This window comes from Bos grunniens, chromosome 15 (genome assembly GCF_055505025.1).
Source record: "Bos grunniens cultivar Pamir isolate PY7600 chromosome 15, Bosgru_T2T1.0, whole genome shotgun sequence".
NCBI classification, from domain to species: domain Eukaryota; kingdom Metazoa; phylum Chordata; class Mammalia; order Artiodactyla; family Bovidae; genus Bos; species Bos grunniens.
The window spans coordinates 76,425,640-76,486,883 of NC_141179.1; the positions used below are offsets into that span (position 1 = coordinate 76,425,640).

The following is a 61,244-nucleotide window of genomic DNA, read 5'->3' on the forward strand; positions in this document are numbered from 1 at the left end:
CTCATTGAGCCACTGTGGACCTAGGCCTGCCCAGTCTCAGTTCAAGGTGAGAGAGAGAGAATGGCAGAGGTTGGAGTGATGGCAGCTGCCAAGACCCCTGGCAGATCCATCTCAGCAGCTCCCATTTCCTCCCCCAGGGAGTTGGTATGGACTCCCAGGCCTTACTTAGACAAATGCCCCAGGGATCTCCACTTCAGCCCGCTGAATTTATGGAGTGGGGGGTGTGGGGGGAGAGGGAGGGACTTCCTGATTGGCTAATTTACATGCAGGCCCGTGAAGTCTGTAGGGAAACTAGGCCCAAGTCTGAAAAGTAATCAGAGTAGTGGATGGTGAGACAGCTTCTGGGAAAGGACATTCACTGGTTGGCTGCTGGGACAGGCGCCCAGGAGGTAGTGCTGTCTGCTGGCCCAGCGCCTGGGCCTCCTCTCCGCAGTGTTGCCCTACCCCCACCCCCTCCACCCCACCCCACCCCCGTTCCTCCTTGTGGGGGAACGTGGGTCTCAGGTGACTCTCCAGGCCCCCTCCTCCTCCCGTCCTGGTCCCCTCCTCCTCCCTTCCTTGGACAGTATCATTCAGTGCTCCTTCTTGGCTGAGATTCCCTCTGGGGTCTGGAATTTTAAAAGGGGCAGTCCCTCTTCTGGACTCAAAAGGTAACCGGCAGGAGGGCTGGGGGCCCTCTGGCTGTGCCCCCAGAACCAGGCTGGGGGTACCTCTTTGCAAAGGTGCTGACGAGAAAGAGAACACTTCCAGCAAGTGCTTACGGCCCAGTCTTGTCTCCTCTGATCCTCACGACCACCTCCAAAACAACCTACATGCATTCACTCAGCAGATATTACTCACTGGCCAAGCATGTGCCAAGAGCTCTGGGGATGCAGATTCTGAAAAGGTAGATGCAGCTCCCACGCTCCTGGAGGGCATGGGGTTGATGCCTGGCAGTCAAGAAGTTATGCCATGACTCAGATATAAAAGGTGCTGAGGAAACCCTGGCGGGGTGGAGACGGGAGAGAGAAAAGCAGGGAGGGAGGGTTCTAAGCTGGCATTCCAAAGGAAGTACTAGATGGATGTAAGGAAGAAGTGAGGAGAGAACGTTCTAGGCAGAAGAAAAAACACGCATTTCTGCGTGGCTGGGCCAGAGCAGGCTGTGCCCGTGAGGCTGCCCAAGTTAAGTGAGCCTGGACTGTTTCCTGAGGGCTGTGGAGATGCCCAGAGAGGCTTTAAGCCAGGACAGGACCTGAGCAGATCTGTCCTGTAGGAAGATCACGCTGGCTGCAAGGTAGAGAGTAGATTGATTGGAGTGAAGGTCAAGAACATGAACCCAGATGTCTACAGCGGAAGGACATGGGAGCTCAGAGAATTTAAGTAGACTTTCCATGGGCCACCCAGCCTTTAAATGACAGAGCCCGATCGGAGTCCAGGTCTCTCTGACACCAAAATCATGTGGTGGGAGACACAACGTGTATAAGATTTCGGCCCCTGCCTTCTGGGAAAGTGGGGTCTAAGCTAGAGAGGCTGTACTGTCCCCGTGGGCAGGTGCCTACCAGCCCAGGGCAGGCAAGGGTCTTGAAGGAAAGCACAGGCAGGAGGAAGCCAGGAAGAGGTCTGGGTGCTGGGGGTACCAGGAGAGACTTCAGCCCTGGAGAGGCTGGCTTTGACCTAAAGAATGAGTGCAATGTCCCAAGAAGGAGGAGAGCGTTTCTGGTTCAGAAAATGATCAAGGGTGCTGAACCCTGGTGTGAGAAGCAGGGAGATGAGAGTGGCGACTCGGGGTGATGGGAGATGGGGTTCGAGGGCCTGGGGAGCCCAGCATGCCAAGCTGAGGGTGGGCAGTGGGGCGCCGAGGAGGCTCCATGGGTAGGAGGTGTCACAAAATGATAGTCTCAGAGTAAGCAGCCCCAAAGGCCTCGGGCCATAAGTGCTTCTCACCAGGGTAGACTCCCATCTCACAGACCGGGAGGCTGAGTGAGGCTCTGAGACCTCAAGTCACTCGCCCAGGGTCACCCCCACCACTAAGTGCTGTAGCCACGCTCAACCCTCAGAACCCATTTCACACGTTGCTTTTGAGGGGGCCCCAGGCCAGCCCAGTCGTCCAGTTACAGGGTTCTCACAGCACCCTGTCCTGTTTTATGGACCTCATTACAATTGCAATTAAACAAGTAATTGGGAAAGGAATCATTTTAATGGCTCTCTCCTCTGCTGGAATGCAAAGCCCCATGAGGAAGGGTTCCTACCCTGGCCTAACTCCCCCAGCCCTTGTGTGGTGCTTTGCACGTAGTGGAGACTTTGCACACCTTTCCTGCAGGAAGGGCCAGGGGGACGGAATGATGAGATCAGCGTGACACAGTCTGTAAACTTGGGCGGCAAAATTCTCTGTCCTTCCTCCTCCTCATGCTCGTTCCCCTCTCCCCACTGCAGGTGGCTTCTGGCTTGGAGTGGACCAGGAAGGAGCAGAGGGCACCCTGTCTTGGACGGGGACCCTCTTCGGCGTGCTCGCCAGCCTCTGCGTCTCGCTCAACGCCATCTATACCAAGAAGGTGCTCCCGGCGGTGGACGGCAGCATCTGGCGTCTGACCTTCTACAACAACGCCAACGCTTGCGTCCTCTTCCTGCCCCTGCTCCTGGCGCTGGGGGAGCTCCGGGCCCTCCTCGCCTTCCCCCAGCTGGGCAGCGCCCACTTCTGGGCTATGATGACGCTGGGCGGCCTGTTCGGCTTCGCCATCGGCTATGTGACGGGACTGCAGATCAAGTTCACCAGTCCCCTGACCCACAACGTGTCTGGCACAGCCAAAGCCTGTGCCCAGACGGTGCTGGCCGTCCTCTACTATGAGGAGGCCAAGAGCTTTCTCTGGTGGACGAGCAACATGATGGTGCTGGGGGGCTCCTCTGCTTATACCTGGGTCAGGGGCCGGGAGATGAAGAAGACGCAGGAGGAGCCCCACCCCAGGGAGAACGAGAAGAGCAACATGGAGGTGTGAGCTTCTCCAGAGACCCAGGCACAGCCCAGCCCCTGGGAGCACACCCCTGAATGCAATGAAGGTGTCTCTCTGGACCCGGAGACTATGGCCTTACAGACGTGACGGGAACCTGGTGGTTGAAATGGAGCCAGTGTTTCCCAGTGTCGTCAGAAAGTTGCCAGACCCGTCTCAACCCCTTTCCTAGTTGCAGGGTTTTGTCCTCCAATAGGGAGGAGGGACACCTCCGTGAGAAGAGCCAGTTAGGTTCTCTGGAGGAGCAGCAGCTTGCAGGGACTAGGACAGGGGCACGTGCCAGAGACTGTGCCCCCTTCCAGGGCCTTCTACCTCCACACGACCTTTGAGGTTGGGAACAGGCCACACCTTGAAGGGACAGCATTGGCAAAGCCAGCGAGTCTTCACTTACACTCAGGGGAGATGGGGCTGGGACCCCCGCCAGAGGCTTAGGGTTTGAGAAACCTCACCTCTCTGTGTCCCAGGCAGGTAGCATAGCTTTGACCCACCCCCCACACCCCCCCCCACCCCAAACCAGCCTTCTTTTGGAGGAGAGCGTGGGCTGGGCTGAGGGAGGAAATGGGCAAACGTTCCCTCTTCTCTGCAATGAGATGAGCAGGTCCCATGAAAGGGGGTGAGAGGTCTGCGGTACCCAAGCTTGGTCCTGGCACCCACAAGGGCTGCTGGGAAGTGGCCTGGCAATGGGCTGCATCATGGGAGAGCTCCCTGTCCCTGCCGTCTGCCCCCCATGTTTCCCCTGTTTGAACGTGGTACGTCCTTCACAGGTTCAGCAGGCTCAGTGACACTCTCCCGCAGTCCCCAACACCAGTTTTCCCCGCCTCACTCCCCTGCCCCTAAGGGGCAGCTGCCACCTGGCACAGCTACCTGGCTCAGGGAACAGCCTCCCAGAAGTGGAGCCAGGGAGCCACTTTGGCTTCTGCGAACTCTGCCTCCCCAGGAGGTGGTGCGGGAGCAAGGGTCAGCTCAGAGCTTTCTACCTCAGCTGTGCCGACCCCCTCAAGATACAGTTCCTGTAGGGCTGGGCTGGTAACCTGATCTAGGTGAAAGCATTCAGCTAACAGTTGCGAACATCCCTGAGTTTAAGGCTGAAAGAATCTTCGCTTCCGCTCATCCCCACCTTCCGGGCCTCAGGGTGGCTTTCCTGGCTCCTGTCCCTTCTGTTGGTGTTTCGTCCCACCCAGCTTTGGGGGTAACTCTGATGTTTTCAGTCCCTGTAGCAGAAGGCTGGGGAGAGGGGGTCTTCTCACCACCCCTCTCTTCCAGTCCCTCCACCCTCCCAGGTGGTTTCTAATGAAGTTGGTGGGACTTGATGCCCTGAATTGTGTGCGGTTTAATTAAAAATTGGACTAAAACATCTTGTGTGTGTGGAGTGAGAAGGGATAGGCGGGGTCTGGATGGGCCCTGTGAACAAAGACCCAGCCCTGGCATCAGCAAGCCTGGGTTCTAGCACAACAGTCCTTCTCAGAACCTCTTCTCCCTCCAGGCCAGGGGTTGATCCCAGACCTCAAGTTTCCTGTTGGTAATTGTCGCCACTTTCTGGGTTCTTGCCGGAGGCAAGACGCTGCTGAGTGCTCTGCTCCATTGTTCATTTCCACAACCCTCCCCAACACGCCTTGAGGTGGGCGCCATCACCCATTCCCCCATTTTACAGATGGGCACACGGAGGCTCAGGAAGGAGCATAGGAATAAAGAGGCAGCAGTGGGAGTCAGACAGAAGTCTCTGCCTTCAGAGCACCGCTGCTTCACCACAGGGCCCTTAAGTATACCCAGCATTTTTTGAGTACCTACTGCATGCCAGGCACTGGTGCTGGGACATACTGGCATGAGAATCCAAATCTGCTTCCAGGGACAAGAATATAAACACACATCAAGGCTCCCGTAACAGATGCAGTATTGCCCTGAGATCTCAGAAGATGGAGAGACCACGTCTTCACAAGGGCCAGGGTGTTTGAATATTACTAGGGAAGCAGGGGCTCCAGGAGCAGGGGTGGACTGACCAGGAAACAAGATTAACCTGAGGAAAGAGTACACAAGGAGTGGTGAGAGGTTTTGTTTGGCGAGGGGCTGTATAGAAAAGGAGAGTGGGTCACGGTGTGATCAGCCTTCAATGCAGTGGTCCATCTGGTCTTGATTCTAATCAGTTTTAAAGCCATCACCAGGTCCCTTAAACAGAGAAGGGATATAATCATTTCTGCACCCTCTGTATAGTCAGAAGATTGAGACAACATTCTTCATGTTATTAGCCCTTTCTTAAATAAGATTCTAGAAAAATCTAAATAGTTTGAAAAAAATTCAGGCAGCCTCAATTCACAGGACACAACTGAACAGCCTGCTGTCCAAGACCTCCACACAAAAAAGCACAAAGATGGACGGTGTCTGAGGATGGATTTGCATCCACATGCAGCAGAACACCCCAGTTCTGATGCACATGAAGCCCAGAGAAAACCAGAGCCAGCCTTCCAGCATCCCAGATTCCCACAGTCAGCACCACCACCCCCAGCTCATCTCTATGGTATTTAAAGGAGCCAGGGCCGTCCCCAGGAATGTTTCGCCTACAAGAAGCAAAGGAAGTGTGTCTTCACTGGCAAGTCCACAGTTCCCCTTCTCTTTGGTTCCCCTCCACACTTTTCTTTTTTTTTTAACAAAGTATCTTGTTTGTAACATAAAAATAAGATCACTTTTCCCCTTTGATTCCAGTGGTTACGGGTTGCTAAGGGGATAATGTACATATCAAGAAGGAGTTTATCTCCAAAATTTCCTCTAAGAAAAGGCCAGGAAGGCTTAAAGAGAACCATATACATGTCATATATACACATCTGACATCAACAAAGATACCCTGAAATAGTGGGAATACAACTTGGAAAAAAAAAAAAAAACCTCAAAAAATATTTTAATATGCCCCCCAAAAACAAGCATAAAATAGTTTGGTGCAAAAAGGCACAGATGTGGAAGTCAAGCTGCCCAGAGGAAAAAAAAAAGAAAAATGGTGGATGAAATGGAAAATTTAGGAACAGGAAGCTGATTCAACACTGACACACACATTTCCAGAATGTATCACTCTTTACTTCTGTTTTTGCAGAGCACTTGATCAGAAGTCTGGAGACCTGGGTTCCACTTCTTAGAAGCTAGGGGGCCTCGGACAAGTCTCCTAACATTTTCCAGGCCTCACTTTTCTTGAGATATGGGGATAATCCTTGTCCATCCTGCCACGAAAAATGGTTGTGAATTGATGCTCAGCATCGTTCTGAAAATACAGTGAGTTATTGTTCTTATCCGGAGAAGGCAATTGCAACCCACTCCAGTACTCATGCCTGGAAAATCCCATGGGCGGAGGAGCCTGGTGGGCTGCAGTCCATGGGGTCGATAGGAGTCAGACACGACTGAGCGACTTCACTTTCACTTTTCACTTTCATGCATTGGAGAAGGGAATGGCAACCCACTCCAGTGTTCTTGCCCAGAGAATCCCAGGGGTTGGGGAGCCTGATGGGCTGTCGCCTATGGGGTCGCACAGAGTCGGACACCACTGAAGCGACTTAGCAGCAGCAACAGCAGTGAGAGGAATGAATTAGATAAATCACTTACCCTCTCAAATCCTTTTGCCATATGAAAGAAAGAAAGTTGTTCTAATGAAGAGATTGGAAAAGACCCTGATGCTGGGAAAGACTGAAGGCGGGAGGAGAAGGGGACGACAGAGGATGAGATGGTCGGATGGCACCGCCAACGTGATGAACATGAGTTTGAGCAAGCTCCAGGAGTTGGTGATGGACAGGGAAACCTGGCATGCTGCAGTCCATGGGGTCGCAAAGAGTCGGACACGACTGAGTGACTGAAAGAAGAGAGAACATGATGATTTAAGGAGTTGACGTACGTGAACTTTGGTTACTAGATAAGAAAACTGAGGCCCTCGTTAGGGTCACATGATAAGCCTGAGCCATCAAGGATAAACTAGAGTGTGGTATTCAGTCCTCCTGGGCCCTCATCTGATGATCACATAGCTGCCTCACTGGACACGGGCCCTGCCCCCACTGAAAACCTCGGCTCCTGTGAGAGGGCTAAATTTAGGACCTGGAACTGGCTAAAACGGGGACACCGGAGCCAGCTGCACAGAAGCAGCTGGCCCAGGTGTGCTGGGAGCTTAGATGAAGGAAGGCTGGGGGAGGGGGGAGGGAGGGAGGGGGTGGTGACTAGTGTGAGGGTGACTGCAGGGGATCGCTGAGCCCTGGTGGGGAATGTACGGCCGTAGAGCTGGGAGCAAGTTTGAATCAGCCCCAGATCTTACAGACAAGCCTGAGGCTTAGAATGTGTGATTGACTTGCCCAAAGCTGCAGTGCGATGGGGCAGGACCCAGACCCCTTCTCTCAGGCCCTTTCTGCTAAGCATCATCGATCACCATTTTTTAAAAATAATGACAGTCACCGTGACTATTATTATTGCTAGTATTTGTTAGATGCTCACCACATGCCGGGTGCTCCTCTAAGCATATTACCCGTTAACATCTGACACCCATTGACCCAGATTAACATCTGCAATAGGTACTGTTTTGTTTTTCTTTTTTTAAGATGTGGAACTTTCTTTTTTTGATGTGGACAATTTTTAAAATCTTTATTGAATTTGCTACAGTATTGCTTCTTTGTATGTTTTGTTTTTTGGTCAGGAGGCATACAGGATCTTAGCTCCCCAACCAGGGATCAGACCCACACCTTCTGTGTTGAAAGGCGAAGTCTTAACCAGGACACCAGGGAAGCCCCTGTAGCAGGTACTATTAACAGCCCCCTTTCACAGATGAGGGAACCAAGGCCCAGAGAAGTTAGTATCCTGCCCCAAATCACAGAGCTGGGTGACCTTTCTGTACAATGAGACTGAAAACACAGAGGGACATGGGCCAGACCATATATGACAATAGAACTCTGACCCACAACTTTGGCAGCAGTCAGACCTGGAAGCTAAACCGGTACCTCCAGTGACACGAGCCCAGAAGAGTCAAGATTTGGGCAATGACAGCCTATTTCCCTATTTTTGATACCCACTCCCTACTTCCAACTAAGGACCAAGCAATCACACAGGATCCCCTCCCACTTCTAATGAGCGCACCTCCACCTTTCCGATCAGTTTAAAGCCTCCTGAAGCATTCCCTTTTCTCTAGAAAGCCTTCCCATTCCTCTGCCTGCCTTTGAATCTTTGCCACACTGCAAGTGATGGTGGCTGACTCCCCTGCTACAGCAAGTTCAGAATAGATAGCCTGCTTGTTCTCATGTGGGTGGTCTTTGCCTACTTTTGTAACTCCCATTCACCATCAGCTTTCTGTCCAGGTACAGACTGGCTTGGGAAGGAGGAAATAGTCTCAGAGGAGCCCCAGGCAAGTGGAAGGATTTGGAAGGAGCCTGTGGGGTGAGGAGGGGGGCTGGGTAGGGGCAGCTGCATTTCTACTAGGTCTGCAGTCTGACTCCCAGGCTGCTCTGTAGCCCCAGAAGGGTTACATGATTTTCCATCCATCTAGCGAGCCTCTCTCTGCTTCCTCCCCAGGTCACCATCCACAGGATCCCTGCCTTACCTCACTTTTCATTCCCCTAAGCCTTATTGAGCGCACTATATGCACAGCCTGAACTAGTCTCTTTACATCTTCATTCCAGGTACCCCGTGAGGCAAGATCATCTTTCCACTGCTTTTGAGATACACTGGTCTTTAGTTCTGTGTCCACAGTCATCTAATCCCCGACCCTCCATAACTTAGTTTCCTTGTCTATAAAACAGGGGGAAGGAGGCTAGATTAGATCCGTTCCTCTAGGAAATTTGGGGAGCCCCTTAAAGCAGAAGGGAGAACCAAGTGGACCCCCAGCCTCCACTCCAGGGCAGCCTCAGTTTCACCCATTTACATACTGAGGATGCAATTTAGATTTAGTTATGCTCAAACAGTAAAGAATCTGCCCGCAGTGTGGGAGACCTGGGTTCCATCCCTGGGTCGGGAAGTTCCCCTGGAGCAGGGCATGGCAACCCACTCAAGCATTTTTGCCTGGAGAATTCCATGGACAGAGGAGCCCGGCAGGCTACAGTCCACGGAGTCACAGAGTCAGACATGACTGAGCAACGAACACTATGGTCCACTGTGCTAACAAGGGGGTGGGGGCCTTCTGCGTATTACCCTACTAATGGGGCCCTGAGACTTCGGCAGAGAACGCGAGAACACTTTGTGGCACATACAGTATTTTTTGGACCCAGTACCAATCCCTGCTTCTTTGTCTGTGCTGCCATTGCCATAATTTTGATCCTTTTTCTTCTGAGACTTGCAGAGGGTAAAGAAGGCACTAAATCTTGATGAGTGAAAATGAATCATGGTAATCCCAGTCTCCTTGTCTGTTATTAGTTAAAATGGAATTGACTGAGAAGACATGAAAAGTCTACTAGTGGCTAGTCCACTACTGGGAAACTTTCCTAACTCTTCAAAAGAGACACAAAACAGGAATGTTCCTGCTCTGGCCTCTTGAGGGATCCTCAGCAAGATGGCTGGAGCTCTGGCAGCCGTTTGGAATCGTGAGAAGAGTCATTTTTAGGAAGTCTAGCCTACACACCATCAGAGTGGAGAGATGGAGAGAACCTGGGTCCTTGGTGACATCACTGAGTGCTGGAATTAAGAAACTCAGGCACAATTTAAGCCTCTTTCAGTAGGCTTTCCCTTTGTAGCCAGAAGCATTTTAGCTGGTTTAGATCTCCTTTTCTGTTTTGCGGTTAACGTGGTCCTGTCCTAAGCCTTAAGCACCCATGACTAGAACAATGGGATGATGTAGCCCATCTGGGGCTTGAACTGAATTTCTCATCCAACAGCACCTGTCAGAGCATGCTCCTGGGCACCTGTCTGGTTCCAAACCTCCAAGCAACCCTCCTCTCTTCTTCCCACTCTGCACTGTGATCCCTGGCCTGCTCCTAGCCTTTCCATGGCTTTCTTCCTTCCCCTGTACCAAATTGGACTCTGCTCTTGAACTTCCACCCTCCCTTGTCTCCTGGACTTTCTGGTTGCTCTGTGTAACCACCAGCCCCATCCAGCCTGATCCCAAACTCTTGCCCTGATACTTGCTCATGTAGACCCAGGTTGTCCTGCCCCCTCCCCCAGAAAGGAAAATGAGACCCTGAGGACCCACACCTGACATACCCTTTAACAAACCCTGCTTTAAAGCAGGGCCACTTTACATGGAATCTCAAATAGAAAGAAATGACTCAGAACAGTAGAGTCAACTCAACCACCCCCCCATGAGCCAGTGGATCCTGGAGCCAGCCCAATCTATCCAACAAAGCTTGAGCTTTGGAATAGCATTGTGGTCATGGAGCTGAATCTGAACCCAAACCATACATCCTTGATCTCAGCTCTCAGCTCCCATGAAACTTGGTGGGATGGGGTCAACAGAGACAATCACAGACTTCCAGCTCTGTCCTAGAACCAAGAGCTCATATTCACCTGAGTTGGACTCTGCGAGAAGGTGAGGGAGCATAAAAAGAACATGAAGGTTGTCACCTTCTCCAGAGGCCAGGCAAGCAACAGGCAACCAGGAGAAGCCAGGATGTGAGTCAACAGGGATTAGTGGGGCCTACAGCAGACTGGGGGCCAGTGAACCCAGCAAAGGGCCCAAATTCCTAATTTCCAAAACTAGTTTGCCCCTCTGACCATTAGTTTTCAACTTCTAGGCCATTGGACCTAAGTTGAAATCCCAGCTCTGCTATCTGTGGGCTGGGCATCTTTACGTGGGCAAGATAACATCTCTGCAGACTCAGTTTCCCGTCCACTTCCCAGCTGTGTGGCCATAGGCAATATGACATGATGTCCCTGAGCTTCTAATATACAGAGTAAGGATGACAAAAATTCCTACTCCAGAGGGCAACGCGGTGACTGGATGGGATAATGCAGGTTGCGTACTTAGCATGTTGTCTGCTACGTGAACAGCAGCTGTGATTATTAGGTGGGAGCTCTCAGCAGAGAGAATTACAGGACTTTGTCACTTCTGCCACACAGGCCTGTGGATTCAGCTCTGAGACCTGCCCAGAGCCACCTGCTGGGTGGGAAAGAGCTGCCCTGGCTGGAGCTGGAGCTGCCAGGACTCTCCGTCCCTACCACCTTCATCAGCTAAATGGGTCTCTGATCCTCCCCTCCCACTGCAATCACAGGAGAGGTGACCCCTTATTTATCACAGGAGTGAACTCCCGATAAAAACAGCAATGAGGCCCACCAGTCACACAAGGGAGGGAGGCGAGCTGGATGGGAATCGTGGTGGAATGGAGGGCTTCCCAGGTGGTGTGAGTGATAAAGAACCCACCTGTCAATGCAGGAGACCCAGGGAAGATCCCCTGGAGGAGGGCACAGCAACCCACTCCAGTATTCTTGCCTGGGGAACCCCATGGACAGAGGAGCCTGGTGGGCTACAGTCCACGGGGTTGCAAAGGGTTGGACAGGGCTGAGTGACTTAGCATGCACGCACAGTTTCACACAGGGGAGCCATGGCAGAGTTCTTTTCCAGGACTCTGGGTCTATATGTTTGCTGTTTGGGAATGTGGGTCTATACTGCTAGAACTCCTTTGGCAAGAGGAGCTGGAAATCTGAATCTCTACACGCCATCTCCTGATTTGTTTAAACAGTGACTCAGGTCTATAAAATACTGTGTAGGCTGTGTGGCATGTACACCGACCAGATTCAGCCTCGGGCCACCATTTCATGCCCTCTTTCGTGGAATATAACTTCTTCTTCTTCCTTTTTAAAAAATATTCACTTATTTATTTGGCTTCGCTGGCTCCCAGTCCCGGCATGCAAGATCTTTAGTTGTGACATGGGAACTCTTAGTTTCGGCCCATGAGACCTTAGTTTCCCGACCAGGGATGGAACCCAGGCCCCCTGCATTGAGAGCATGAAGTCTTACCACTGGCCCACCAGGGAAGACTCAGAATCTAACTTCTTTGGTGGCCTTGTCATACCTGTGGAAACTTAAGTAGGACACAGAAGTGAAAGGAAATTTGCTCAGTCGTGTCTGACTCTTTGCAACCCCAATAGTCCATGGAATTCTCCAGGCCGGAGTGGGTAGCCTTTCCCTTCTCCAGGGGATCTTCCCAACCCAGGGATTGAACCCAGGTCTCCCGCTTTGCAGGTAGATTCTTTATCAGCTGAGCCACAAGGGGAGCTGTAGGACACAGAACCAGGGGGCAAAGGTGGCAGGAGCTCTGAACCAGAGCTGATGGGCACTGCCACTCTGGAAGGTACCAGCTAAAAGTGGCCTTCTTTTGCTACCTCCCCAGAAGAGGAACTTCCTGCAGGGAGTCAGTCTAGCTGTTTACAGCATTTTCCAGCAGCCATAAGGAGAAACAACACTTACAGTCTTTTGAACATCTTATTGCCTCTCTTCACTCTGTCCTTGAAATGCGCAGAAATGCAGGAGCAGGCCTGTGGGGCTTGTGTGATCGCTGTTGCCACTGCAGATACTAAGAATAGTTCACGGAACAGTCATCATCACAAAGCCTTCTACTCCTGCAAGGAATGTTTGTATATGGTTGCAGTTTATTTTGAGAGAGTGAATTCTATCCCATCAACCTCCTCCAGAAATTCCTCGAGGCTTATGATCATGTTAATAGAAGGTGCAAATGGCAGCCACTGCTGGGTGTTCGCCATAACCCTCACTTCTAGACCAAAGAGCCCCCATTTTGTTCAAGTGTCGGGTGGCCCGTTGCTTTCCCGAGGCCAGCCTCTTCCAGAGTTCCACAATTCCAGGGTGAATTGTGATTGATCTAAATTATATCAGATTGGCCAGGGCAAAGCCATGCGTACAATCCTGGCCAATAAGACCCGAGGGAGGTCGTCTGGGGGTGCTTCCCTGAACACTCTCTTCCTTCTTACAAAGGAGAGGGAGGGCGAGTGGAGCCGCTGCAGCTATTTTGCTGCCTTGAGGGAATCAACTGACACCTGAGGACAGGTGAGCAGAAAGATAGAGGGAACCTGGGTCCTTGACCTGGGGCTTATTTATTTAGCATCTAATCTTTAATTCTTCAAGTGGTCAATGCTCCCACCCTCCTCAGGACCTCTGTATATGCTGTTTCCTCTACCCACAACACTGTTTTTCCCTCCTCCACACATCTCAGATCTCAGCGCAAACATTGTCCAATAAAAACAAATTAGGATGTAGCTAGGGAGAGAAAAGCAAGAGAGTTCCAGAAAAACATCTACTTCTGCTTTATTGACTATGCCAAAGCCTTTGACTGTGTGGATCACAATAAACTGTGGAAAATTCTGAAAGAGATGGGAATACCAGACCACCTGACCTGTCTCTTGAGAAATTTGTATGCAGATCAGGAAGCAACAGTTAGAACTGGACATGGAACAACAGACTGGTTCCAAATAGGAAAAGGAGTACATCAAGGCTGTATATTGTCACCCTGCTTATTTAACTTCTATGCAGAGTACATCATGAGAAACGCTGGGCTGGAAGAAGCACAAGCTGGAATCAAGATTGCCGGGAAAAATATCAATAACCTCAGATATGCAGATGACACCACCCTTATAGCAGAAAGTGAAGAGGAACTAAAAAGCCTCTTGATGAAAGTGAAAGAGGAGAGTGAAAAAGTTGGCTTAAAACTCAACATTCAGAAAACGAAGATCATGGTATCCGGTCCCATCACTTCATGGCAAATAGATGGGGAAACAGTGGAAACAGTGTCAGACTTTATTTTTAGGGGCTCCAAAATCACTGCAGATGGTGACTGCAACCATGAAATTAAAAGACGCTTACTCCTTGGAAGAAAAGTTATGACCAACCTAGATAGCATATTGAAAAACAGAGACATTACTTTGCCAACAAAAGTCCGTCTAGTCAAGGCTATGGTTTTTCCAGGGGTCATGTATGGATGTGAGAGTTGGACTGTGAAGAAGGCTGAGCGCCGAAGAATTGATGCTTTTGAACTGTGGTGTTGGAGAAGACTCTTGAGAGTCCCTTGGACTGCAAGGAGATCCAACCAGTCCATTCTGAAGGAGATCAGCCCTGGGATTTCTTTGGAAGGAATGATGCTAAAGCTGAAACTCCAGTACTTTGGCCACCTCATGCGAAGAGTTGACTCATTGGAAAAGACTCTGATGCTGGGAGGGATTGGGGGCAGGAGGAAAAGGGGACGACAGAGGATGAGATGGCTGGATGGCATCACTGACTCGATGGAGGTGAGTCTGAGTGAACTCCGGGAGTTGATGATGGACAGGGAGGCCTGGTGTGCTGCGATTCATGGGGTCGCAAAGAGTCGAACACAACTGAGCGACTGAACTGAACTGATCCTCTTTATTAATTTTTATGGAGGTAAAATTGACATAATATAAATCCTTGGCATTTTCTAAAAACTTTGTTGATGCAGTGAAAAACTCTTAGGCTTTGAATTCAGATAGACTTGTGTTTAAACCTCTGCTTCACCGTTCCTACTCAGGTCACCTAATAAGGCACTGAGGTTCTCCAAGCGTACCCCTAATGGCTCAGGAGGTAAAGAATCCACCTTCAATGCAGGAGACACAGGAGATGAGGGTTTGATCCCTGGGCCAGGATGATCCCCTGGAGTAGGAAATGGCAACCCACTCCAGCATTCTTGCCTGAAGAAACCCATGGACAGAGGAGCCTGGCGGGCTATAGTCCATGGGGTCACAAAGAGTTGGACATGACTGAGCACACACACAACCCCCCAGTCCACTATTGACTGGACCAATGTCCTAAGCCAAACACCATTCCTAAGCCAGGATTCAAGAGACACTGGTCAGTCCTCTCTTAGACATAGCCAGAAGTTAGAGCAGGCAGAGAAAACTGGTCTGGAGAGAAAGAAAATGCAGAAAAATCCAAAGAGAGGCAAACAGGAGATCACAAGATCTTAGAGTGAGAGGGAAGCGGGGAGAGGATGTCTGCCTTTATATCCAGTGGCTTTTTTTAAAAAAATAATTTTATTTATTTTTTGCCGTCTGGGTCTTTGCTGCAGTGGGGGCCACTCTCTAGTTGAGGTGTGCAGGCTTCTCATTGCAGTGGCTTCTCTTGTTGCAGTGCACAGGCTTTAGGACAAGTGGGCTTTAGTCGTCATAGCTCCCTGGCTCTAGAGCACAGGCTCAATAGCTGTGGCTCACGGGTTCAGATGCTCCTCAGCACGTGGGGTCTTCCCAGATCAGGGACTGAACCCGTGTCTCCTGCATTGGCAGGTGAGTTATTTACCACTGAGCCACCAGGGAAGCCCCTCAGAGGCTTTCTGATGCTTGATTTCATTTCTGGTGAAGCAGGATCTGGGTTATGCCCATGGGTCCCACAATAGCAGCCAAAAGCCTACTCTTTGTGTGGAGAGCGGTGGTGGGGACGCCACTCCTCCAGCAGAGGCTTGTAATTGAGGGCAGCCCAAGGCAAGTGGCCTCAGTAATCCATCTCCTCGAAGTCATCCTCCCTTCCAGGGCCCTGGAGCAGGATTAGCAGACACAGGCTCATTAATGAGGTCCTTTTTCTGGCGGCCTAAAGGCGTGTGTTTTGTGGCTGCTCTTGCTAGCTGGGTTCCTGCCATGCACAGACCTACAAACACACACCACGCTTCCCTCCTTTGAGCTTAAAGAGCAGTTGCTGTTTTCTTGAGCAAGAACCTATGAAATTTCAGTTTTCATGGAACTAATTTCATAGAACTAAATTTCAAGAACCTATGAAATTACACAAGGTTATACCCCTTACTCCCAGTTACAGTCCTTCCCCCTGGTTTTGCTTTATGTTTTCTCCTTTTGCTGCCTGGAGGCTCAGATGGGAAAGAATCTGCCTGCAATGCAGGAGACCTGGGTTCAATCCCGGGTCAGGAATGTCCCCTGAAGAAGGGACGGGCAATCTGCTCCAGTATTCTTGCCTGGAGAATCCCATGGACGGAGGAGCCTGTCAGGCTATAGTCCAGGGGGTCATAGAGTTGGACACGACTGAGCGACTAATCCTAGGCTGAGGCCTCACCTCTGAGGGCAGCTTTCCTTTGATGAAAGTGACAGAGGTCTAAGTCCCAGGGGATCTGAGCACAGCCGTCAGCCCATCCCCCACCAGGCACTGGGCCCAGAGTCTGATGGCCACACCTCATCTGATCACAGCTCAAACATCCTGTCAGTTCCTGGTCATCTACGGCAAAGATTAGAAAAGCGCTCACTCATTTCTTTGGCCCTTTGCTCAATGTTATCAAAGTCTCAAGTAGTGAGTCAGCAGGAGGTGAGGCCCAACACACCCAATGTTGTCTCCTCTTTGGGTTTGAAAATTGGTTCAAGCCCCCATGCGTGCGTGCTGCATGCTAAGTCGCTTCAGTGTCCAACTCTCTGCAACCCCATGGACTGTAGCCTGCCAGGCTCCTCTGTCCATGGGATTCTCCAGCCAAGAATACTGGAGTAGGTTGCCATTTTCCTCCTCCAGGGGATCTTTCCGACCCAGGGATTGAACCCTTGTCTCCTGAGGCTCCTGCATTGCAGGCGAATTTTTACCACTGAGTCATCAGGGAAGTCCTCAAGCCCCCGTAGGATTTAACAACAAGGTGATACTGGTTACTTCCTGCCTCAGGTGATACCTCCTGTGTGTCTGTAGGACAGTCTTTCTCAAGATGATCTTCTTCAACTTCTTTGACCAGCAGAACAGTCTAGGAAGGCTCCTAGGGAAATCTTCAGAGAGCCACCGTTTTTTGTTTGTTTGTTTGTTTTTAATAAGTAAAGAATTTTTTAAAGCCAGTTCTCTGTGTATTTTTTGGTGGCACCACCTAGCAGGCAGGGGCTTCCCTGGTGGCTTAGAAGGTAAAGAATCCACCTGCCAACGCAGGAGACCCAGGTTCGATCCCTGCATTGGGAAGATCCCCTAGAAGAGGAAATGGCAACCCACTCCAGGTATCTTGCCTGGAAAATCCCATGGACAGAGGAGCCTGGCAGGCTCTGGTCCACAGAGTTGCAAAGAGTCAAGCACGATTAAGCATGTAACATAGATAGCAGGCAGGACCTTAGTTCCCTGACCAGGGATGGAACCTGCACTCCCTACAGTGGAAGCAAGTCTTAACCCCTGGACCGCCAGGGAAGTCCCAGAACCACCATTCTTTATAGGATCTGGGGGGCCATCGGCTGTTTCAACTCCTCCAAACCCTGGCCATTGTTGGGGACATCCTCAGGAGCAAACACTCTGGGACAAACATAGCCAGAGAGGACAGGGACAAATGCGTGGAATTCTGGACTCACCTCACCAGACCCAATCGGAGCCAGCATCCTATCTTCCTAAACTTCTAAGGGCATTTGGTTTTTCAAATTTGGTGTATAACACAGCTTTCTAAAGGAGTTGTATCAATTTACACTTCCAACAACAGAGTATGCGTGTTTTGATGGCTCACATTTTCCCCAACACACAGTTTTGTCCTCTTGTAACTTTACCTGTTCTAGCGGGTCTACAGCGGCATCTCACTGTGTTTGTATTTCTCCACTGAACTTAGAAAGGTGAACACCTTTTCCTGTGTTCACTGGTCACCAGTATATCCTGTGTCGGGGAGAAGGTGGAACGTGCCTGTTCCAACAGCTGGCCGACTTTCACCTTGGGTTGCCTATCTTTTTTCTCTTTTTTATTTGTAAGAATTTGTTAAATATTATGGATCTGAGCTCTCTAAGAATAAGTATTACAACTATCTTCTCTCATTCTGTAATTTGCCTTTTCACTCTCTAAATAATGCTTTTTTGATATACAAAACCTAATTTTAATATAGTTCAATTTATCAATCTTTCCTTTATGATTAGCACTTTCCATGTTGTATTAAAGAATTATTTGTCTTCCCCCAAGGACATAAGGATATTCTCCTATGTAATCTTCTCAAAGCTTTACTGTTTTACCTTTCATATTAAGCATGTAATCTACTTGCAATTGATTTGTGTGTAGGCCCTGACACAGAGGTCAATTTTCTTTTCTTTTCTTTTTAACACTAGGATACCCAGTTGACCTGGTGCTTCTCTGGTGGCTCAGACAGTAAAGAATCTGCCTGCAATGCAAGAGACAGGAATTCAGTCCCTGGGTCTGAAAGATCCCCTGAAGGAGGAAATGGCAACTGACTCCAGTATTCTTGCGTGCATGCTAAATCACTTCAGTCATGTCCAACTCTTTGCAACCCCATGGATTGTAGCCTGCCCGGGGTCACAAAGAGTTGGACACAACTGAGCGACTAAAAATGTCGTTTTTCCTGTAATGGAAATTGGCCAACCAGCTGAAAGTCGTTCGGTTGGCCCATTTTACTGTGGGAAAAACCATTTTTACTCCACTTTTTTACACAGACATCTTTGTCATAAATAAATACCCACATATGTGAGGGTCTGTTTCTGGATTCTCAACTCTGAGATGTTTATCTTTTTTGTCTTGTTCCAGTTCCACGCTGCATCTGTTTTATTATTATTATTTAATTATTATTTATCATCATCATCATTGTTATCATTATCCCCATTTTACAAATGAGGAAACTGAGGCCCAGGGAGATTAAGTAACTTGCCCAAGTAGTTTATTAATACTAGTTAACCACAGAGTTGGACATGGAACAAGTTGTCTGGCTTTTCAGTCCATCCTCTCAATACATTTTACAGCTTCTTAAGCCAAATAGCTCAAATATCATACATCAAAGTATGCTTTGAGTGAAGTGTTGGAGCTAAAAATACTGCAATTGCACACTGCGTTTAACTTAAAAGAAGAGGGTAGGCCCCTAGGGCTCCCAGCTCAGCCTGAAACTGAGCCGCGCTTCTTTCTCAGTTTAACCACTAGAGGGCGAGGGTCACTTAAACTCACTCCCTCCCTCTCTCCTGCTCCTGGTTACCTTTCAGTTCAGTTCAGTTCTGTTGCTCAGTCGTGTCTGACTCTTTGCGACTCCATGAATCACAGCACGCCAGGCCTCCCTGTCCATCACCATCTCCCAGAGTTCACTCAGACTCATGTCCAGCGAGTCGGTGATGCCATCCAGCCATCTCATCCTCTGTCGTCCCCTTCTCTTCCTGCCCCCAATCCCTCCCAGCATCAGTCTTTTCCAGTGAGTCAACTCTTCCCATGAGGTGGCCAAAGTAGTGTTTCAGCTTTAGCATCATTCCTTCCAAAGAACACCCAGGACTGATCTCCTTCAGAATGGACCGGTTGGATCTCCTTGCAGTCCAAGGGACTCTCAAGAGTCTTCTCCAACACCACAGTTCAAAAGCATCAATTCTTTGGCGCTCAGCTTTCTTCACAGTCCAACTCTCACATCCATACATGACCACTGGAAAAACCATAGCCTTGACTAGACAGACCTTTGTTGGCAAAGTAATGTCTCTGCTTTTCAATATGCTATCTAGGTTGATCATAACTTCTTCCAAAGAGTAAGGGTCTTTTAATTTCATGGTTGCAGTCACCATCTGCAGTGATTTTGGTTACCTTTCAACCGACTGTCAAATATTTATACAAAGCATAGTTCTTAGGGAATGTAAAAAACTGCCTAAGCCAGTCTCCATGCAGGATTACTACAAAAAGAGAAAACAGGACTCTGACCTCTGTTTTCTTATATATTTTTAGCAAAGAAACTTCCCAGTACTTGGCTAATTTGTCTCATTCCTAAACCACTTAGTATAAAAAGTGAAAGTCGCTCAGTTGTGTCTGACTGTTTGAGACCCCCATGGACTGTAGCCTGCCAGGCTCCTCTGTCCATGGAGTTCTCCAGACCAGAATACTGGAGTGGGTTGCCATTCCCTTCTCCAGGGGATCTTCCCAACCCAGGGATCGAACCCAGGTCTCCCACATTGCAGGTGAATTCTTTACTGACTGAGCCACCAGGGAAGCCCACTTAGTATAAAGTCCCTCCTTAACTCTCTTATTCTTTCTAACCTAAACTAGATTCTTGCGTTCTGCCCTTAGTGGAAACATGGGCTTCCCTGGTGGCTCAGACAATAAAGAATCCACCTGCAATGCGGGACACCTGGTTCAATCCCTGGGTTGGGAAGATCCCCTGGAGAAGGGAATGGCTACCCACTCCAGTATTCCGGCCTGGAGAATTCCATGGACAGAGGAGCCTGGCAGGCTACAGTCCACAAGGTTGCAAAGAATCGGACACAACTGAATGACTTTCACTTTCTTTAGTGGAAACAAGGAGTAACCGTTTGGCATCCACATGGCAACTACTCTTCAGAGACGCTTATAAATAGCAAGGTGTTAATAAATAAACAACAGATGTGTAACTCAGTTCTCTTTTATCTCAAAGATGTAATAACTCATAAGTATATTTCACCTACTTAGCAATTTACAGATTTCTTTGGTCTCTCTCCAATTTCTCTATGTCCCTTTTGAACTGCAAAATCCAAAAGTGGACTTTGCACTCCCGTATTCCATCCAGTGCCAGATTTACATCCTGATTCTTGGATATTATCCTGTCATTATACGCAAACAATATGCAATCATTCAATAAGATAATTCGTCCTTATCAACTTGAAAATAAAAATAACAAACACAAAGACAATGACATAGCAATATGTTGTTGTTTAGTCACTAAGTCATGTCTGACTCTTTGCGACCCCATGGACTGCAGCATGCCAGGCTTCTCTGTCCTTCACCATCTCCCAGAGTCTGCTCAAACTCATGTTCATTGAGTCAGCGATGCCATCCAGTCATTTCATCCTCTGCCTCCTCCTTCTCCTTCTGCCCTCAATCTTTCCCAGCATCAGGATCTTTTCCAATGAGTCGTCTCTTCGCATCAGGTGGCCAAAGTATTGGAGCTTCAACTTCAGCCTCAGTCCTGCCAATGAATATTCAGGGTTGATTTACTTTTTTCCAAGGGACTCTCAAGAATCTTCTCCAGCACCACAGTTTGAAAACATCAGCTCTTTGGTGCTCAACCTTATGAAACATGTTTAATATTTTGTTCAAAGATGCATGCAACATTGCACCTCTGCTTTGATTAAAGTTGCAGAACTTAGAAGTTTATGGACAAAGTCTGGAAGGCTACATGAAGATAAAAACTAATTGATTTGTTTGGGGATTGATGGTGATGACTTCCCTTTTCATTACTGGTATAATTTTGAGGATTTTAAAAAACTGACTAAAATCTTTTATTCACTCAGCAATTTATGGACACTCATTATGTGTAAAGACCCAGGGCATTGGGTGTTGCAAGGAAAATAAAAGCAGACAGAGATCCTGCTGGTTAGAATAATAGTAGCTAGCTATTATTAAATGCTTACTATATCCTAATTATTGTATAGGTTAAGAAAGTGGGAAACAGAGAGGTCAACTAGTTTACTTAAGATCACACAGAGCAAAAGCAGAATCAGAATTTGAACACAGTCATTCCAAATGTGTAAGACCTTGGGCTTAACCACACTGCCTTTCATAATAACCTATAGGATAGAAAGAGCCATGGCATTGGAAAACAGTGCTCAATCTTAAAATCACAAAATGAGGAACAAGTTGATATCTTGTGCCTGCTTCCCAGGGAAAGTTCATTTATAAGCTATCCTTGTCTGAAAAAAAAAAAAAATCCTGAATTCCAAGTGACAGGAAGTACAGGATTAGAGACTGGTATGAGAAATATCAATAACCTCAGATATGCAGATGACACCACCCTTATGGCAGAAAGTGAAGAGGAACTAAAAAGCCTCTTGATGAAAGTGAAAGTGGAGAGTGAAAAAGTTGGCTTAAAGCTCAACATTCAGAAAACAAAGATCATGGCATCTGGTCCCATCACTTCATGGCAAATAGATGGGGAAACAGTGGAAACAGTGTCAGACTTTATTTTGGGGGGCTCCAAAATCACTGCAGATGGTGACTGCAGCCATGAAATTAGAAGACACTTACTCCTTGGAAGGAAAGTTATGACCAACCTAGGTAGCATATTCAAAAGCAGAGACATTACTTTGCCAACAAAGGTCCGTCTAGTCAAGGCTATGGTTTTTCCTGTGGTCATGTATGGATGTGAGAGTTGGACTGTGAAGAAAGGTGAGCACCAAAGAATTGATGCTTTTGAACTGTGGAGTTGGAGAAGACTCTTGAGAGTCCGTTGGACTGCAAGGAGATCCAACCAGTCCATTCTGAAGGAGATCAGTCCTGGGATTTCTTTGGAAGGAATGATGCTAAAGCTGAAACTCCAGTACTTTGGCCACCTCATAGGAAGAGTTGACTCAATGGAAAAGAGTCTGATGCTGGGAGGGATTGGGGGCAGGAAGAGAAGGGGACAACAGAGGATGAGATGGCTGGATGGCATCACTGACTCGCTGGACGTGAGTCTGAGTGAACTCCAGGAGATGGTGATAGACAGGGAGGCCTGGTGTGCTGCGATTCATGGGGTCACAAAGAGTCGGCGACTGAACTGAACTGAACTGATGTTAAATGATTCTCAGAGATGCAGCCAATGAGAACAACCCAGAATGTGGGCTCTCTGCAGGGAAAATGACCCTATTTCCTCAACAAATAAACTGCCAAAAGGAAAGAGAGAACACAAAGAGGAACCTATAGATTAAAATAAACTTGCAAGATATGTCAACCAAAAAAGAAAGAAAGAGACAGATAAATGACGATCACCCAGGCACTCAGCAAACATTTATGACCACCCACTGCATGTCAGGTACCAAACTAAGTGCTGGGAATACACTGGTGAGCAAGATAAATGCAGTCCCTGCCCTCATAGAGCTCATGCTCTATAGAGAAAGCATCATGGGAGTTCAGAGAAGAAGCAAATATCCATCTTTGAGGCTATAGGAAAGAACAATTTCCTTCCACTCTCTGTTCCACTCCTAGTAGGACACTCTCTGTTCCACTGCTTGTGGAGGCAAAAGGAGCTAGAAGACGGGACACAAAGTCTCAAAAGAAAAGTAATGCTCAACTATGTCTCAATTTAAATATTATATAAATAAATATTTTTTTAAAGTAACGAGAGGTGGCATCTCATCATTCAGCAAGACTTTGGAGAAAGGATTAAAAAATAACAACAGGGTCAGGACTGGGATAGACCACTAATGTTTCTGGCAACCTAAGATTCTAGTCCCTGTCCAACTTTTACTCAAATCATCCTTGAGCATTAAGTACCAAGCACTGAGCTAGATCCTGGAAATGATGTAAATGAGCCACAGTCCTTGCCCTCCAGGAGATTATAATCTAATGAGGCAGACAGATAAGAAATTCCAATATCATGTATAAGGCCAGTGATAAAAAGCACAGAGATGTGCTGTCTACACTGACAGCAAACGACCTCTACACTGAACAGTGTTGTTTTGTTGTTGTTCAGTCGCTAAGGTGTGTCTGACTCTGCAACCTCATGACTGTAGCCTACCAGGCTCTTCTGTCCAGGGATTTCCCCAGCAAGAATACTGGAATGGGTTGCCATTTCCTTCTCCAGGGCATCTTCCCAGACTAGATACTGAACCCATGTCTTCTGCATTGCCAAGTGGATTCTTTATTACTAAGTCACCTGGGAAGCCCTGGTGAAGTCACACTGAGCAGAGACACAGGACAAACTGAAGTTAGAAAAGGGGTGGGGTGTGGTATGTGATCCAGGTTTGAGGGAACAGTTTCTACAAAGCCCTGACAATGAGAGAGCCTAGGATTGCAATAACACTGTGGTTTACAGAGTTGTTCCAAGTAATGCTGCTAAATTGCTGGCTACATTGCTAAACTCCTTCATTTCTCATTCCCAAGTTCAGGAAGTGTTCTGAGCACAGGCACACTTCGGGCCAAATTGAGACAGATTCTTCATTTGATAACCCCCAGAAGAAGAGGGCTCCACTTGGCTCCCCTGGGGAGGATTGGGGAGTGTCAATCTCACACAGACTTCAGTTAAGTGCTTTGCATACAGAGGTACCACTGAGTCTACTAAACACAGAAAAGAAAAATTTCATCTGATGGCATAATTACTATCTCAAATCACATCCTCCACATTTCCAGTCCCTACTCCCAACCCACCTACTGCTGCACAGCAAGGCACCTCTCCACGCGTCAATGTAAGGGTATTATCATGCTGCTTGGCTTAAAAGATGCACTCAATAAATAGTGGCTGTAGTAAAATGTAACGATGTATAGAGTGAGGTAGGTGACGACGCTATCGATGACGATGATGACGTAAGGCAGCCATTTGTTCGTCCTGTTGGTCACTTTTTGGAGTCACAGCAGCCCCGCCAGCGCGCACAGCTTCAAGCAAGACGTCTGGGATCCACTGTCCCTCCACCGTCCACGCCCAGACCTCCTTGGGAAGAGCCACTGTGCATCACCCCATTCCGCCCTCCGGCTCCCCTCCAGAGAGCCCACACCTGGCGGGAACGTGATGGGGCGGGGACAGGCCGGGGCGCCTCAGAGCCAATCGCCCGGCGAGAGGCGCTCAGCCAATAGCAGAGGCGCTCCAGGGTCGTGGGGCGGAGCCCCAGGGAGAAGCCGTGGCGTCATAGGTCACTGGGCGGGCCGGGGGCCAGGCCCGCGGCGCCTACGGGGGCGGGGCGGTGGCAGCCCCGGCAGTCAGGGCGGTGATGGCGGCGGCGGCGGCGACTACCTCAGCGGCGGCGGCGGCGGCGGCGGCGGCGACCCAGGCGCCCGCGGCTCGTGGGGACGGCGCCTCCTCGGTGCACTGGTTCCGCAAGGGGCTGCGGCTCCATGACAACCCGGCTCTGCTGGCGGCCGTGCGCGGGGCGCACTGCGTGCGTTGCGTTTACATCCTCGACCCGTGGTTCGCGGCCTCCTCCTCAGTCGGGATCAACCGATGGAGGTGAGGGGGGCCCCCGGGGCGGGGGCGCGGTTCGTGGGCCCGGGGCACGCAGCCTGGCCTCTGGCACCGACCCTCGGAAGCGGAGGCTCTGGCCCCATTCGCCTCTGCCAAAAGACCCCGACCTTAAGGAGGGGCAGCAGGGCGACGGAGCCGAGTCCCCGGAGGGGTGAAGCCGGGACCGGGGAAGCAGTGAGTCCCGGTAGTAACGGCCTGGGGTGGGGGGGTTAGCCTCAGAAGGGCTAGCCTCTGACACCGGGTCCTCACTGTGTGCTGCCCTCTTTGGTTGGTCCTCACGACGTTCCTGTGGGACAGATCATGATCCCCGTTGTACAGGTGAGACTCTTGAGTCCTAGAGACACAAGCTGACCTTGTGACACAAGCCCGAGGACTTGCAGCCACTGAGTGGCAGAACAGGGACTCCTGTCTAGGCGTGGGCTGGGGCGGGGTTGGGAGTGGGGTGAGGACTGGAGCTATTGTGGTGTGAGGGCAGGGACGGGTTCCTGAATTGACAGCACAGCAGATGCCTGCGTTCTTCAAGTAAAGAGCGCATTGCCCAGCTCCTGAAGGTCATCTTTAAGCCTCTGGGTTTTTTTTATCCATTTTTTTTAATCCATCCTGCCTTCCCTCCACCAAGATCATCCTGTCTCTGGAAGATGTCTACAGACTCTGGCTTACCATCAGATAAGGCAAAGTGCCAGGCTCAAGGGCATGTTCAGTTAGAGACACTTTGTCCTGAGCTAGAGAGCAGAGAACAATGCTTAACCCACTTTGGAGAATTCCCTCAGCATCTATGGACTTGCCAGGGGAAAAAAAAAGGAACCAAAAATGTCCCTTCCTTCCTCTTCTCCCGAGATTGATTTTAAAGCGCAGTTGAGCGATTGTGGGTTAGACTTTTATCAACTGATGTGCTGAGATTAGGAAGCAGGAAAGCTGTGGTATCAAGGGCCCCTCTTTGATGACTCCCAGGAGATGGAGTGGACAGGATCATGGGAAAAGATGAACAGATAGGCAGTGGATGTGTTTTCTCCTTAAGCAGTGTTTGAAACCAGGGGTTCTGAGACACTGTGTTTCCATCTCTGTGCAACACGCCCTGCAGTAGTCCTCTGGTTTGTTTGCATTGTTCTGGAGGATATTTGCTCGTGGCCTTGTTGCACAAGGGACAGAGTTATTCCCAGGATACGCCAGCTCTCCACCATTCTTTCCTTTCCAACGTGTGTGCCCTGCTAGGAGAGTGAGTGCCCCCAGCAGTGGGTCTATTCAATGCCCCTCCTGCCCCACTTAATATAATATTGAGAGAACCACTAAAAGCAGTCCTGTGGAGAGCCTGCCCACACAGTTTTCAGCTCCTGTATTGCTCTGCCTCTGCTCCAGTTTCTATAGATAGGAGGTTGGTGTTGACAAACACCCTCAAATGACCTGCCATCCCTAGCATGGACTGAGTTTCAGACTCTGCCCCTCTCCCAGTGGCAGCGTGCCAGGGAGAGTAAATAGAATCCAGACTGCTTGCTGGTTGTATTGTCACGAAGGAGTTTCTTCTTTTATTAGGTTTTGGAGGACATTGCATAGGACTGTCTGTTCTTTTGTGGTTGTGGAGGTCACAGATCAATGACAAAAACTCTGTTGCTGATTAAACTCAGGTGCTCGGGTCAAATCCTGAAGTCAGAGGCCATGCAAGAATGCAGATGTTAATTGAGCAATTATTTAATGAATGCCTAATATCTGCCAGGCACTGCTGCTAGGGACACAGCAGTGAACATGCAGATGTGGTATCCAGAGCGCCCGGAGCCTACGTTTTTGTGGCACAAGACAAGTAACCAGCCTTCGTTTAGTAGAATTGATGCCATGAAATAAATAAAACTGGGGGACATACTAGAGCAGTGGTTCTTAACCTTGCGGCACACAGGAGTCATTTAAGGACCTTTGAAAGATGCCTGGGTCCCCTTCTCTCCCAATTCTATTTCATTGTTCTGGGTTATGGCCTGGGCACTAGGGTCTTTAAAGCTGACATGTGCAGCAAAGCCAGAGAAGCACTGGACTAGAGAACCCCAGCCTGACAACTTAGGATACGTGTTGCAGCTCATTGGCAAGAAGTGCGATTTGTTTTGGCATCAGACGAGAGGTGAAGTCACCCAAAATAGATGGAATATGATCATTGCTCTTGGGTTTGGACACAGATGCATTCATCCCACCCCCACCATACTCCTTGCTCCCAGGTTCAGAGTGAAGGCAGAACTGCAGGCGGTTTTGTGCATTTTGTTGGGGGTTGGGGGAGTGATAGAGCCGGATGCACCTCTGCATAACTACAATATGTGTAGTCTTCCGGTGGTTGTTTCTGGATCTGGAAGTGACCTGGGAGAACTGTGCCACAGCAGAACATTCTAGCTCTGCAAATACTTCAGTTGCTGCTTCTGAGAAGCCTCCCTCAGAAGAGTGTGCTCCAGGCCTTCTGCCAGAGGCCAGGAGGCCACAATCTGTGTCTCTGTTATCCTCCTGTACTTCCTACACTGACTCCCACACTGCGTTCTTCAGCAGATAAATCAGATTAAAATAACCATGAAGGACACTTTCTAAGAGTCAAAATGGACAGAGAAAGACAGCCGAGAATATGTAGATTTATTAGTGTAGGAGAAGGGCTAGTGCACTCCTTGCCTTGGTGGCGGTGGGAAGTTTATGGCTCATGGTAGCATTTGAACCTCAGGACTATTTCTTGTCAAGGACTAGTTAGCAAAGCCCTGTTCCACTTTGCCCAGCCCTACGTGCCCCAGATTTACTGCATCTGGAAGGACGTACTGCAGTGAGAATCAAAAGAAAAAAAAGGGGGGTGTGTGAACTGCTTCTGGATTTTAAAATGGGTACTCCAAATAGGCCCCTGCGTTTTTGTTTTTTTTTTTATTACCTCTCTGTCCCTACTGCAGCTGAGATAGGTTTTGGGCAACAGTTCATTCACCTCACCCTTTATTTCTGTCATTTTCTCCTTGGCTCTGTGCTGCACCTATTGTCAGGAACTTTGGGGACAGAAGGAGTTGGTAGAAATAAAATATCAGCTGAAATTGCTCAATTAATAAAAGAGATGACCCGGGATGCCTGGTAAGAACAAATGTGTCTCTCTTCCCACTGCTGGGAGCTAAACACGCATGCGCTGTCCATGTTGGGTGATTCTTCCCTGGAGCCTGGTCAGCAAGAAGGAGATTGAGAACTGTGGTCTGCTGGCAGGGAAATTTGAGTTTCTCTGTACCCAGCAGAGTCATTTTTATTGTTCTACTGCTGAGAAAATGTTTCCATCTGCCCCAAAGGCATGAAAACTTTGATCTTCATCTTTCTCTTTGAAGTTAGGAAAGAATAAATATATGTTTATCAAGTGATACATAGAGATCCATCCCTGCTATGGACTGTGGGTTTGGCTTATCCTTTTCCATTTGGCCTAAGCACTCTTAATTATTTTTTTTTTAAATTGGAGTATAATGGCTTTACAATGTTGTGTTAGCTTCTGCTGTACAACAGCGTGAGTCATCTATCTGTATATATATATCCCTTCCCTCTTGAGCCTCTCTTGGACCCCACTCCCATCCCGCCCCTCTAGGTCATCACAGAGCGCCAGGCTGGTCTCCCTGGGTTATATACCGCAGCTTCTCCCCAGCTACTTTACCCATGGTGGTGTCTATATATCAGTGCTACTCTCTCAGTTCATCCCACTCTCCAGGAGAAATTGTGTGTGTGTGTGTGTGTGTGCATGTGCTCACTCAGTCATATCCAACTTTTTGTAGCCCCATGAACCGTAAACTGCCAGGCTCCTCTGTCCATGGAATTTTCCAGGCAAGAATACTAGAGTGGGTTGCCATTTCCTACTCCAGGGGACCTTCCAGACCCAGGGATTGAACCCTTGTCTCTTGTGTCTCCTGCATTGCAGGCGGCTTCTTTACCACTGTATCACCTGGGAAGCCCTTGCTGCTGCTGCTGTTAAGTCGCTTCAGTCGTGTCCAACTCTGTGCGACCCCATAGACAGCAGCCCACCAGGCTCCCCCGTCCCTGGGATTCTCCAGGCAAGAACACTGGAGTGGGTTGCCATTTCCTTCTCCAACGTATGAAAGTGAAAAGTGAAAGTGAAGTCGCGCAGTCGTGTCCGACTCTTCCCGACCCCATGGACTGCAGCCTACCAGGCTCCTCCATCCATGGAATTTTCCAGGCAAGAATACTAGAGTGGGTTGCCGTTTCCTACTGCAGGGGACCTTCCAGACCCAGGGATTGAACCCTCATCTCTTGTGTCTCCTGCATTGTCAGGTGGCTTCTTTACCACTGCATCACCTGGGAAGCCCTTAGGAGAAGTTAATTTCTATTAATGCCATATGCAGCCAGTTTGGGCCAGCCAACAATATCATCATTACAGTTAAATAACCTTGGCTTGAAGCAGAGAAACTTGGTCAAGGGCAATCTGGACCCATAAAAAAGAGTTCACTATCATTTTCCTTCCTCCTATTAATAACAAACAAAAATATTTCTCAACACAGAATCTGCTGTCTCTGGAGAAGTCCTTGCCTAAAGATTTGCCTGTCTTGTTTTAAAAGGCTAGCTCCATGGAGTCCCTGAATTACTGTCCTTTTAGTATTTTTGGAAATCCCAAGTTGGTTTCCTCCACTTGTGCTTCTGACTGCAGAGCACTTACATAATGCGACTGAGCTGCACATGTTGTCTGATTCAAAGGGTGAGCTTGAGCCGCTCACACAGGACTGTGTGCTCTGAATTTCGGCCATGTAAGCTCAGCTGGGAGCTGCCAAGGGTGACCTGCTGCCCAAACACTGCCATCTCCAGTGCCCAGGCCAGTTTTCTCTGGAGTCGTCCCTTATTGGAGTAGAGAGAAACTGGCCACATGGAGAGGAGGGCTCGAGGGGAGCACAAAGGCCCAAGGTTCTCTCTGGTGAAAGAATGTGCCCGCCAGCACCAGGGCGCTTTTGCCCAGCAGCATCACTGCTCCACATTCCTTCTTGGTAGGCCTCTGGCGTGGTGCCCTAGCAGCGGCTGCAGTTTCTCTGTCTGCTTGGAGGCTGGGGCTCCTGGAGGTCATCTTGAGACCTCCCTTTCTGGAGAAGCCCTGCAGGGCTTGACTGGGGGTTGGGGAGTTGGAAGTAACAGCATTTCTAGAGAGCCAAAACCAGGATCTCAAAGAGAGGAGCTTTAGTGAAAACAAACTAGAAGCCAAGGCAGGCAACTTGTCAATAGAAGCTAGAAGTCAAGTTCTGTATTCTGGGACAGTGCTTCTGAAACGTTAATGTACAAAGGAATCACCAGGGGAGCTTGCTACAAATGCAGATTCTGTTCCTGGAGGTCTGTCTGGGAGGGAGCCTGAGGCCCTGAATTTTGGCAAGCTGCGGGGTGGCTCCCAGCTGTTTCGATCCCCTCGAGGAACAAGGGTTTAGTAGCAGAGTGTTGGCCTCAGTGCTCAAGGGGTGAGTGTTGGTTGAGAGGCAGTGGAGCCTGGTGGTTACAAATGCAGACACCAGGCCACACTGTCCGGGTTTGAATTCTGGCTATTCGTTAGGTGATTGATGTTACACAAATTACTTAGTCTCTCTATGCCTCAGTTTTCCTCAACTGTAAAATGAGAGTTAAATGAGGTATGTAAAGCAAGTAGAATAGTACCTGTGCATGCGTGCTCGGTCCTGTCTGACTCTTTGCAACTCCAGGGACTGTACCCCACCAGTTTCCTCTGTCCACAGAATTCTCCAGGCAAGAATACTGGAGTGGTAGCCATTTCCTCCTCCAGGGAAAATAGTGCCTGGTTCACTGTTAATGCTCATGAACTGTTAGTTGCTGCTGTTACTATTACTGTCATTTGGTTGCTAAGTTCGGAGTCCTACCTTCTGCTGCCTGCCTTGACTGTAGACTTCTCTTGTCAAAAAAGAAAAGGGTTCTCACTGGGTCATCTGTACTTCAGAGCTGCTGCAAGGAATCTCTCCTTTTGATCAATGAGGTCTAGGGTCTTCCCTGGTGGTCCAGTGGTTAAGAATCCACCTTGCAGTGCAGTGGACACACTGTGGGTCAATCCCTGGTTGGGGAGTGAAGATCCCACGTGCCATGGAGCAACTAAGTCCGGGGGCTACAACACTGAGCTTGCTCTCTCTGGAGCCCACACACCACGACTAGAGGGTCCATGCGCTGAAACAAAAGACGGTGCAGTGAAGATCGTGCGGCACCTGAGACCCCTTGCAATCACATAAATACATGAGGTGTAGAAATAAAGTCTGCAGAAGGCAGCTGGAACCTCGCTTCATGTGCATGCCAGTCCTGTTTGTAGCTTCGGCGTCCTGTGCAGCCTAGTGGACTGTGAAGGATGCGGACCCCCAAGTGCAAGGCAGGCACACTTCTGGGAGCCACAGATGGAGGACCCTCTGTCTAGAGATTGTGAAGTCTAAAAGTCGCCAGTTATCCCTAGGCATCCTGCCTGGCAGGGTGCAGGTGGCATGGAAGCAATCTCTGGTATTTTCCTCCTGAGAGGACGGTGAGGCCTGAGAGGAGGCCAACGCAAGTGCAGTGCGTCACTCTGTCTCAGCTTTGCTTTTCTAAGGGTGTCAGTGCTCAAAAATAGAAATTCGCAGAGGCGAAGCTCTGGCTTTGTGGAGAACAGCATTCAGCCTGTCAGTCTCCCATTGCAACCCCTCGAGGAGTCCCTGCCTGCTCGCCTGCTCGTCAGCTAGCACTATGCTTCGGGCTGAGCCCAGGACTCAGCTCGTGCCGGAATGTGGATCTGTGGCATTCACCACCTGGGAGTGTCATATCGTAGATGTCAGAGGCGGCAGGGGGGCCTGAGAACAGTTGATGCTTCTGTAAGGTTCCCACAGTCCAGGGACCGTGCTGTGCTGCAGAGGATCCCCTGGGTTTCATTGTGCTCACAGTAAACTCTAGTGACTCCCATTGTTGACGACGGGGCTGGGTGGGAGACCCCAGGGTAGATAGCAGGAGGTGGCCGTTAACCAAGCTCACCTGCCAGGGCCTCTTTCCTGCAGAAGAGCAGAAAGTCAGTGCATCACCTGGAGTCAGGTGTGTGTTCGTCGTAACATATGAGAGCTTGCAAGAATCTCAGCCCCTGGAGCAGTGTCTGATGTGCCCCTAGAAGGCTTAAGGAAGAAAACATGGTTTGAGTCTGACCAACAGTGTGGGGTAGGAACCTGTCCCCAATAACTGTGATCTTCAGCAAATTTATTATCCTCTCTGTAGCTCATTTTCCTCATCTATAAAACAAGGGTAGTATTTTTCTTCAAAATGTGCTGAGAGAATTCAAAAGAAAACACTTAGAAAGCATCCCAGGCATATAATAGCACTGATAACATTAGTTGTCTCTAGAGAGGAGGATGAAATTCCCAGGGGATGCAGAAGAAGGAGACTTTTTTACTGTGTACCCTTTTGTAACTTGAATTTTGAACCACATGAATAGTTAATCTGTTTAAACTGTTAATTTAAAGATAAAATAGATGTCATAAAATGTATTGATGGGACTTACCTGGTGGTCCAGCAGTAAGACTCCACGCTTCCAATGCAGGAGGCACAGGTTTGATCCCTGGTCGGAGAAATAAGATCCCATATGCCCCATGGTGTGCACCCCTCCCCCACCACCAAAAAAAGTATTGATGAATTTCTCAGAAAGGTGGTCATGCCTAGCTGTTCAGTTCGGTTCAGTCGCTCAGTCATGTCCGACTCTTTGCAACCCCATGGACTGCAGCACGCCAGGCCTGCCTGTCTGTCACCAACTCCCAGAGTTTACTCAAACTCATGTCCATTGAGTCGGTGATGCCATCCATCCAACCATCTCATCCTCTGTCATCCCCTTCTCCTCCCGCCTTCAATCTTTCCAGCATCAGGGTCTTTTCCATTGAGTCAGTTCTTTGCATCAGGTGGCCAAACTATTGGAATTTCAACTTCAACATCAGTCCTTTCAGTGAATATTCAGGACTGATTTCCTTTAGGATGGACTGGTTGGATCTCCTTGCAGTCCAACGGACTCTCAAGAGCCTTCTCCAGCACCACCAAAAGCATCAATTCTTTGGTACTCAGCTTTCTTTATAGTCCAACTCTGACATCCATACATGACCACTGGAAAAACCATAGCCTTGACTAGACGGACCTTTGTTGGCAAAGTAATGTCTCTGTTTTTTAATATGCTGTCTAGGTTTGTCATAACTTTCCTTCCAAGGAGTAAGCGTCTTTTAATTTCATGGCTGCAGTCACCATCTGCAGTGATTTTGGAGCCCAGAAAAATAAAGTCTGCCACTGTTTCCACTGTTTCCCCATCTATTTCCCATGAAGTGATGGGACCAGATGCCATGATCTTTGTTTTCTGAATGTTGAGCTTTAAGCCAACTTTTTCACTCTCCTTTTTCACTTTCATCAAGAGGCTCTTTAGTTCTTCTTTGTTTTCTGCCATGGGTGGTGTTATTTGCATATCTGAAGTTATTGATATTTCTCTTGAATCCAGCTTGTGCTTCATTTAACCCAGCGTTTCTCATGATGTACTCTGCATAGAAGTTAAATAAGCAGGGTGACAATATGCAGCCTTGATGTACTGCTTTCCCCATTTGGAACCAGCCTGTTGTTCCATGTCCAGTTCTAACTGTTGCTTCCTGACCTGCATACAGATTTCTCAAGAGGCAGGTCAGGTGGTCTGGTATTCCCATCTCTTTCAGAATTTTCCACAGTTTATTGTGATCCACACAGTCAAAGGCTTTGGCATAGTCAATAAAGCAGAAGTAGATGTTTTTCTGGAACTCTCTTGCTTTTTCGATAGTCCAACAGATGTTGGCAATTTGATCTCTGGTTCCTCCGCCTTTTCTAAAACCAACTTGAACATCTGGAAGTTCACAGTTCACATGCTGTTGAAGCCTGGCTTGGAGAATTTTGAGCTTTACTCTGCTAGCGTGTAAGATGAGTACAGTTGTTCGGTAGTTTGAGCATTCTTTGGCATTGCCTTTCTTTGGGATTGGAATGAAAACTGCCCTTTTCCAGTCCTGTGGCCACTGCTGAGTTTTCCAAATTTGCTGGCATATTGAGTGCAGCACCTTCATAACATCATCTTTCAGGATTTGAAATAGCTCAACTGGAATTCCATCACCTTCAGTAGCTTTATTCGTAGTGATGCTTCCTGAGGCCCACTTGACTTCGCATTCCAGGATGCCTGGCTCTAGGCGAGTGAGCACATCATCGTGATTATCTGGGTTGTGAAGATCTTTTTTGTACAGTTCTTCTGTGTATTGTTGCCACCTCTTCTTAATATCTTCTGCTTCTGTTAGGTCCATACCTTTTCTGTCCTTTATTGAGCCCATCTTTATTGAGCCCAACATTTGCATGAAATGTTCCTGTGGTATCTCTCATTTTCTTGAAGAGATCTCTAGTCTTTTCCAATTCTATTGTTTTCCTCTATTTCTTTGCATTGATCACTAAGGAAGGCTTTCTTATCCCTCCTTGCTATTATTTGAAACTCTGCCTTCAAATGAGTATATCTTTCCTTTTCTCCTTTGCCTAGCTGTGCAGGTAATAAATTTTTGTGGTCCTGTAAAGTAAACAGGCCCTGAAAGCTCTCAGTCAATGTTCGTTTCCTGTCCCTGTCCCACGTTGATCCAGCCCTCAGGCCAGGTGTCTTGTGATTCTGGAGTCCCACACCCATGGATGCATGGGAGGGAATCCTCCAGACACATACCTTCTCCCTCTTGGGACAAGAACTTGATGGCCAGGGCCCTGGAGAGGCCTGGGGAAGGGGCTACCTGCCAAATGAAACACTGGGGACCCAGCCCAGGCCGTGGGGCCGTGAGGCTGTGTCAGGAGACACCCATGCAGACCAGAGCGTGAGTGCGGAAAGACAGGAAGTCTGTCGGACCAGGGTGGATGAGACCTTCTAGGGCCACTGCGGTCTTGTTCCTCTGCGGATGGGACCTCTGCCTGCGTACCACAGGGCTGCCCTTGTTTCTCAGATGGCTCCCCCATCTCTTCTCACTTGTGGTTCTCACAGCCCCTGGTGATGGACGGATAGTTACACCCAGGGGCCAAGAGGAAGTGAGTGGACTTGCCTCTGATCGCCGAGGAACAGCACAAGTGGGAGCAGCTCACACTCCCCCAGGTTTCTCTGTTCCAGGGTCTCTACTGAATGTTCCTCTTGCATTATTTGGCTTTCTTTCCTTAACAATTCTATGCGATGGGTACTAACACCAACTCTGTATCACAGATTAGGGGGGGAAGAAGCTAAAGAGGTTAAGTAATCATCTAAAATCACGCAGCTAGTAATGGCAAAGGCAGGATTCAACAGAGGTGGCCCTGACACCCTACCACATCATGCCTGGACAAGAACCCAGGAGAACTGTGCTACTGGTTTGGCATAAACAAGGTTCTCCCTGCTTTGTTAGGAAGGAGTGACTCTTTGTTATGTTACCACCAACAAGGACTCCGTGGCTTCTGTAGGTTCCTACTTCAGTCTCTGGAAGATTTGGACAGAAGCTTAAGGAAACTGAACTCCCGCCTCTTTGTGGTCCGGGGCCAGCCAGCTGACGTGTTCCCGAGGCTGTTCCAGGTAAGTGCTCAGAGTCTGGGACAAGACAGTGAGCGTCTGTTCCCCGCGGACTGAATGAGACGATGTTCTGACCAAGGAAGTGGAGACAGTCAGGGCCGGGCTGACCACTGCTGCTAGGGAAGCTGGGAGCGAATGAAGCTGGTCAGCTGCCCACAGAATGGAAACTGTGTTAAGGAAAACATCAGGGAATCTGGTGTCTTGTTGGAAAGTTCCCAGCTCAGTTCAGACATGGGATGTGGCAACTTATTTCACCCCAGACATTTCTGGCTTCCTTAAATATTTTCTTGATTCAAGCCAGCAAGATTTGTTAGGGCTCTTCTTGCGCCAGGAGTTTGAGGGTGAGGTTTCCTGTTTATCTAGGGGCATTTCCCCTCTTGCTTTGCTCCTCTTATTGGAAAAAAAGAAAAAATCAGCCTCTTTAAGGGAGTGTCCCTACTTCCTCCGTAAAATGATTGACAGAATCTTCATTTCAGTACCACATAGGCCTCTGGTTGCTGTATCAGGTAGCCAGCCCAGCTTCCCCCACAAACCCTTTATAATACACATTTTTTAAAACCCAAATGGAGGTGGAAATGCTCATGAACAGAGGGCTCTAGGACATCAGCACACGATTGTTTCTATGCCTCTCTACACCCCACTTCCTTTCCTATTCTTCCTGGAGGGAAAAGACAAGAGGAAAGACTAAATGTCAAGGCAGGCAGCTGAGTAAATACTTCTGCATTCACTTCACCTCCCCACACCCCCACACACAGACACACGTGCACAAATCACACAGTGCTGGTAGAGCCAGCACTCACTGAGGGCTGACTGTGAGTCAAGCGCTGTTCTCAGTACATGCTCTATGAACATTAATTCCTGTACCCCTTGCCGCTGCCCTCAGAGGTAGGTGCCCCTGTCCCTGTTCTGCAGACAAGGAAGCAAGAGTTTGCCCATGCCTGTGAAGCTCAGAGCAGCAGTCTGGGACCTGAACCCAGGCTGTGAGCCCAGAGTTGTGTTTGTGACCACCATACCATTAAACACACGGGCCTCTCTTCTCCTGCTGCGTTGCCCCACCTCCCAGCACCTCCGAGGCCAGCCCACTAATAGCCCAGAGATACAGAGCTCCCATTCTCTGTATATTATTAAGCTTCTGGTATGTGCACGGGCCCATACCATGTCCTAGGATGATGAAGAATGAGGCGACACAATCGCTGCTCCGAGTACTCACACTCCAGTGGAGGAAACTGGCGAGTGATGGGCAGCTTCCCTGCCACATGGTAACTGCTGTGGTGGAAAATGGCAGGTGCCAGAGAATCTTTCTGAAGAGGGTCAAGGAGGCTTCTTGGAAAAGGTGTCATCTAATAGTAACACTTCTATTATTATTCATAGGGCTGTGAGGCTTTAACCTTTAACCTATCATGAACTGCTAAGCAGAATACTTGGCTCATAGTAAGCACCCAATAAATGTTCAGTGCTAACCTTAACCTTGGGCGAGAGATAAGCACCTCTGCGCGGGACCCACAGCCAGCAGGGCTGAGTCAAGACTGCACCAGTGTGTGCGTGGCCAGGACATTTGCCCCAAGGGTTCAGAGTTTTAAGGGACCATGACCAGAGACCTAGGTTGGAATGTGGTTTCCTCCTGCTAGCTGCATGCTCTCGGGCTTTCTGTGGGTTCCAGAAGGGGTACAACCTTTCACTGGGCCGCTTTCTCCCAGGTTTGCTAGGAAATACAGAAATTTCTACCAGACATGACTAAAGACCTGGAAAAGAATTCCCTTCTTATAAAATATGTGGCCCCTCTGCTCTGATTTCTCTGACCTCTGGGCCAAGGGCTGCTTCTCCTTTCCCAGCTGTCTGAGAGCTGGAGCCTACTAGCTCTGTTTGCTACTGGCCTCAGAAGTGTTGCCGTGGAAACCGTGAGGCTACTTTATGTAGCACAAGTCTGCGAGGAAAACTAGGCCAGAAGTTTGCAGGGCCCCCGAGGAGCTCTGGGAAAGGCTGCTGAGCTGGCGGGAGGTGGTGATCCTGTGCCTCTTTCTGGGACGGGGGCTCCCCTGGGAGCGTGTATTTATAGCCTCCTGCTGTATTCTTCTCCCACAAGGACACCGGTGGCGCCCAGAGCTGCCCACCTCTCTCCTGATCCCGTGGGGACCGCTAGCCTCGGGCTCCACTGTTGAGGGCTGTTGGCCTCTCCTCGGAGACCTGCTTCCTTAAACCTCGGGGCCCTCAGATGGTTGGCTTTCTGGTTCAAGTCGTCATCCCCAGTTTGTTCTGACACGTCTCCCCACGTGCTCGGTTTCCTCTCGGCAGGGAGCTGAGTGCCTGCCCAGCTTCCTTCTCCCCAGCAGTGGTGATCATTACAGATTCTCTCCCCCAACAGGAATGGGGGGTGACCCGCCTGACCTTTGAGTATGACTCTGAACCCTTTGGGAAAGAACGGGACACAGCCATCATGAAGATGGCCAAGGAGGCTGGTGTGGAGGTGGTCACCGAGAACTCGCATACTCTCTATGACCTGGACAAGTAAGAGATGGGTCCCGGGCTCAGCTTGCCCATTGTGGGAGTTGGTGGTTTGGGCCCCTGCTGAGCGGAACTCAGGGAGGTTCAGCAGTAGGGCCCCCTGGCACATGGGGCATGGCGTTTTCTTGGAGCCGGGGGAGAACAGGTCAGAGTAGGGACCCGTAGAGCTCACCCAATTTGGGTGCTGCTGCTGCTGCTAAGTCGCTTCAGTTGTGTCCGACTGTGTGTGATCCCATAGATGGCAGCCCACCAGTCTTCCCTGTCCCTGGGATTCTCCAGGCAAGAACACTGGAGTGGGTTGCCATTTCCTTCTCCAATGCATGAAAGTGAAAAGTGAAAGTGAAGTCGCTCAGTTGTGTCCGACTCTAGCAACCCCATGGACTGCAGCCTACCAGGCTCCTCCATCCATGGGCTTTTCTAGGCAAAAGTACTGGAGTGGGGTGCCATTGCCTTCTCCAAATTTGGGTGCAGAGAGGCTCATTAGGCCCAAGAGACACAAGCAGGATCTTCATAGATCTGCTCCTAACACGCTCCAGGCCCACCTACCCCACATGCTCCTGCTTCCATCCTGCTGCTCAGAAACTGCCCTCTGACCTCAGTGGGGCCCTGTCTGTGGCCCCTCCCAGTAGATATCTGCTCTCACAGGCACAGCTTCTGTTACCCAGCTGCGTTTCCTGGGCTCCCCTGGCTCTTGGGTTTCCAGGCCTCACATTTAGGTGTTGCCCTGGAGGCTTGAGAGATCGCTGTGGGGGCCCTGTGCTTTCAGAGAGGCCAGGAGGAAACCCCCTCCTCCCCTTCCTTCCCTGCCAGGGCTGTCCCTCTTGGGCTGCTGCCGTCACCGAGGCTTCCCGCCCGCCTTCCCCAGACCGGTGGTGGCTGCTGGGAGGCCAGGTCACACAGCTCTGCATGTGAGCTGGGCTCACAGGAGGCACTGGGTGTGGAGCGCCTCCTCCCGCCACGTGCCGGAGGAGGAGGCGGAGGCACTGCCGGAGCAGCAGCCAACCTTCTGCCTCCGCTAATGGAGGGGAGGAGAGAGGAACTGAGATGAACTAGCCCGGCAAGTTCTGGCTTGTCGTCAGCTGCTGCTTGGCCAACAGGGGCCCCGGGAGTCTGGCTCCAGCCCATCCGAATTCATCCTTACATAAACAGCCTCAATTCGCCTCTAAACTCTCCTCTAGCTTTTTTTCTTACCTGAGTGCAGCTGTGTTTTTGTAAACTGCAAAAAAACCTTTAAGGTTGAGTTGTGACTATGAACCCCGAGCCTCCGATTTAGGGAGGGACAGGCTGTTCCCCACCTCTCTGTTCTAGTAACTAGGGCCCAAGGAGAGAATGAATTTCCACCCAAGGAACACGTTTGCAGCTCTTATCAAAGAACTTCCTGGAGGCTTACGGTGGGGTAGAGACAGTCCACAGGGCACCCTGTGGCTTGGACAGGCAGGCCAAGGACCGTGAAGGCCAGTGGGGACTTTTCTGTGATAAGAGAGATATGGTCAGTGTCTGTCTTTAGGCGGCTCCACACCGGCACCAGGGAACCTGGAATTGAGCCCCAGATTTGGCCCTGACTTGCTCTGTTACCCAAGGCACCTGCTCCAGCAATCTGGGCTTCATTTCCCTCTCGGTAACATGGAGACGTAGCCTCCTTGTCCCCTCCTTTCCCCCTAGGGGTGGGACCCAGAGCGGATGAGGAAGGCCACCCTCCAAGCCTGCGCAGTCTGGGCTGTTTTCTGGGCGGGCAGAGACCTGAGACGAAGGGCCTCGTGAGTGACGGCAGGCGTCTTTGGGATTCCCAGGATCATTGAGCTGAATGGGCAGAAGCCGCCCCTTACCTACAAGCGCTTTCAGGCCATCATCAGCCGCATGGAGCTCCCCAGGAAGCCCGTGGGCTCCGTGACCAGCCAGCAGATGGAGGGCTGCCGGGCCGAGATCCAGGAGAGCCACGACGAGACCTACGGCGTGCCCTCCCTGGAGGAGCTGGGTGCGTACTCCTGCCCCAGCCCCTCATACTGTCACCTCCTTTTTCGTTTAAAAAAAAAAAACAGCTTACTATTTTTTTTTCTTTTTCGTCAAAGTGATGCTTGTTATTGTGGACACTTTAGAAAATAGAGATGAAAATGGAAATAACTGTCACAGTTACCCACCACTGATAATTTTACAGCAATCCTTCTGGTCTTTTTTCCTGTTCATATTCACATGTTCAGCTTCTGTTTCTAGTTCATGACTAATTTTGTACTTTTACCTCTCAGACATAGCCTGGCATTGGCATCAGTGGGCTTCTCAATACCAACATAACTGGTATTGCCTCTGATGAAAGGGGCTATGTCAGCCTCTCTCCCCTTCCTCCCCTATCACACATTTTTTTTTCTATCTGAACGAAGTTAGCTTGTTTTACCTAAAAACCACACCTGTAGCCAGCTAACCTGCCAGGGCCAGTCATATAGAATTGTTCTCACCTGCCTATAATGAGACGTGGCTGAGATGAGGGAGGCAAGGGAAAGGAGAGAAGAGGTCACAGTGGGAAGAAAACCTGCATGACTTAGAAAACATCACTGAGGAAGCATTAAGGATTATCTCAGTGACTTCCCTGGTAGCTCAGACGGTAAAGTGTCTGCCTACAATGTGGGAGACCCAGGTTCGATCCCTAGGTCAGGAAGATCCTCTGGAGAAGGAAGTGGCAACCCACTCCAGTACTCTTGCCTGGAAAATCCCATGGAAGGAGGTAGGCTACAGTCCATGGGGTCGCAAAGAGTGGGACACAACTGAGCGACTTCACTTTGCTTTAGTCCTGTTAGCACCAAGAACACCATAGTCCAGCTCACACAGAGCTCAGAGAACAGAGTCGCGTGTGAGGACTTGCTGCACCATCACCAAACTGACCTGACCCCCAGTCCTGTGGCCCTGCTGCCCCTCTCTAGGATTCCCCACTGAAGGGCTCGGCCCAGCGGTCTGGCAGGGAGGAGAGACGGAAGCGCTGGCCCGCCTGGATAAGCACCTGGAACGGAAGGTATGGCCCCTATTCCGAGACACAGGGCTTCAGATGCTGACACCCCCGTGCAGCCAGGGGGATGGAGCCAGGTTCATGTCCCTGAGTGCCTCTTCATTCAAGCTGGTTGAAAAAGTCTTCATGTCAATAACAGCAATAAGAGCAGCTACCATTCATGAGCGCTTACACCATGGGCTGGTCACCGGGCCGAGCATTTCTAGGTCTAGCGCCTGCTTGTGCTGCTGAGTCGCTTCAGTCGTGTCCGACTCTGTGCTACCGCAGAGATGGCAGCCCGCCAGGCTTCCCCGTCCCTGGGATTCTCCAGGCAAGAACACTGGAGTGGGGTGCCATTGCCTATTTCCTTTCATTTTTCCATCTGCCCTGCAAGGTAGGTATTAAGCTGTCCATTTTACCAATGAGGAAATCAAGACTTGCCTGAGGTCACACAGTTACTAAGTTGCGGGGTGTGATCTTGTTCTACTTGGTTCTAAAACTTGGGCTAGATTGCTTTTTTTTCATCAGTGTGTCCCCTTACTAAGAGGTCAGTGGGTAAGAGGTCAGGTACTCTCTTACTAAGAGGATATCTGGTAGTAAAGTGTAGAAGATTATTTTGTGTTTCCATGTTCCCCACCCCTGCTCGCTTTGGCCGAGTCTCCTCCAAGGCACTGATTTCCATTTGCTCAGAGCAGAACGAATGGCCCACCCCCCAGTGAAGCGGGAATTGCTCAGAGGGAAGAAAGAGGCTGAGGCCCCAGAGGAGGCCCTCACAATGTGCCCCCCCACCTACACCCCCTGGGACTAGAGAAGCAGAGACTGTTCTCAAGAACAGTCACCTCCTATTTCCTGCCCCCCTGCAGCTGGTTTATAGACTGGGTCCCTAGAATCACGGCATGTTCTATTCCTACTCAGGTATTGGGCATTTGGCCCAGCAGCCAGGTGATAACAATGCAAGAAGGAGGCTAAGACAGCCCACTTGGGAAGAGTGCTCCCCAGCCCAGGAAGTACCTCGCCAGCAATGAAGGCGGGTCATGGGCCTAGTCTCCCCAAGGCCCAGCGGCCTTGAGGTCCCCATTTGGATCTTACCATCAGACAGGGCCAAAAGCAAGCCCCAGCCATTAAAAGGAGGAACATTGATGTCCAAGATCTGTGAGGGAACCGACCTCTTTGTCCACATTAGCTTTACACAGACATCCTTGTAGTCAGTCTGGAGACGAAGGCTGGGCCGAGGGGGCAGAAAGGGGAGCCTATATCAGGGCCCTTTAGACTCAAAGGTGGTCTTGGGGAATACTGTATTTTACATATCTGGGAGAACCCAAGGTGCCTGATGGACAGGACTTTAAACCATTTCAGGAGGTTTATTTTAACTTCTTCACTTCTCCAAATCTGAAGTGAGCATTTTCTTAGGTTGGGACGGTCTAGCTACTAGAAAGCCTGCCCAACACGACAGACATAGAGTCTAAAACATAGTCTATAGAGGTGACAGCTGTGAAAGTACATTTAGGTGAGGAAAGGAGTGGCTCAGAGGGTTGTGAAAGTGGACGCGCAAGAGGACTGACTCTGTTATCAGTTCTTGTTTGCAAGTTGGCTTTTGAAAAAGGAATTTTTCTTAACTCATATAACCAAGAGTCCCAGGAGGTAGCCTTCAGGCACAGCTGGATCCAGGTGTCCAACTAATGCTACTTGGAATGCATTCTCCATCTCAGCACTGCCTTCCTGTGTATTATTTCATTCTCAGGCAGGCTTTCCTTGAGTGGTGGCAAGGCAGGTCACCAGAGGCTTACTTTCAATATGCTTAGTACTACCTGAGAAAGTTTCCAAAAGCTTCAGAAAAAGTCCCAAGAAGTGTTTTCATTGGTCTGGCTTGGGTCATGTGACTGTCCCCGACTGTCACTATGGCCAGGGAAAGGGCTGCCCCCTTCCCTGGTCAGACTTGAATCTGGGCGTGAGCCCACTCCCAGAGTCCAAGGTGGGCTCAGCTCTACCCTACCCAGTTGACCTGAGATTAGGGAAGGGTTGGGTCACCACAAGAACATTAAGTGCTGTTACCAGAAAGGGGGCCAAACAGTATGGTCTTTACCAGTGGGTTACCCAGTAGTAGCTGAGGGCAAGCATCTATCCACAAGTGTCCCAGTTATTAAATGAAAAAGGAGCAGTGGAATCTTGCAGCCCCGAGTGATTCACTGATGACTGCAGCACCAAGGATAGTGGCTGTCAGGCACGTCCCCCCTGTAGTCTTGGCAAAGACAGGAAACCTGAGTCCAAGCCAGTCTCTGGTACCAGCACCAGTTTGCAGGCAGCACACAGGCCAGAGGAATGTGTTGAACTGCACCCGTAAGAACGCAGGGAAATCCAGATTGTGGGAATTAGTGCAAGTCACAGATCTTGAGTTCTTTTACAAGAAATCTAAAAGGAAAAGAAGGAAACGGCAGGAAATACATAGAATAAAGTAAATAACACGTTGGACTCTCTTGACATGACCAAGACTAAACAAAATGTGCCTGCGGATGTACATTTGGATGAAAAAAAGAATAGAAAACACTTAAAAATGCAAGGAGTAACTGAGAAGGTAAAGCCCTCCCATCCAAATGTGCTTTGAAAAAACAGAAAAATATAAACATTTTAAAATGCTGGGACCTGATTATTAATAAAATTGGGCAGGTGGTCATTGATGGAGCAGGGAAGGGACCTGACTGGCAGAGCACGTAGGTGGGCTTCTGGGGTGGCCGGCAAGGTACTGATTCTTGAACTTCGGTGGCGGTTGCAGAGGTATTTGCCTTAGAATAATTCATTAAGCCACCCATCGGTGTGCTTTTGTATCTATGTTTCACTTAAAAAGATTTTCAAAGAATGGTGGGCAAGGATGCGAGCAGGCAAATATACCTTGTGTCTGTTAGAGGTACTTAACCAATACCTGAGGGTCACCTGCCAGGAAGGTAGCTTTGAGGCTGAGGCTTGAAGGAAGAGTCAAAATTAACCAAGGAAAGGGAGCTGCATGTGCAAAGGCTAGCAAGAGCATGATGCTTCAAGAAGAGCGGCAAGGGAGGAAGCTAGAAACATGGGCCCCCTGCAGACTGCAGGGTGCTTGTGAGCCTTGTTTAGGATTTGGGACTCTAGCCTGAGAACACCAGGAAGCCTGGTGCTGGTGTCGCCCTCGGGGACAGGCATTTTAAAGAACCACTCTGCTCCCGGTGTGGACAGTGGATTAGAGGGGACAAGAGCTGATGCAGAGGCAGGTGGGAGGCTGTCACAGTTGTCCAGTATAGATAGTCTTAGCCCAAACCAGGTCGATGGCAACAGGGGATGGAAAGAAAAGGACAGAGTGGAGAAATACTTGGACAGTGGGACTGACATGACCTGCTGAGGGAGGGCAGGGAAAGGTGACGGCCGTGCTTTTGGCTCTGGCAACGAGGTGGATGACAATGTGCTTTCTGAGGTAAGGCATGCCAATGGAAGGGCAGTTTAAAGAAAAGAGCCTGCTACCCTTGAGGCCTGAGAGTCAGTCCAGTGGAGATCTCTGGCAGGGAGTTGGATAGGGTGATTTGGGAGTCTAGGTTGCAGTCGGGCCGCAAGCTAGAGCCATGGTGATTGTCTGCAAGGAAGTAGCCTTAGAGGATCCATGGGACCGGATGAACTCAGCTGGAGCACAGTGGAGCAGAGGACCCGGGACAGAGCCCTGGGACGCCAGCACTTCAGGGTTGGGAGGCATGGTGGAGCTGGTGAAACATGAGTAGCCAGCCAGGTGAGAGCTGAGAGGCGACCAGGAGCCCACGGAATGGTGGGTATGGAGACGGGAGCGCGGGCAACAGGGTGAGTGGCTGGGAGGCCCAGAAACGAAAGGACAGAAAATGCGCACAGGATTCAGTGGCGTGGACGTCATGGAGGCTCTGGTGGGAGTGGTGAAGGGGACGTGGAGCTGGGTTCGAGGAAATAGAGTGAGGCTGGCTGTGAAGGGAGGAAAGAGGATGCAGGGGGAAGTCTGCAGGGTGACTGGAAAGTATTTATTTTTGTTTTGTTTTGTTTGCAAAGAGCCGAGACCATTTCCCCAGTGTTGTTAGAGTGGACGCAGAAGAGAGGGAGAGGTGGAATGTGTGTAAGAAGGAATGGAGGAGGGCTCCAGAGCCGGGCGGAGGCCTCAGCCTTGGGCAGGGTCGCAGGGGGGGTGGGTGCAGGAGAGTCTGTAGATTTGGTGGCTAAAAGTTGAGGTGTTTCCTACCTGATGGCTTCCATTTCCTTGTCCTGAGGAAAGAAGGTCATCTGCTGAAGAGGGGTAGGTGAGTATGGAATTGGAGGTCTCAAGAGGGTATAAGTTTGTGAAATAGTCCTCACAAAGAACAAGAGGGCATTAGGAATTGAGAAAGAAAATAGTTGTTAGAGGGAGTGGAAAAGACTGGAGTCAGTCCCTCCAGCCCTGTCTCTTACCATCTCTGTAACCCCAGCAGTCACATAACCCTTCTCAGCCTTATTTCCTCATTTTCAAAAGGAGGTGACAAATGCTGCCTCACAGGATTGCTAATAGCAAATGAGAGAACAGGTGTCCCTGAGTTGTGGAGGTTAAGTACCCTGCCGGCAGCAACTGATGAGAAAAACAAGACAAGTGACCCCGCAATTCGTGACTCTGGGTCCGCAGTTGTGGGATAGTGCTGTGGAGTGGTGGGCGGAAGTGCCCAGGCGAATCTGTGCAGTAGCAGCCTCAGGGCCCCTGTGACAGTGGGAGCTGAGCGAGAAGTGCCCTCTTCTGTAACATGGAAGCCCATGTTCCTTTCTTCTGTAGAGTCATAGCCTGTTCAGTGCTTTCAGAAACTTTCAAATCTGTCATTTTATTTAATCTCCAGCAGGTAGGAAACTTTGTTCTCATTTAATAGATAAGTCACTGAGGGACTAAATAACTTACTACAGTCATAGCACAAATTAAACAGAGTCAGGATGAGAACATGGGCCCCGTTGTTCGGTTGGTTGGTGGTTCCATCAGAAGTTGTGCCAGCCTGAAGGGGTGGGATGTGCACAGGACTCTTGTCCTGGCTCCTTGCTTTCTGGTCTGCGACCTTAAGCAGGTTCCTTAACCACCAGCTGCCATCAGGCTTGTTCATCGGCAGCGTCCCGGCTTGTCCTTCCTCCGCCCTCTCTTTCTGCTGCAGGCCTGGGTTGCCAACTACGAGAGGCCCCGGATGAACGCCAACTCCCTGCTGGCCAGCCCAACGGGCCTCAGCCCCTACCTGCGCTTTGGCTGCCTCTCCTGCCGTCTCTTCTACTACCGCCTGTGGGACCTGTATAAGAAGGTGAGGGTTGTCAGCCTGCCCCCGCGTGCAGCCGAGAGGACCGGGGTCTTCTGGGCGGATCAGTCGCCATACAGGGAGGCCTTCCCTCTGGCTAAAGTGTGGGTACTGTCCAGAGACAGTGAGGAGGAGGCCACATCCGAGAGGTGGCCGAGCCAAGCACAACCCCAACTGCCGCTCAAAACCAAATCCAACTTCTCAAGTGGAGCAGGACAGGCCGGCCTCAGGGTGTGAGCCCAGGGTGGCAGAGTTGCCAGCAGCAGCGGGGTGAGGACTGAGCCCTCAGGGTGGGAGGCAGGATGGGTGAGGCTGGGGCCAGTCCTGAGGTGAAGAGCGCAGTGGCCCGCTACGGGGCGGCATCCAGACTATCTCGTGGCGCTTGCCCATCAGTGATGAGGAAGTAAGCAGAGGGCCGGCTGCAGGGCCGGATGGGGCAACAGGCAGAGTGCCTTGTGGTGATGTACCTGCCCCCACCGAGAGAGAGGGCCGCACCTCCCGCCCCTGAGATTCATCAGCTCACACTTGCATCTGCATTGTTTCATGTGTCCTTAAGTTGCCAGCATCCAGATTTTGTGGCCTGGGGTAGCTTTGCCAGCTCAGTGGGTAATCTTGTGATTTTAGGAAAATTATCATTCCCTTGGGGCTTCCCAGGTGGCACAGTGATAAAGAATCTGCCTGCCAATGCAGGAGACACAAGAGACACAAGTTCAATGCTTGGATTGGGAAGATCCACTGGAGGAGGGCATGGCCACCCACTCCAGTATGCTTGCCTGGAGAATCCCAGGGACAGAGGAAGTTGGGGCTACAGTCCATGGGTTGAAAAGAGTTCAGATGTGACTGAGCACACACGCATCATTCGCTTGGAGGTCTGATGTCTTAGTTCCCTCGTGGCCCCAGATCCAGGCTTTGGGTATTACGTATTTAACCAAAATCTAGACTGAGCATTTTTGTGTGTGCGCTGTTGAGAAAACTCCCTTTGACATTTTAGAAAGGAGAGTTACACAGGGGCCCCTGAGGACAAGGACTGTGACCAGCCTGGGGAGCTCAGTTCCCGCCCCGAGTCCCACAGCACTGTCCCTTCCGCCACCTGCCGACCCTCAGCCGTTCTTGGTGCTCAGAGCAGCAGTGGGCACAGCCAGGGTGCCAGGTTCTGCAGGCACCTTCTGCCGTTTCTCCTGGGCACGGCCCCTCCCCGCGTCGAGGGTGGAGGTGGCAGCTCCGGTCCTTTGTGGGGAGGCCTGGGTGGTGTGCTGTGGGCGGGGCAGGCGTTTGTACCCGTGTGCTTCCCGCCCCCAGGTGAAGCGGAACAGCACGCCCCCACTCTCCCTGTTTGGGCAACTCCTGTGGCGAGAGTTCTTTTACACAGCGGCCACCAACAACCCCAGGTTCGACCGCATGGAGGGGAACCCCATCTGCATCCAGATCCCCTGGGATCGCAACCCCGAGGCCTTGGCCAAGTGGGCCGAGGGCAAGACAGGCTTTCCCTGGATCGACGCCATCATGACCCAGCTAAGGCAGGAGGGGTGGATCCACCACCTGGCCCGGCACGCTGTGGCCTGCTTCCTCACGCGCGGGGACCTCTGGGTCAGCTGGGAGAGCGGGGTCCGGGTGAGTGCTCTCTCAGTGGGCAGCCCCCATGGGGGCTAGGGCGTGGGCTGGGACCCCTGGGTGCGGGAAATTGTCTCCAGATCCTTCTTGGCTTGCTAGCAGCAGAAGGCTTTGGCACCCTTCTCCGGGGTGCATGTGGTGACTGGGGGAGAAGCATGGTCGTAGGCCCCCGGAGGCTCATGGCCCCTCCTGCCTGCATCTAGGTGTTCGATGAGCTGCTGCTGGACGCAGACTTCAGCGTGAACGCCGGCAGCTGGATGTGGCTGTCCTGCAGCGCTTTCTTCCAGCAGTTCTTCCACTGCTACTGCCCGGTGGGTTTTGGCCGCCGCACAGACCCCAGTGGGGACTACATCAGGTGAGGGTGCAGAGCGGGCTTTCTGACCACTGCAGCCTCCTCCTCGGGTGAGATACTCTTGGCCTTTGCTTTGAAGGAGGCTCCCAGCGTGCTGACAGGTTGTCTGGTGGGTGCGTTTCAGGCGATACCTGCCCAAACTGAAAGGGTTCCCCTCCCGGTACATCTACGAGCCCTGGAATGCCCCAGAGTCCATTCAGAAGGCAGCCAAGTGCGTCATTGGCGTGGACTACCCCCGGCCCATCGTCAACCACGCCGAGGCCAGCCGGCTCAACATCGAGCGGATGAAGCAGGTTTACCAGCAGCTGTCCCGCTACCGGGGACTCTGTAAGGACCATCCCCTCATCCCCAACAGGAACAGCACCTCTGGGCTCCTGGGGTGGGAATGGGGGTTCCCAGATATTTGCAGGGGGACACTGCTGAGTGCTGCCTTCCAGGCTGTTAACTTGACTTCCTGGGCACAGGCCGCTCAGGCAGGGCTGAATGAGTTGCAGCCAGTGGAGAGAGACAGAACCTAGGACCCCCCTGTCTTGTCCTCCCCTGCCCCGGGGCCCTGTGCAGTCCTGTGAGTTTGCATTCCGATTACTCCCCTGCCTCTTTCCCAGGTCTGCTGGCATCTGTCCCTTCCTGTGTGGAAGACCTCAGCAACCCAGTGGCGGAGCCCAGCTCGATCCAGGCAGGGAGCTCAAGCAGTGTAGGTGAGTACAGCTGGCCTCCGGGGGCCTGTGCCCGTCCCAGGGGCACTGCAGAGCTACCCCCACTTCAGTCACGGGGTCTGAGGACGGAGACCAGAACACTCATGCCCTGGTGGAGCTTGAACTCCCCCCAGGGACACAGATGTTACAAAGGAACTGTGCAGGATCATGTCAGATACCAGGTGCTTTGCAGGAAAGTCGAGTCGAATGACCTGCTAAGAGAGCTCTGGGGAGGGAGGTGACTTTAGGTGGAGCACCAGAGCCCCAGGTAGTGAGCAGAGCCAGCCTTCCGAGAACAGGGGGAAGAGCATCCCAGGCAAAGGGAATAGCAAGAAAAGACTCAGAGACGGAAGCGAGCTGCCTGTCCCAGGAACGAAAGGAGGGAGGCCAGTGGGGCTGGCGTGTCCTGAGTGACAAGCTGGAGCGAGACAAGGATGGATAGCCGGAGCAGCGCCGTGTAGACTCTGCGTCCACAGGAGGGTTAGCGTTCCCTCATGTGTGCAGGGAGAAGGCGCTGACAGGGTCAGCAGGGCAGAGGCGTGATCGCTTTATGTTTTAAAGAGCTCACTCTGCCTGCTGTGTGTGTGTGGAGAGCACAGCGTGGGCAGGAGCCCCCGAGGACGGGGAGGCTGGACAGGGGGCGACGAGTCGTCCAGGCAGGAGGTGGCAGGAGAGAGGGGTAGGCAGACTTGCCCCTTTCTTAACCTCTGCCCTTCAGCTCTGGGACGAAGACTGGCAAGTTCAGACTGTAGAGAACTACAGAGCTTTTTCTACTTTGCCTGGCCAGATGGGCTCCACAGGGCAGAGCATGCTCATCCCAGCTTCGGGAGGCCTGTTGCAGCGGGAAGGCCTCAGTCCCTGAGCAAGGAGAGCTGCCGGGCCCGTCCGTCTCCGGCCTGGAGCCCTTGGCACTTGGGCCCCAGAGCTGGCACTCGTGCCTGCAGGCCTGATCATGCACTCCTCGGATCTTTCCAGGCGGTCACTGCTGAAGGAAGGGGACTGGTCTGAGGAGCAGTCTCCCTGCCCCCTAAAAAGCAACCTCTGCGCAGTTGAGGGTCATGTGGGCTTAACGCATGTGTCCGTGTGACACTGACCTGCTTCCCTACAGGCCCAAGACCACTGCCCGGGGGCCCAGCGTCTCCCAAGCGCAAACTGGAAGCAGCAGAGGAGCCGCCTGGTGGAGAGCTCAGCAAACGGGCCAGGGTGGCAGAGTTGCTCCCCTCAGAACTGCCGAGCAGGGGCGTCTGAGAGTGAGTGAGGCGGAAGAGAGGTGGGGTGAGGAGGGGGGAGAGTCTCGTGGGGTGAGGCGGGGAGGGCTGGGGGCGAGTTTGGGAAACTACCACCCTGCCAGGTGAAGCTTAAAACCCGGAAAACGGGATTAAAGCCTAGTGAGGACTGCATGACTTCTTTAGGATTTCAGCTCAAATTCTACCATTCTTACTTTTACACCTTCTAATACTAAAAAGAGAATTTAAAGGTAAAGCTTTGTTCCTTCTTTGCTAGCTATGGGAAAGGAAAAAAAAGGACTCTTTCTACCTGTCAAAGTGAGCCAGATCCAAAAAAAAGAAAGCGGAGACCTGGGTGTGAAGCTGAGGGGGAAGCCATCCCAGGGCAGGGCCGGGGGTGCTTCAGGCCCCTCTGCCAGTTGCCCCGACGGGCTGTGCGCTTGAGACTGGCCAGCAGAGGGCAGCACACACTTTCAGAATGTAGGCTTAGGGGTGCTTGGAGGCTCACTCAGCCCAGCCCCACCACCCACCTACCCAGGCTCCCCGTCAGTCATCTGTGCCTCTTACAGCCACGCCTCCATTCAGGTCTTTCTCGTGGCTTCAGCTCTGCACTTTCCTGTCAGCGCTCATCTTCCTTGGAAGCCCCTGAATGTCTTCAAAAACAAAAACCCGGCTCTTCTTCCCCAGAGTAAGAGGGCCTTTTATGCCTTTCTGGGGAAGACATAAATTACTATCCACTTTGGGTCACCATCTTGGGCTGTTCCTTATGTGCCGTGTCTGCAAAATTAGATGGGAGGGGAATTTTCTCTGTGAAGCCAATTCTTTTTTTCTAAGCTCTTGCACTTCAAGGCCGGGCGGGGCCATCTGGTCTCTGCGTCTAGACTCACTTGTCAGTGACGCGGCAGATGTTTGATGCCCTTTACCCGACTAGGCGCTTTGTCACAGACGTCACAGGTGGACAGATTTGTGTTTTCTCGTCCTGGGAGTACTGGCAACCTTGGACATTACCTCTTAGTTCTCTCTTAAGTCTGTGATACTAAGCAAAGTTCATTCTGTCTTACAAATCTGGAACTTGCCAAGCTGATACTCTGACTTTCAGATGAGAAGATCAAAGAACAGAGAGGTTAAACGTCTGGGTTATGGTTGCTCAGGAAGGTAATGGCATCCACTTGAGCCTGAAACTGTTGCCAGCAAATGTGTGAGGAAAGGGAGCTTAAGACATATAAAACATGATACGATGCCCATCCATAAGGATGTAATAGTCTGCTTAGAGAAACAAGACAAATGATCTATAATTCCTGGACAGATGATTCACACTCCACCAGCTTAGCATTAGACACAGGTTGGTGGGCTGGAGCGATCCAGGAGTACAAGACAGAAGTTACCCTAGAGGACCTGGACGACGAATTGAATCTAGGCAGCAAGGCGGGGCGTTTCCGACAAGAACAACAGCTTAATGATTACATGATCTTGTGCAGATTACTTAAGCTCTCTGAGACTTGGTTTCCTCATCAAAAATTAGGTTCTTGTTACAAAGATTAAATGATTAAATATATGTGTTAGTAACATATGGGGCTGCTAGGATGAACAACGTGGCTACTGTGGTGAAAACGAAAGAGGGATTTAGTTTTCTTAAGGAACAAAAGGCCCAGAGCACGGTGTTGCTGGTTTGGGTTTGATGGCTCAACAATGTCAGAGCCAATTTTTCTGAGATTCTCTTATTTCTTGGCCTTAAGGTGGCTACCACGGCTTCAGCCATCAATTCCTTGCTCAAAGCAAAAAAGAGAAGGAATCGCAGAGACAGCTGCACTCATTCATTCAATAAACGTATCAGGTGATGACACTTTGCCAGACACTGTTGTAGGCACTGAATATGGTTGTGAACATGACCGACAGCGTCCTGCCCGCCCTTGGGTGCGTCTTCGTGAGAGGAGACAGACAGTAAGCAGATAGAAACACCTTGTGTCAAGAAGCCCTAAGTGGTGATGAAGGGAAAATAAAGCTGAGTAAAAGAAAGTAAAGTTTGGGTTGGGGGCCCAGTGAAGGTTTTTTGCAGTTTTATACTGTGCCAAGTCGTCAGGGGGTGCCTCTCTTCCTTTTCATCAAGAAAATAAAACCTTTACCAGGACACCTCTTCTGCAGCTTTTCGCATTGGCGTCATGAGCCAGAATGAGTCATAAAGCCACCCCCAAGCTGGGAAATAGGATCCGGATTGTTTAGACCATTGATCTCCAACCTGAGTGAGCAACAGAAGCCCCTGGAGGATTTGTTAAGCCGCAGATGGCTGGGCCCCACCCCCAACGAGCCTGGGCTGGGGCCTGAGAATTTGCATTTCTAACACGTTCCCAGCAGTTGATGATGATGCTGTTCTGGGACTGCCTCTGAGAATCACTGACTTAGACCATTCCTAATCTATTGTCTGAGCCATGTCCACGAGTCGCCAGACAAAATCCAGGTTCTGTTAGCTACAGAGTGTGGGTGCTGGTCAGTAATTAACACTTTCTGTGTAATACACAGGGTACTTAGCCTTGCGTGCTGAGTCGCTTCAGTCGTGTCTGACTCTTTGCAACCTTATGGACTGTAGCCCACCAGACTCCTGTGTCCTTGGAATTCTCCAGACAAGAATACCAGAGTGGTTGCCATTTCCTCCTCCAGGGGATCTTCCCCACTCAGGGATCGAACCTCCATGTCTTAAGTCCCCTGCACTGGCAGGCAGGTTCTTTACCACTGGTGCCGCCTGGGAGGCCCCGCTTAGCCTTAGAAGTTCCTAAATAAGATGATAGCTATTATTATTATGGATATTGTTATTACTATTTTTTTAAAAGAACATAAGGTTACAGTTGGGTCCAGTCATGGAGGGTCTTAAATGTCAAGCAGACAGAGTCCTTGGTGTGTACTCTCTGGGAACGGAGGCGCATTTTGAAACAGAGTGAATGATCAAACTGGCATTTTTTGAAGATTAACCAGGCATTGGGCTGGGGCTCTAGAGGAAGCTGTGTGGGGAGAGAGCCAGTTGAGAGGCCGTGGCGGTGATTCCAAGAGGACACTGAAGGGTGCAGAGGCCAGCACCTCTCCTCGCGTGTAGTCCAGGGGTGTCCCTCAGCCTGTCGGGATGGGGAGGACTGATTCTCAAGGGTCAGCCCTTCATCGTGCCAGTCGACTGGAAGTGGGGCCTGGAGGTCGGAGGACAGGACGGATACTCGTGTTCTTCGGAAACCCTGAAAGAGAGGAGTGTCTCAGTGGCGCTTGTGTTTCGCTGTGTGCTGCGGTTGCACCAGGGCCTGAGGATGGCTGGGCATCATCACCAGTGATCAGTGATGACAGCATCTCGTCACCTGCCCCACCCATCAAGCACAAGCCTTGGGGAAAGAGGAGAAACCGTGTGTGAAAAGCCTCCGAGTAAAATGCACCACACAGACGAAATCACGTCGCCGCCTTGCATGTGCTTCTCAGGGTGTCTTTGATTCTGTCATTGTTACCGCAGTCAGAGCCAGCACCCTGGGCTGGACGGGCCACACAGCAGTGGCCCCTGGGCCTGAGTCGGTAGTCTTAACTGCCTTCGCCCCTTCTCCTCTCTGTCAGTGTAGCTGAGTGACTCAGGGCCGGATTCACAACCGTGCTTAGGTGCTCTAGCTGTCTGGTGTGAATAAGCATACTTCACCAGCTGGAGGCTCCATCACGGGCCCTTCAGGCTGAGTTTAGCTCCAGCCTCTCTCGTTTGTTATTCTGTTGTTTCCGATGCCTCAGGCCTGGGCCAGACAATGATTTAAACTGATCTTGTGGGAAAACATATCCTGATATCAGTTGGTTCCACGCTTACCTCAAACCCACATCAGTATCTGTTCTGCATTTGGTTACTGTACGATGTTCACAAAACTGAAAAATAAGCCAGCCTCAAATAGCTTTCATTTCAGCTGCTTCTCCGTAATCCCCAAAGCTGCTGACCGCTCAGGATTCCATCAGCTTCCAATTGTGTGCAGGTTTTTTGTATTGGTCCAATTATTTTAGCAGTGCACAGGATCTATTTGCCCTTCTGCTGGTACATACTGATCTGTTGAGAGAAGCCTGTTGAACACAGAAGGTTCATGGCCAAGGACCACCTCTCCCCGTCCTCCGCCCGAAGTTCACGCAGGCTTGGTTAGCCGTGGGGCTCCCCTGAGGAGGGCACAGCTCTCCACTCCAGTGTTCCTGCCTGGAGAATCCCATGGGTAGAGGAGCCTGGCAGGCTACAGTCCACTGGGTCACAAAGACTCAGACACAACTGAGCGACTAACAATTTCACTTTTCACTGAGGAGAACCTGACTTCTGGAATCTCTTTGTTGTCTTTCTGACAATGGCATACATCTGCCGCATGTATGTCCGTCCTTACGTGAACCTGTGTGTGAGGGGCACTGAGCAGTCTGTAAGACGCTGCCCCGGGGGAAGCGGAGGCTGTGTGGTGGTCAGAAGCCCGTCCTGGGAGCCTGCACACAGGTTTTTCTCGCCTCTCTGACTCAGTTCCTGAAACGAGAATTTGTTGGGACTTGACATCCCCTCGCACTTTCGCTGCCGCTTACTCAGTAGCTGCTGACGGACAGACACCCCTCCCCTTTGCTGTGGTACAGCAGGAAGGGCAGGCGAGTAGCTAAAGTGGAGAATGAGGCTGAGCCGACGGACCAGCTGAAAACCCGTCCAGGCTCAGCTGCACCCTGCCCTTCCCCGCTCCTCATGTCGGGGCTGGGAGCCGGCCTTCTGCCCCTCTCAGGCTCGGGCCCTGCACCTCAGCCCCTGTGCTGGGGAGGGTGGCCACGGAGGCCTGGTACAGCTCCAAGCCACGTTTCTTCCAGACCCTGAGCGGTAGTGGCCTCCTCTGCTGACGAGGCTCGGGTGTGCACAGTGGCCCACACGCCCCTCCCGGGCTGGGAGCCAGCATCCAGTGTGGGAGAAGGGATGTGAGGGCCCTGGGACACGGGCCATCCTAACTGCAATTGGCACGCGGAGGGAAGGTCATTAACTAGTCTGTGTTCCAGCCACTTGTGACGGGTTGAGAGAGTGAAATAGGTGTGAGATTGGCTCTGTCTTTAGTGGTGTTTTATGCGTCGCTTTCTCCCCTGGCGCCTCTCCCCTCGCTGCGCTTCTCTGTGTTTAGTGAGGCTGTCGTTTTCCTGTACGGCCTCGTTTGATTTCCCCGAGCGCCTTTTTCTGCGGACTTATGTCCTAGCTTGAGAATAAGAACACAGAGACCATCTAATTATCTGCTGATCGAGCAGCTTGAGTAAGTAGTTGACCAGGCCTTTGACTAGCTTTGTAGACAAGGATGAGCTGGTTCTTCCAAACCTTGGTTTTCTGTGTGGGCTTTTGAAGCCATCACAGAGGGTTGTGGGTCACTGGGGCTCATCTGAGGCCAGGTCATTGCCACCTCCCTTCACGGGTCTGCCCCATGGCTAAACCATATCCAGGTGAGCGTAGGCCTCAATGAATTTTTAGTATTATACCTGCCCAACTGCACCTCATCTCCTCATCTTCTAAGCTGAGGCATCGGTTCTTAACACCTCTTTGGGTTACCCATGCTTTGAAGAGTCTGATGAAGGATGGAGCCTCTCCCCGGAAAATTACACCTGTTCCCACACACAGCAAAATGTACGTCACGGCGTCTGTGGACCGCCCCTTAAGGCCTGTCCTTGGACCCCTTAAGGGTCAGGAACCCCAGAGTAAGAGCCCGTGTTCGAAGGAATCCTCAAGCACCGTTTATCGTCCCTCGCCCCTGAAGGTGGGGAGAACACCAGAAATGGAGGTAGTGGGCAGGAGCACCTGTTTACTTTCCAGTCCTGAAGTTATCAGTTGCAGAAGAGAGTCAATTAGCATGTTTCAATAAACATGTATACACTTTAGTAACGAATATATTTACTTGTAGTGAAAAAATATGGCTAGGTCATTATAGTACAAACTTAAAGAGAAAATTCTGGAAGAAATGGGAATACCAGATCACCTGACCTGCCTCTTGAGAAACCTATATGCAGGTCAGGAAGCAACAGTTAGAACTGGACATGGAACAACAGACTGGTTCCAAATAGGAAAAGGAGTACATCAAGGCTGTATATTGTCACCCTGCTTATTTAACTTCTATGCAGAGTACATCTGGAGAAACACTGGGCTGGAAGAAGCACAAGCTGGAATCAAGATTGCCAGGAGAAATATCAATAACCTCGGATATGCAGATGACATCACCCTTATGGCAGAAAGTGAAGAGGAACTAAAAAGCCTCTTGATGAAAGTGAAAGAGGAGAGTGAAAAAGTTGGCTTAAAGCTCAACATTCAGAAAACGAAGATCATGGCATCCGGTCCCATCACTTCATGGGAAATAGATGGGGAAACAGTGGAAACAGTGGCAGACTTTATTTTTTTGGGCTCCAAATCACTGCAGATGGTGACTGCAGCCATGAAATTAAAAGACGCTTACTCCTTGGAAGGAAAGTTATGACCAACCTAGATAGCATATTGAAAAGCAGAGATGTGACTTTGCCAACAAAGGTCCGTCTAGTCAAGGCTATGGTTTTTCCAGTGGTCATGTATGGATGTGAGAGTTGGACTGTGAAGAAAGCTGAGTGCCGAAGAATTGATGCTTTTGAACTGTGGTGTTGGAGAAGACTCTTGAGAGACCCTTGGACTGCAAGGAGATCCAACCAGTCCATTCTGAAGGAGATCAGCCCTGGGATTTCTTTGGAAGGAATGATGATAAAGCTGAAACTCCAGTCCTTTGGCCACCTCATGCGAAGAGTTGACTCATTGGAAAAGACTCTGATGCTGGGAGGGATTGGGGGCAGGAGGAGAAGGGGACGACAGAGGATGAGATGGCTGGATGGCATCACTGACTCGATGGATGTGAGTTTGAGTGAACTCTGGGAGTTGGTGATGGACAGGGAGGTCTGGCGTGCTGTGATTCATGGGATCGCAGAGTCTGACACAACTGAGCGACTGAACTGAACTGAGAGAGAATTGTTGAAAATATTTTAAAGAGGTACTCAGTATTGTCCCATACAGGTATCCACTCGTAAATTTGTTTTTGATTTTTCCCAGCTTCCAGAGGAATTATCATCATCCAGTTAAAATCTTTGGATTTAACATTTGCCTGAAAAGGGCTGCATGTGTCAGAAGACTGATTTTGAACCCCTGACTCCAGTGTCTTCAACTCTCGAGAGCATTTTTTCCTTTTCTGTTAACATCTGAACTTCCATTGATGTTGTTTGAATGTTAATCTTCATGCCACCATGTTGAACTTGTTACATCCTCTGAAAGTCTTAAATGGGAGATCCTGTAATGTAGAGATTACTTAGTGGCAAAAATACAGATTGCGGAAGCAGACGGACCTAGGTTTCCCGTCTTGGCTCTGTCACTCCTGAATTCTGTCGTCTTGGGCAGCTTATGTAGCCTCTCTGGCTTCAGTTTTCTCATCTGTAAAAATGAAGGCTGTGTCTTCAGGGTTAATGGGGTCACAAGCTGCATTAGTTCGCTTGGATTCTCACAAGGTGCCACAGACCAGGTGACTCTAATGACAGAAATTCATTCGCTCACAGCTCTGGGGGCTGGAAGTCTGAGGTCAAGTTGGCAGCAGGGTTGGTCTCTCCTGAGGCCTCTCCGCTTGGCCTGTAGATCGCTGCTGTCTGCCTTGTCTTCATAGGCTCTGACCTCTGTGTGTCTGTGCTCTAATCTTTTCATAGAAGGACACCAGTCATTTGGGATCAGGGCCCACAATAAGTACCTAATTTTAACTTAATCACTTCTTTAAAGACCCTCTTTGCAAAAACAGTCCCATTCTGAGGGGATCAGGGCTTCATACACAAATCTGTATACGAATCTAACACACGTGTGTAGTGCCTGACCCACAGTAGGCTCAGTAGGCTGTCTTGTTATCCACCTGATCATCATTTAAGAGGTGCAGTCTTTGAACAGAGGCCCGCATGTCTCTACACTCTCAGACACCCTGGACCTCTTGAAACAGGCAACCCAGCATTGTGATGGGCTTGCCCTGTCCTGTTATCCAGCATGAGGCCATCTCTTCCCTCTGCCCTAGATCCAGGATGTTATAAATCTTTAAAACGACTCATCCTTGAGTCTCCTCTCCCCCGCCCCCCAGTCTTCTAGCACAGTGCCAGCTTGCTTTTATCTCTATGTGGAAGTTCGCTCACCCGCTAATTCCAAACTCAGTCATTGCCTTCATCTTCAGAATTACTGGTCCTGGCTGGCTTCTCTTCCAGCCTTTTTTTTTTTTTTCCTGATTCTCCATCTCTGGCAGCAGACCCTGTGCCTTGATACAGAAACTGCCCTTGTCGTATCTGAATAAGTGTCACCCAAGGCCTCAGGTAGTGACCCCTCCTCTGCCGTCCTCAGGCCTGGGGCGGAGGAGGCCCAGAGAGTCCGCCAGGGAGAGCTGGTCCATGTCAGCACCTCGGAGAGGGCCAGCGTCCAGGTCCCGCTGGCACCCAGCAGCCACCTTGTCCCCAGGCGCTGCGGCTCGTGTGCTTCGCTCTGGGCGCTCCCTGGTTCCCCAGAGAAGCCGCCAGAGGAGCCGTGTCCCAGGCAACGGAGAGTTCCTGAACGCTCCTTTTCGCCCCTATCTCTCTTGCAGCTGCAGTGCCGTGGCTCCGTGAGCAAAGCTTGGGTGCCCAAGCCGCCACCGTGGCAGCGGAGTGCAACCTGCAGAGCTGCTGATCACCTGCAGAGACGGAGCGAAAGTGTGTGCGTGTGTGTGCGCGTGCGGAGGAAGGAGGGCCACCTGTTGTGTGTGCATGCATCTGTGTACACTCGTGTGTCTCTGAACGCTGTCTGGGCTGGAGGAGGACAGGTAGCAGCTTCACCTCAGCCTCCAGACCCCGGACTAGAGGTCACGGCGGTGGCGGTCACCCCATACCTGTCCCTGGGGGCCTGCTGCCTCTTCTGCCTAGAAGGGTGGTCAGACCTTAGGTGGGATTCTGACACCTGCTCCCCTTCCCCTTCCCCCTCCATGTCAGACTGAGGAGCAGGGGAAGCATTTCTGGCTCGTGTGCAGAGTGGGATTCTCGAGGCAGCGAGGGGCCTTCTGAGTTCCTGCTTTATGACCCCCGAGGGCCGGGCAGGCTGGAGGGGACAGGTGCTGTCCAGACAGTCACCTGGCCTGGCTTCTTCTTTTAAAATTCCCTGCCAGTGGACTCCCCAAACTCTTCCTGGGGGAGCTGGGGCTGAGCTGTGGCCAGATCTGCAGCCTTTCTGCCTCATACAGAAGAGCACCAGGGGCCTGACCTGAGTGCCAGGTGTGCAGCCTGACAGGTAGTAGCAGAGAGGAGCCTCTCACTCTTCGGGGCTGAAAACCTGAGGCTAGGAGTTAACCCCTGCTCTCACCGCTCCTTCACCGTCAGAGCAGAGCATCCAGTAGGAGGAGGCCAGGTTCCTGGTGGTGGAGGGCCCCCTGGCTCCCCTGGCCACACTTCACGGCACCTCAGTCCTGCCCCCGAGGTCGGCTGATGGCAGCCAGGGAAGCCATTGTCGTCTGCCCGGGGCTGGTCAGCACCGAGCTACCGCATCAGCCCTCCCGGTAGCTGGACATCAAGGGCCCAGGCAGGTGCACGGCCAGGGACAGTTGGGAAGGGCCCCAGCTGAGGTCCCGGCCAGCGCACCAACCCTTCTGCAGCAGGCGGGACGTTTGACCCAGAGAAGCCAAGGGCTTGCAATCCAGGGGCAGCCGGTGCTCCCACATGAACCCTCCCACTGCTGGAGGTCTGTGCTGAGGAGGACCCCACGGAAAGGAGGACTGTGTGGCCGGCTGGAGCACGTCTTCCTCCACCCATGGCCCAGACTTGAGCCACAGCATGCGCACGCACAGGAGTGTGTGCAGGTGTGTGTGTGCCTGAGAGACAAACCCCTCATGGGGTTTTTGTCCTCACGTGTCGCATTAAGCTGGCCCTGGGCCTTCTCTCTACCTCCCCTGTGACCTTGTCCCAGCCCTGCCCCCGACTCTCCTCTGTCCTAGGAGGACCCAAACCCTGGGTCAGGCCCCTGTCTCCTGCATCAGTCCAGCACACTGACAGGCTTCTCCCTGAGATGTCCTCGGGCTTCCTCAGCCGGAGAGCTGCCTTTGGAGTCCAACTGTTGTATCTGTGTCAACCCATGAGAAATGTCGCGTATTGCATGGGGGAAACAGCTTTTTCTGCAGTGTTGGGTTGGGGGCTTTACTGCTGTCTTAGCCCTAGCCAGGAGGAAAGGGCATCGGGGGCTGCTGCCGAAAGGAGGGGAGAGCAAGCCTGGAAGGACTGAGCAGAGAAACTGGGACGGCCGGAGGGCTTAGGGCCAGAGTCAGTGCTTGTCTGACAGCATCTCAGATGGCAGGATGATTCCCTTTGCCTGCCTTTTTGATGATGGGTCTCTTCCCTAAGGTATATGTTGGCAGGACCACCGCCCCCTACTTCCCTACTGTCCCTGGCATGCTGGCCCTTTCCCAGTGGACTGGAAATGAGAGGGGGTATCCAGTGGCCTGAAGCTCTGTGATGGCTTCGTGTCTCCCCTCTCCTGGCCCAGGTGTCCCTGGGGGCTCCTGCAGAGCACTACCCCAAGTCCTGACCCAAGGGCCAGCATGGGGAGGAGACGGTCGCAGGCCACATGCACTTTATATGGAGATTTTGTATTGCTAGAAAGTGTGTTTCTCCCACAGTTTGTGAATATTCATGTGTTTCATAAATGTCTGATCCTATCTGAGCAAAGTTGTAATGTCAATTTTGTGGGAGGTCTGGGTACTGGGCGGCAGTAGGGCTTAACCTGAGTGAACCAGGAGCCTCTCACCTACCTTGGAGGTGGCAGGGAAGAGTGGGTGGGAGATGGAGGACCAGGGAGGTTCCTAGTTGAGCAGCTAGAGCAATTAGTGGTCTCGACTCCAGAGCTTGGTCAGAGTTGGAGGTCAGTCAGCCAGAATGGTGTGGAGCATGCCAGCCCTGGGATGAGGTTCCTGCAGTGACCCAGCCTCTCAGCTCACTTCAACGCCCCCAGTCTGGGGATAAGTCAATGGCAGGGCCCTCTCCTGGCCCTCAGTCCATTCTTAACTCTGGCATGGAAGCTGCAGCTGCTTGGTGCAGAGGAAAGCCAGGCCCAGAGCCTGGACGCTGACTTGGTCTGATACCATCTAGCCAGAGTGGCCCTTTCTCTACTGTGTGAGGGTTTCCAGTTTTGGACCGCTGGACATGAGAGCTTTATTAACTCACATCCCAAGTTCCTGTGAGAAGGGGTTCAGGCCATGCCAACGATATCACAAGCTGCCTTGCACAGAGTGAGAAAGGAGAAAAGGAAGAACCTGACCCTGGGACTTGTCTAGTTCTCAGCTCTGCTTTGAAGCTCCTGATGGCCGAGACCTGGGCCTGGCATTCCCTCTCCCGCCTTCTC

General features: G+C 50.8%; 2 protein-coding genes and 1 long non-coding RNA gene across 6 annotated transcripts in view; 2 read left to right on the forward strand and 1 right to left on the reverse strand.

Annotated features, from left to right (window-relative positions):
* Positions 1-4,336, forward strand: part of SLC35C1 (solute carrier family 35 member C1) — an 8,121-nt gene extending 3,785 nt beyond the window's left edge. For all 3 annotated transcript variants that reach the window (XM_086341289.1, XM_086341291.1, XM_086341290.1), the window contains one exon: positions 2,413-4,336. In XM_086341289.1, the coding sequence (XP_086197415.1) occupies positions 2,413-2,972 (560 nt within the window). In that variant the 3' untranslated portion in view covers positions 2,973-4,336. The remainder of the gene's footprint in view (positions 1-2,412) is intronic.
* A 1,689-nt stretch (positions 4,337-6,025) lies between these two features.
* Positions 6,026-12,482, reverse strand: LOC147358503 (uncharacterized). Its single transcript, XR_015142357.1, has 3 exons — positions 12,331-12,482; positions 6,567-6,810; positions 6,026-6,187 (listed from the first exon to the last, which is right to left on the reverse strand). It is a non-coding gene; the product is annotated as an uncharacterized LOC147358503 (long non-coding RNA).
* An 11,948-nt stretch (positions 12,483-24,430) lies between these two features.
* On the forward strand, positions 24,431-60,566 carry CRY2 (cryptochrome circadian regulator 2). 2 transcript variants are annotated; one of them, XM_086341293.1, is made up of 12 exons: positions 24,431-24,682; positions 35,120-35,228; positions 37,588-37,730; positions 39,518-39,702; positions 40,640-40,728; positions 45,843-45,983; positions 47,277-47,588; positions 47,792-47,943; positions 48,065-48,267; positions 48,546-48,638; positions 49,744-49,885; positions 58,468-60,566. In XM_086341293.1, the coding sequence occupies exons 1-11, from the start codon at positions 24,447-24,449 to the stop codon at positions 49,881-49,883; spliced, it is 1,803 nt and encodes a 600-aa protein (XP_086197419.1). In that variant the 5' UTR covers positions 24,431-24,446; the 3' UTR covers positions 49,884-49,885; positions 58,468-60,566. The 2 variants fall into 2 exon arrangements, with proteins under 2 accessions (XP_086197419.1, XP_086197420.1); XM_086341294.1 differs by lacking the exon at positions 39,518-39,702.
* Positions 60,567-61,244: the final 678 nt, after the last annotated feature.

Coding starts and splice junctions, on each gene's coding strand:
- CRY2 (XM_086341293.1), top strand. CDS start 24,447: ATGGCGGCGGCGGCGGCGACTACCTCAGCGGCGGCGGCGGCGGCGGCG. Junction 37,731..39,517: donor ACTCTCTATGACCTGGACAA/GTAAGAGATGGG, acceptor TGGGATTCCCAG/GATCATTGAGCTGAATGGGC. Junction 45,984..47,276: donor TGTGGGACCTGTATAAGAAG/GTGAGGGTTGTC, acceptor TCCCGCCCCCAG/GTGAAGCGGAACAGCACGCC.